Below are 71,081 nucleotides of genomic sequence, written 5' to 3' on the forward strand. Positions count from 1 at the left end.
GAGTCATTTGGCTATAAACGTGCCTTTATGTGTTATTAATAGGCTAAGGTGAAAAATCTTGAGCAAAAGGAATGGATAAATTTCATTTAAAACATAAAACTGTACATGGGCCCATAAAAGTGTTTACAAAGTTATTTACAATCCAAAATGATCATTACAGTGAAAAAATTACAACCCGCCGACCTAAGCAGCAAAAATAGGGTTACCCCCTAGTTCCTCTGAGAAACACCTTGCCCGTGGTGGTCAAGCGGCCGCATATGTACACATCGCCACCTAAGCTCTCCACTCAAGGCTGGGTGAGCTTTTCTTTCCCTTTCCTTTCCTTATTGGTTTTCACCTTAGCCTGTTAATGATACCTAGATGCACGTTTATAACCAAATGACTCGATTAGCGAGTTAAGCACGGTTCAAAGCTCACAGTAACGGTCTTAGAGTAACCAGGGCGTTACATCTAGTCATATTATAATATTATTCACATAATCACATAATAATACACATAAATATCATATAATCATATAATTCCATAATTTGTCATCCAGACCCCCTAATCAAGGACCTAAGCCTTATTAGGAAATTTGAGACGTTACACTTGACCTTCCCTAGGCGATGTGGGATTGCACAACTTTTACCCGGTCTTTCCCCCCGCAAATCACGTGATTCTGACTGCCACATAACTGGTCATGAGAGGCACTAATAAGTCCCCATTTATCGAATGGATCCAGAACGAGCCCAAGCCCGAAGACTTCGAGATCCCTTCTCCGTCTGCCTTCAATGGCAAATGGGAGCCCACTTGTAACTTTTTTTAATTTCAACAAAATATGGTGTTAGAAGTTAACAACGAGGCGATACATTGCAAAGTGTGTTCCACTACATTCTCTGGGCCAGCTTTACTGTGGTTTCGTCAACTCAAACCAGGATCAATCAACAACTTTAGTGATTTCCACAAAGCTTTCTTACAGCAATACAATGCCAATCGCGAAGCCCCAAGAACTATGGCAGATCTTTACCGAATAGAACAAGGGGAAAATGAACACCCATGACTATATTTGCAACGATTCATTGACTTGGTTTACCAAATCCATGACGTGGATCCCACTATAGCATCCAATTTGTTTGTCAAAAGCCTGCAAGTGGGGACCCTCGTACACAAAAATATCACTCTGACTCTTCTCTGCGACATGGCATAAAGTCAACTCCGTCCAGAAGGCGTCTTTTGGGTGTTGGAATGCCGAGAACGTGCCCAAAAGAAGTCAACACTTATCTCTAAATCACCACCAGAAAATCCGTCACCTCTATTAAGAAGAGTCAAACACAAGGGCAACGAACCAACTACACAAATGGGAGGCAAGAGATCGAGGGGCAACATAGACACTTCAAGATTCTTTTATTTCGAGTATATGGTCACGCAAGAAGTCATATATGAAGAAAACAAAGATCACCCGATATGGCGAGAACCTTACAAAATCACCACAAGGCCCAATCGTTGAGACAAGAATCGATTATGTACTTTCCACAAGGATCACAGGCACACAATTTCATAATGCCATAACTTCCATAATCAGAATCAAGCCCTGATGAGGAGTGGATGATTGACTCAGTACATTAAAAGCTCTACGGGAACTACCACTGCACAATCTGCAACCATTGCGCCTGCCCCAGCAACAACAACAACTCCTGCTCCAACAATCGTGGCTTCCACGAGTGTGCAAGAGCCTCTGAAGCAAGTCCCCATGATACATGGAATCATAAAACCCTCTGTTGAAGATGGAGAAGAATTAAATTTTAGAAGCGTATGGAAGAAAGGGTGAAACGATATTGATCCCTCGGGCACTCAATCAACTTTATTACAGCAGATGAGTGATGTTATCCTGCGGCCCCTGTCACATTCACATAAGCGGGTCTACGTGGCATCCACCTGCCACATGACGATCCCTTAGTTATCAAATTCCAGGTGGAATGATGCCAATTGGGCATAGTTTTTGTCGACGGAGGCAACGGCGTAGACATCCTATTATGGGAAGCCTTTTAGAAGATGGGCCTTGAAGAAAGTCTCATTAGACCATCAACATCGGTTCTAGGATTCAATAGCCTTAGAGTCTACCCGAAAAGAGCAATCAAGATGAATGTATTCGCGGTAGAGCGTAACCTGGAAGTTGATTTCTCATTGATTCCCTTACTAGTTGCAATGCAATAATGGGAAGGAACTGATTCACCATATGCAAGAAGTTGTTTCTACTCTACACCAAGTGATGCGATGCCAATCGATCGACTAAAATAAACCTAAAACTAAAATAAAAATAATCGTATTTAGGTTTTTTGTTTTAAAAAAATTATGTTTTTCTTTGTCCCTTCTCTTCGTTCATCTTCTTCTTTTTCCCAGACTTCACATTCATCTTTTTCTTCCCCTATTCTCAAATACCAGACCTCATGTTCATCTTCTTCTTCCCTTAACTCAAATACCAGACCATCATCATCATCGTTATTCATCCCAGACCCAAACCCCACGTTTCATTGATATTCTCAAAACCCATAAAAAAGGGTCATCTTCAACCTCTCACACCCCTGCTTTTTCGACTCCATCTCCCACGACCCCGTAGAATTGAAACACCAATTGTTGGTCTATGGGCTAATAAAACCCAGACCCTTCAACTCCTTCATCTCTTGAAACCCATCGGTCCAAGACCCACAACAACCTTGTTTGAAACCCTAATTTCACAGCAATACCAATTTAAACAAGTTTATACAAATTCCAAGTCAAAAATTCAATACTAACTCTACAAATGATTGATTGAAAATCAGCCAAAGAAAATAAAAGAACGAGAAAATCATAAGAATCTCCTTTCAAACAAGTTTATACAAATTCCAAGAATAAGAAAAAAAAATTTGTTCCTGCCTAGATCCAGGTTGAAGTCGACCACGCTGCCCATTCACCGTGGAACCCTGCAACTCCGTCAATCCCTAGAAGCCTTATAGCTTCGTTTGAAGTCGTGCATTCCCTATAGTTGTGTTCGTTGTCGTATAGGTGCAGCCCTGCGTGCGTGGTTTCGACTCTGGGAGAGGGAGTGGGTCTAGGTTCTAGGGGGTCGGAGGAGCTACACGAGTTGAACGATTGGGGAGAACTGAGAATCTAGGGGTCGGGGGAGCTAAGGTTAAAGATGAGTTCTTGTTTTTTTAAGTTGTTTCTTAATATGCTTTACGCTTTCTTTTTTAAAAAATGATTTTTTTTGTAATTTTTTTTTAATTAATTCATTTTTTTATATATTTAACTATTTCCAACAAATTAGAAATTGATATGTAATCTTCAAAGTCAAACTTAATCGAGACTTAACAACAGTGATCAACAAGTGCACTAAATCATTAATGGTAAGTATTTTTGTCACCAAAAGTTTTGATTAGGCATTTAAGTGCAAAAAAAATCAAACTAAACACGTATTTATGCTGCAAATTTTCCAATAGAAATTAATTTCTCAAAAAAAAAAAAAACTCTACAAGCCCAATTCAACAGCCCAAATAACAAAACCCAAGCCCGAACACCAAAACCCTGGGTTTTATCATACTCTCTGTTTATCTACGTTTCTCAACTCACCCGCCACTCTCCCTTCGCTACGGTCTTTCTCTCCGATCAAGATTCAGGTAAGAAATTGCATTGATCTCCGGTTTAGCATTAAGGTTAGAAATTACATACTTATACAGACCTTTTTTTTTTTTCAGATTATGGCACCCTCAAAGGCTCCAGCAAAGAAGCAGAAGAAGGGAGGCATCGACTTCAAAGTAATTATACAATTGATCGATAAACTCATTTTGTTACTTTCAATCTGTATATGTGATTATATGAGTGACTGAATGCTTATGGTTTGCTATATACTTGTATATTAATTGCAGAAAATAAAGCGAAAGATTGGTAGGAAATTGCCTCCTCCGAAAAACGCTACAAATACTGAAATTAAGTCTAAAGGTATTGACTAAATGTTCCGTTTGTTTTCGTAATTTTGAGTAAATTTTATATTTGTATGAACAATGTAGTTTTCTGCTTGTTTTTTCTAACAAACGAAGTAAACCCAAGTACTGACTTTAACAACCTAATTGAGTTTAGTGCGTTAAGTACTTAGTGCAGCTGGCATTATAGTCATTGAATGTAACTCTCAAATTAATTGTTAGAGAACTTATAAAAATTCAAAATTTTCTAATTGACATGAAAGAGAAAACTAGTGTTTTGAATTGTAAATATCTTGGAGAGTAGGAATATAATAAGAGTTTAATATTGCTTTTTGAACAGCAATAATTCTTCCTGAACAGAGCGTGGCAGCAGACAAAGGTGGGTTAGCAGTGAACAAGAGAGGTTTAACTTTGAAGGAACTTCTTCAACAATCTTCGCATCGTAATGCCAAAGTTCGTAAAGGTATTTCTTATAACAATATCCCCATCTAGATTAGGGTTTAATGGGAGAACTCAGTTTTGAAGCTAAAATTTGCTATGCCAATTGGGGAGTTTTGGGATTACAAAAGAATATATATATGTTTATATATATAGTGGGTGCAGGATTTAGGATATGAATTCTAAAACTTCATATTAGAAGTGAGATGTGGTTACTATTCAAGCTAAACCTATTATAGCATGGTGCTAACTTATAATTTATTTCTATTTAAAGATGCTTTGATGGGTATTCGGGATCTATTGCTTGCAAATCCAGTGGAGCTAGCCCTGCACAAGTACGCTATTATTGAAAAACTTCGTGAACGTGTTGGTGACGATGATAAAGCGGTTCGAGAGAATCTGTATCAATTATTTAAGTCCGTGATTTTTCCAGGATGTAAAGAGGTAAACTGCTTTATTTGGTAGATATGCTTATTAAAAGCAGGAGATTTTCTATTTAACATTGAGCTTCTGGACTTCTAAACACATTTCTATTATTGCTGCTTGAATTGTGGCTCTTTTCATCACCAGATATTTTGCTTTCAACAGACCCATTATTGTAAATGTGACTTGATCATTGTGCCGGTGGGATTTACATGAGTTAGGTAGCTTAAATAAGCACATTGATACATCGTTATTGTCAAATGTATACCTTTAGGATGCATGTGATATTAGAGTTGCTGATGTGGTCTTTCTCCCTATACATGTTATTCGGGAAAAAGTGTTATTTAATGGTAGTTCTGGTTGTTTATTGATAGTTTTTTCAATTTTCTTTTAGTTAAATTTCAGAAAAAAATACATTGAATGGCCATTCTAGAGTGGTTATATTATTATTTTTAGAAGGGGCTTATAAATCGATAAGTACTTTTTAAATTATTTCTTGATATATTTACATTAAATGTACCCTTTGATGGTTGGTTATGTCACGTCCCTTGAAGTACTTTTTTAGTTTTTTAATCATGAGTTTTATTTTATCATGTGAGTAATGTCCATATATCGTTAAAGGGGTTTGTCAAGGGAGAAGAATCACTTGTTTGTTTTAAGACTGGATCTTTTAGACAATTCTTGGAATCAATCAGAGCTAGTTTTCTAGCTTGCGATATCATTTGAAATGCTATCTTTTAATGAGCCTTTTTTCAAGTTATATACTTTCTTAAACAAAGATTTGTGCGATTTACATGCTTCTCACTGTGGTACCCATAAAGTGATAGTTAGCCTACGCAGGTTACCCTGTTTCTTGTATTATCAGTAGTTTATTTTGAAATTGAATGTGACACACACAATCTTTGATTTAATTGGCCAGGAATATGAAGGGATGTTTGTTTCCTTGTTGATGACATACATATTTCATGCAATGACAAATTTTGCAGTGGAAGTTCGGTTGACAGCTTTCAGATTTCTTGAACTTGTTCTCCAACACTATCCTGATTCCCTCTTTCTATACGCTGAAAAGGTATCTGGATTTTTGGCCATGTATATTTTAGCTCTGTCTTTTCTTATTATATTTTATCATATTCTTGTGGACAATATTCTTGGTTCGTAGTGGACAATATTCTTGTGCTCCAAATGTTTGCTGGCTTGCCTTGTTGTGTTTCTTGGCCTTCAATTTCATTCATTATTAGGCAAGGATTCATGAATTTTGTTTGTTAGATCAGCCACCTCCAGTAGTTATCTAACCAACTGGCTTCTTTTTGCTTTTGCGAGTTCTTTTAAGACTTTTTATTGTTTGGTTCAGGACAGATTTTTCAGAACTACGAGGATATTTTGCGGATGAACAAGTTTTATTTTCAAGAAAAGGGCAAGCTTAAGATTATTCTTTCTGGGCTACTTCATTGCTTGTCATTGTTGCCTCCTAATAAGGGAAATGATGCCTCAGCTGAAAAAGTATCTCCTTCTTTTCTGATCCTCATTTTTGTTGCTTCTTACACAATTTTTATTTTATTTTCTCATTGTACTAGTTTTGTAGATCTAGGTTCCATGACATGTACTGACGCTATGTAGGTGTCATATGATGAATTAAATGAAACATTTTTCAAGTGACGGTTGATGATACGAGTTACAACCTCATGTCATCTCTTTACTCATTACATAGATTAGAATTTTATTCCATAGACTATCCTTGTTGAGGGCTTATGCTATTTTTTATTTATGTTGCCTACATAGTTTGTTCACTTCACTATTCCCTTTTGGGATGTGCCAAAAAAAGTCAATTTCAAAAAGTAAATGTGCATGATATGTTTAACATGGTATCCTTTTCAATTTTATATACCATGAATTAGTTTAGGAAACTTAAGAAAATTCTGGTTGAATTTATTTTTTTGACCACTTTTTTCCTAAATGATTAGTACTAATTTTTATGTTATTAATTTATTTTTATGACTATTGGTGTTTTGTTATTTTTTTTTAATTTTTAAATTTTTTTATTATCTCTCTTAAACTGCTTCTTATCTCTTTCTTTTACTTTAGATGGTTGTTGAACGAAGAGTATTGCATGCTTTAGAGCCTGATACATCTACAGAATCTGATGGTATGTGCAAGTTCTTGGACTATCCTGTTGATGTTGTTGTTTGTGTTCTATTTGATTCATCACTTGGCTTGTCAAAGTGCCTGATTTTTATATGGAATGGTTTTAGCCTCTATATATTCAAAGTAACGTGGATTTCACTTATAACTTTTATATGTTAATGTGCACTTCTCAAGCCTTTACTTGCCCGCACTTCAATTGCCTTGCATTCAGTTCTGTCTTAAAAAGAAAAAAAAAAGAAGAGAATTCTAATCGATAGATATTTTTTGTATCTTTTCTAAAGAATTCTTTATTCTTTTCATTTTGGGACAGATAGTAGTTTAGTGGAATAATTATAACATTGTAGTGATTTTGTCCCTACATTTATATACTAATTGCTCCCCTTTTACTGTTTGTCTTTGTAGGGTGTTCTGCCATCATTCCAATTGTGAAAGATCTCGTGCCAATTTTATTGAATTATATTGAAGAATTTATTCCTTCTGTTAAAGCTGCTCAATTATATGATCCCCAGTCATTCGATTGTATGCTTTGTTTGCTACAGAGCATAAATCTTTCAATCAAGTTCTATCTTTGTTTTACCTATGGGGATAATTTGAAACTATGGTCTTCTTACAAAGGACTGGATGCAAATGTTTGGGCTAAAACTATCTCCACAGTCGTATCAAAGAAATTAATAGTTGTGTTTCCCCTCAATCCTGTCCATCGAGTTTCAGAGAAGGTGAAAATTTATTCACATTTCAACCTGATAAATCTTTCTCCCTGGACTGTTTTCCCTTCTAAAAATTGATTCAGCATCCATGTTACATTTGTTTCTTTGGCAATCCATGAAGTTTTCTTCAATATTTATAAATCTCAGCTAAGACTTTATGAGTTCTTTGTTGACAGTTTTTTTTGTTCTTGTAATTATAATTTTTATTTGTTTGGTTTCCTTTGTTTATGCTTTGATAGGGTGCGGAAATGTATTTTACCTTGAATTCCACAATCACAGAAATATTTCTCTACTTGAGTGAATGGATCTCTGCAGCTGTTTCTTTAGAGAAGCTCTTAGAATTTATTGAAAGTGCACTTCTTGGAAAGGTCAGAATTCTAACACCGCTATATTCTTGCAGTAACAAATTGCATGTCTTTGAACTTTGACTTTGCATCTTGTACCTTTATCTTTCATAATAATAATTTGTATTTTGTAAGTCGTGATAGTAGTACTGGATTGGGAACATGATGATGAAGAAAGAAAGTAGATATATAACTACATAATACGTTAAACCCTGTTATTTGTTGTAATAGCCTAGAAGGTTGAGATGATGTTATCATTTTCATTTGAAGTTTCTTCTCTGTATACGAGTTGGGAGATTTCACTGAATGTTGGTTTTGACCATTTTGATTATGGTGTTTGACAGATCTCTAGTGACACTCGTTCTGCTAAATCAGTCCAGGAGAAAATCTTGCTTCCGATTCTTCCTTTTATTCCGCAACTTGTTTCACAATTGGCGAGTGACTGGAAGTCTCGTCTTCTTAAGGTCTTAATCAGTTTGAGATTTTTCTTTACTTTAAAAGATTTGTGGCCATCCTGTGATAAATATATCTATTTTCTGCACTTTGATTTTACTCTTCAATACTCTTGTGCCAAGGACACACGTGAGAGCTTACATGTTAGTGTTAAACTATTGTTTATGATTACAGGCATTTACTAAAGCTTTTATGGAGTGCAATCCACAATCCTCGCTTAAATTGGCTTGCATTCCAATAATTGAGCAAATGATATGTCCAGTGAGTTTCGCTTTGTCTTCTGACTGCAGTGGATCTTTCCTTTTTTATTTTCAAATTTCTTTTTTTGTATCAAGTGGCACACAGTTTTGATTCAAAAGTTTTTCTCATGTGTGAACAATAATTTTTATACAAATCAATAGACAGAAGCCATGGTGTATTTAGTGCCTGACATTTTGGACCATCAAATTGCTTGGATACGAGAACTTTCGGAGTTGCTATTGCTTTGTGAGAATAATCAATCTTGCTGCAAGGTAATATTTACACTACATTATACACAATTCTTGAATCAAGCAGAAAGGTATTAAATTTCAGTAGTGGTATAAAAAGATTATATATAGAGTACTATATCTCAAAAATTATTTTTTCTGATGTTCAGAAGTTGCTTGTATTTTTTTCTGCAGGCTGTAGTATGCCTTCTACGCCATTTTGCAGTGAGTTGTAGAAAAAACCCTTCCCTGGCATGTGAATTTGAATACATGCAATACTCGCTACGGAAATTTTACATTACTCGTCTTGATGATGGTAACAATTAATTTTTAGAAGAGTTCATTTTTTTTATTACAAGCAATCAGATAACAGGCCAGGAAAATACTGACCTTCTAATTGTACCTTTCTTTCTCCTGCAGGAAGTATTTGCTCTGGCCCCTTTGTAAGGCTTCCCTCTGAAACTCAAGTGTGTGTTCTTGCTATCAATCAGTGGTTTCGTTCTCTGGATCCACCTCTTTTGTCGTCAATTACTCGGTGTTGCTTATGTAAGTGCTGTGTACTCTATATGAATGTTGATGAATTAATTGATTGGAGCTCTAATAGGTGCTAGCTAGTTACTAGATAGTGTCAGCTAAGCTATTTCATATCAGTTACAAAGTGCTTTAGTTGTGCGTCACTGTGTTTTAATATGAATTAATTGGTTGATACTCTGTAGCTATTATGAGTGTTTCTAATTGTCTTTTCTCTTTCTTTAAATGATAATTGTGTCTAAATACTTTTCTTGAATGGCTTTCACTAAGATGAACTATGTACCCCATTACAACTACCAATCTCATTTATATTTATATAAAACTATAATAATATAGTTAAATGATAATTGAGAAAGTGAGTCATATGTGATTAGAATTAGGAGCTGTAGTAAAGCAATATATATTACATGTATTGCAGAGGACGAGAGTGACTCAAAGTATGATGAACTATGTTAGTAATAGTTTGAGGGGTATTTCTGCTGTGCAACAAAATATCGGGGTTAAAACTAGACTAGTGAATAGTTCAGGGGAAATTTGCCATTTCTCTTTTTATTTTTAATTTTAATTTTCACTTTTAATAATCAAGAAACCGAACATCAAACAAAAATGTACCTACCAAACACAATTTTGTTATAAGAAGAAGTGTCATCAAAGTGGGCCTTATTTTTATTTTATTTTTTAAAAACAAAACATGAAGGGAGTTGACTATTGGAGTACACAGACTTTAAAGTTGTATGCAGCTGAATAAAGTGTACTATGGTATTAAAAGCAAGGTTATAAGATTATTCTTATTTCTGCTCCTTGTATGGTATGAAACAATATAGTAGTCTCAAAAGTTTGCATCACCTCCCGCGTAGTCCCTAACTTTCTTGCCATATGTTGCAGGTACTGATTTGAACCCTAGAACAGTATCTGATATCATAGACAATATACGAGAATGTTACTATGTGGGTGGTGGGAATCTCGATATAAGTCACTTTCTTAAATTCCTCGTCACTTTGCAAGCAGAATTTAGAGTTTCTCCTGGTATTTCATATCATCATTATTATTTATTTATTCATATTTCTCATTGAATTATTAGAGCGCTGTATTTTTTATCAGTTTCACATTTCCATATATGAGTTTCTATTGTCTGTGGTAGGCAGCTATATTGTGGTTTATCTTTAAAGGCATGGATGGCTACAAATTTTACTTGTTTCTTAGTCTTCACATTTTCAGTTCTTAACTGGGATTTAACTTCATGTGTCATATTTGTCATTTGGTTGGTTTCTAAATTGGAAGGCTTTTTTCTGCAGAGAGCATTTTCCCTTTCAGATGGAATGATTCCAACTCGCGCAGTACTTTTAAGTTAGTCTGCAGCAAGACTTTATCTTACATAAAGGTATTGGGTGATAATGCTGTTCTTCTTTGGATGGTTGAGGATGTAATACTTGAGAAGTTGGTAAGGTTTCGATTCTCTGTTTGTGGCTATTTTGCTTTGATTTTCTAGATTATAATTTCTTTTTTACGTGGAAAAATATCATAATTTAAGATTTCTATGTCATTAAAGTTTGTCTTCTACTGTTTATTTCTGTAGAAATTAATGATGTGTTTGTCTGTTTACATCTCAGTCAGCTAAGCCTCCCCTTTATAACGTCTGTGCTATGCTCTGGCTTCTAGTAGAATTGATGAACTTGGAGACCACAAAACGTAAAGTAACTGCGAAACTTAGCCCTCATATTGTTACGTCACTAGGCAATGTGCTTGTAGGATATCTTATGGATCTCGCCCATGTAAGTATATCAACTCTTGTTCACTATAATTTTATTTGATGTACTGAGTTAGTGTGATAGTCTTATAGATATACAGTGAATCGTTTTAGGATTCTGATTTGTAGCACCATAACTTGCTGTGAGGATTATAACCTCTAATCACGGATCAAGTATAAAGCTGTGAACAAATGCAAACAAAGAACACAATCAATTTACTTGACCTAAAACCAGAAAAACCCCAAGACTATCTCTTATTCTCTGAGAGTCTGATAATCCCATGTCAAGGACGGACTTAGATTACCAGAATAAATAAGAAGATGCGTGTCTTTTTTAGCAGTTTTAACTAACTTCACACTACCTAACTTAACTGCCACATAGCCATTGGTAAATAACAGGAGCATCTCCACTCAAGAGGGGGTTGGCTCAAATGGTAAGACACGTAGTTTGCTCCTACAAGGTTTGAGATTTGAGTCCCCCGTGAGTTTCTACATAACAATTGATATAATTTTCTGGTTTTAAAATATTGTAGTGTTAGGCAGGGAGTTAAGTTTTTTTTTATTTTTAAATAATAACAATAATAAATAAATAACAGGAATATCTCCACTTTAGACATTGAAAGTTTAAAGCTAGCATGTGTGTTCCTTTCCAATATATCGATTGATTGTATCTTGTTTCACTTGATGGTTATCTCTGAAACTTGTTTTATTATGTAATCTATGTTTTTGGCAGTGTATTCCAAAATACGATGATGAGAATTCCACGACTGTGAACACGTGGCAGCATTTTATCAGCCCTTGCATTTCCTTGTTTTATAGAAATCAAAATCTTTTACATCTTACCTTGACAACATTAGCGTCACTGATAACTGAGACTCCTCCGTCGCATACTTCACCCGATGAGATGCAGTATGCAACAGAACTTTTGAATACAGTAGATGAAGTTGTCTCTATTCTTCATGTAATGCACATGTGCCATAATTTCCGGAAGATTCTTTCTTCATTCAAGGAAGATGTTAACCACATTTTGCAAAAGATTGTTTGTTTACAGGTAAAGATAATATTGCAGTGTGTTTGAGTTGTATGTATTAGTTGTGGAACTCATTCTGGCTAATCTTTTCTACTTTTTTTGTTCAGTCATCGAAGGAAATCAAGCTCTCACTCGAGGGAAAGCAGAACATACAATCTGCAATCGACCAAGTTGAGGAAATATTAAGTTCACTGAACTAGAAAGAGAAATGAAGAATGTTATGTAAATGTAAAAAATAATTAAGAGAATTAATTTGGATTCATTTAGTGCATTGCTTTTATTTTTTCTAGTTTAAGTTTATTAGCATTTTTGTCTCTTCGTGAAGAAAATTGTATCCAATGAAGCTTATTTTTTTATTTAACTATTATTAAAGTTTTACTTCCGAATTTCAAGCGTCTCTGTTTTATTAATAAACATTTGGTTGTTATTGTTTTATACGCCCACCCCCCAGCAATATTAATATCCTTATTTCTATCATTTTTGAATGGATTATACATTTTTAGACTTTGTGTTTTGTACTATTACCTGTTTGAATCATATATTTTGACAAATTACTTTTTAGATTCTGTGTTTTGTAAAATGGTTCAAATACTCATAAATCCAATTTTGATAAAGAAAAAATTGAATATAATAACACAGTTAGATAAAATGATTTTATTTTTATTTTGAATTGTTAGTTTGGTTAATTATTTGTAATTTTAGCTCAGAAGATTTTGACCAAAATCGATTTTAGAGTTCTATTTGAATCATTTTACAAAATACATGGTCTAAAAAGTTATTTATCAAAACACATGGTTCAAACAGGTAATTAGATAAAACACATGGTCCAAAAAAGTTTAAACTCATTAAAACATGAACACTGATAATTTAGCCTAAGAATGTTTTGGTGCTTAAACTAGTCTTTTATTCTGCCTTGGCTTCTACAATAGTTTGTGCAATCTATTATAACTCTGACCTTCATTTTCCAATTTGTTCAATTGGCTCTGTTAGACAAACCATACTAAATTCAGTTGTTATTACTACCATGTCTACTACGTCAGTGGCATCGTACTAGTTATTAGTTCTGGTTAATTTTCTTAGGTTAGTTATTGGCTTCTGTCTTTCTTATGGTTATTAATTTCATATTAAAAAAATAATAATAAGTTTGATGAATATGAGCATACTACATGTACTAGCACAATGGGCTACTGCATATTATAGGAAATGAGAGCAATCACAGCTTCCAAACCTGCCCATTCATTGAAATCCTAGTCCCTCAAAAATAGATGTTTGGGGAGCTCCTTTTAATGGCTCTCTGAAGATGAAAATTTAACCTAGGGGTGCATCAGTGTTGGTGCAATCATTCGAGCAAAAGATGGATTTCCCTTGGCTTGCTTTGCTAAGAAGATTCAAGGCCTATTTAGTTTCAAAGAAGATGAGGCTTTGGCAGTTTTGTGTAGTATTAGATGGGTTTAGGAGTTATGATTCTCAATTTTGCTTCTTGAAAGTGATGCAGAAATTGTAGTTAGTTATGTTGTAACTATTATTTGTCTCTGTTTCCAATGGAGTTTTATCTTGCAAAATATTAGATATTAATATTTGTAGCATGTCTTTCTAGGTGTGTCTCTAATTCATATGTGTCGTGGTTGTAATTACGTTACTTATGGATCAGTCTAATATGCACTTATGATAAATGATCTTATAATAAATGATGAGTCTTATTGGTTGGAATAAATTTTGCCATGAATTATTTCCACTGTACTTGATAATTCCTATCAATGAAAGTGTGGACTTTTCATTAAAAAAAAATTGCTTCGATAAAAAAATGCAAGTGAAATTTGCATAAATAACAATTTTTAGTTTTTGTATGACATCTAATCCAAGTATATTAATAATTTTTGAGGAAAATTAAAACTATTTTTGGTTTATGTGTGGCAAACTATAAATCTACTTAGAGGTATGGAGCATGGGTTTGGATTAGAAATGCTTAAAATCTAATTAGAAAATAGATCTAATTATAATTAGATTGAATTCTATACCAAAAGTTAGATTATGATTGAATTGGATTAAAGATTGGCATTGGAAAAGTTCTAAATATATTATATATTATATTTAATATAATCATTGGACTCGAGATGCTTTCTCTTCCCTATGAAACTCTTTCTTAGTATTTTCTCTAAAAAGAAAAAACCTAGATCTAGGTTTGTCCTTTTGGTTGAAGCATTGTTGGTGCCTTCACTCGTGTTGGTAGTGCTCTATCTGAAAGGCGTCGCAGGTGTGTAGGTCAGGCACTATAACTAGTGTGGGTGGCTTCTCTGGTGGTGGCTGTCTTTGTGACGCCCAAACTCCAGGGACCGCTACAGTGCACGTTGCAAACAGTGCTAAACTCGCTAATTGAGTCGTTTGGCCATAAACTTGTAACTAAGTGTGATTAGCGGTTTAGGGGTTAAAAATTTTGGTTAAGATATAACGTTTCACTAGAACGTTTACTGTATACAGTGGGATCCCAAAAATATAATTTCAGAGTTTATTACAAGAAAGTGTTTACAACAGGTCGTTCTAAGCGGCAAAACAGGGTTCAGCCCTAGTTCCACTTTCAAACCTCGCCCAAGTATTGGTCGAGCAGCTGCATATGTACACATCATCACCTAAACTCTCCAACTCAAGGATGGTCCAGCTTCCTTTTTCCTTTACTTGCACCACAAAGCACCCGTGAGCCGAAGCCCAGCAAGAAAACTCATATGCTCATAAACAGTCATATCATGATATCAAATCATATTTGGCATGCCTAGCATCCATAGCTCTACTCAGCATGCAAATGAATTCAAATAGGTGCTGGGGTATCCAGGACAAGAAGTCCTGGCCTTCTGATTGGAGGACTATCAAGTCAATCCTAATCAGATGAGTGTCGCAACACTTGAGGTTCTGGTAAGCCATACTGAGTGACTGACAACCAGGTCACTAGATCAAGTGGAAGGGTGGCTGTTGGGTAAGCCTCTAACCTTCAACAGGTTCTGGTAAACCATGCTGAGTGACTGACAAGCAAGTCACTAATTCAAATGGAAGGCTGGATGTTGGGTAAGCCTCTAACCTTCAACAGGTTCTGGTAAACCATGCTGAGTGACCAACAAGCAAGTCACTGGGGCCTCAGTGCCCAAGCCATGCATATGATGATCAAAATGATCATGCAGAGCTCGTGGCTCTGATCAAATGAGTGAATATCACTTGAGGTTCTGGTAAACCATACTGAGTGACTGACAACCAGGTCACTAGGGGCCCAATGCCCATTTCCTGCAATGGCTCTACATGACTAGCCTTTGGCTAGATAAATGCTTGTTTATATTCATCGAACTTGAGGTCAGTCCTGCATTAATGCTCTTTGAGTCATTCAATGCAGAGGGTCGATTAGGTCCAATCGACATAGCTTGCACTACACACTAGAGTTGTCATGACTAGTGAGTTAGCGCAATGTGACCAGTGCCCAATACCACTGCCGAACCTGACTAGTGAGTCACGGCTTCACAGTTGATACTAACACCTTTGCCAATTCTGACTAGTGAGTTAGCCCTGTGTGACCAATGCCCAGTACCACTGCCGAACCTGACTAGTGAGTCACAACTTCACAGTTGATACTAACACATTTGCCAAATCTGACTAATTAGCCAGTACCATGCACAGGTAAGCAATGCCATCAATGCGTATCATATGCCAATTATCCAAGAATAGGGCATTCATCATGCTTACTAAATAGTTGCTAGCATAATTATAATCATGCACAAACGCAAAGACTCAAGCTCTGACCAATCTCATATTCATCATTCATGGCATGCCATAATCACATGTTTCTCGTGCATCACATATAACCAACCGGCATGCTTTAATAACAACCATATGCAAATGGGCAAGATTTCCAAGCATTCATTATGCTATCAATGTTTACATTTAAACATCCAACATGCATCAATCATAACCATGCATGTCACATATGGGGTGCAGTTTTCTTACCTTGGGTTCGAGCGAGAATTAATAAAAGAAACGACCTTTGAGAACGATCAGCTTTTAGTCCTTTAGCAGTCACCTAGTCATAACCAAACATATAGGATACCATTAATAAAAATGACCAACATAGGTTCCCAAACCAATATCTAGCCTCCGGGATATCAATCCACACTTAACCAAGTAGTGGGATCGACCCCGAGGCCTTAAGCTAGCATCCCCAAGTCAAAAACCCATTTTTGGCCAAATCTGCCTTGATGGGCCGCAGCTCACCCTCAGACAGAGGCAAAATCTTGCCCAAAAACACACTCAGGCCGCGGCACGCCATAGCCAGGCCGCGGCACATTACCCTGATCAGCCCAAAAACCAGCAACGCACCAGCAAACTCCCCTGCGTTTTTCCCTTGGAACCAGCCCCTCAAACCAATCCAAAACACCAACCTAACACCCAATTTAACCTCTAAACATCACCCATAACTCTCCCTCATCAAAACCCAAGTTTCCAAACTCAAGAACTTCCATTAATTCACAACTAACACATCAAAATCCTCAACTGAAAACTAAATAGAAAAACAGGGTATACCATGAAACTCATGGCTGGAACTTACCTCAAACTTGATTTCGAATCCCTTTTCATGGCTGAATCAAGTTCCTAAGCTCCCACCTTTGATCTCCTAGCTTAACTCCTCAATTTGGCCTCTCAAAATTCAAAGGGAAGTGAAGGGAGGAACATGTACGGGAGAGAAGAAAGTGATGAGGATGAGACTCTGTTTTTGTTCTGTTTCCACAACTTTCTAAACCCCAAAGCTGATATAAACCCTTAAGGTCAAAAGACCATAATGCCCCTAGGCCAATTTAAAAGCTTCTAAACACTCCCAAGGGTAAATTCGTCATTTCCAACCTATACCGTTAATTATAATTAACGCTCTCCGATTCCCGCTAATCTCAACATTCTCAAATGCCAATAAATCATACCCCATTACCCTTTAATTCCCGGTAATGTTCTAATCATCAAAATGACCCCGAGACTCACCCCGAGCCTCGAACTAAAACCTGCTATGACTAGACCGAAAACTTGCATCTCATGATCGTCTCATGTCGAATGGCTCGAACCAATCCACATATAATGTGGTACAATTATAATTCACCCATATGCATAAAATTACACAATCACGACCCCAATGACCAAATTACCAAAATGCTCTTGCATTTAAAATATGAGCCCACATGCAAGTATTCACCATCATATAATAATATAATTCACATAAACATGCATATAATCATTAAATACCATAATAAATCAATTATGGCCCTCCCGGCCTCCTAATCAAGGTCCTAAACCTTATTAGGAAATTTGGGGCATTATAGTCTTAGATTTGGACGACAATTGTGACTTGGCTTCGCTAGGTAGTGTGGATCGGGTTATGAGGGTTCCTGGTCTCCTTTGGTGATGGTAGGGTTGGGGGCTCACTCATGGCTAGGTTCGATGGTGTGGTGCTCAATTTTGGGGTTTGAATTCTCTTTCAACATTGGCAGGGAGAGCTATCTCATTGTTGGATCGCCTTCACTTAGTTAGAATGGTGATTCCAAAAGTCTTGCTGCATATCCAAGGTTGGGGTTTTATTGTATTTTTGGTTGTTTATTAGTTTTTTTTTTCTGTTTGTTTTGTCTTTATTTTTTAGTTTGTTTGAATGATGGTGCTTCTTGTCACCTTCATTATGATAACAATTGTATTGACTTTTGCCATGTTTGCAATCGATTTAACCTTGTTCATAGAGTCTAGTTGTGTTTTTACCCTATAGCATGTTTGCTGACACCATCAAAGTGTCGAATCTAAGGCCATCTCCAATGCATCACCATATTTGGTGATGCTGTTCGAATTTCTCTCCAACCCAACAACATTAAATTGGCATATATGCAGTGGTTGCTACAGTGCACTGCACACTGCATATATGCAGTGACACTGTAGTTACAACATCTTTTTTTAATTATTATTATATTATATTTTATAATATTTAAATATATATGTATATATTATTATTTATGTTAATAAAGTTTAGAAATTGGTTTATTTTGTGTGGGTTAAATTGTGTATAAAAGTGTTATTATTTTTTTCTTAATTACAATTTAATTAAATCTATGTATAATTTTTTAATTAATATTTATACAGTTTTCCAAAATATTTGCATGATGACGTGGCATGTTGAAGAAACATATGAGTGACACGTGGTTATTATTAATGAAGGTCTGGTTGACCAACGACCAAAGTATCATAAGAAATTGAGTTGCTCAATAGGTGCAAGGAATATTTTGAGCAACATGAAAAGGAGTGCCAAGGCATACGACTAGAGCTGCTCGTGGAACTGAGACAAACGCTTAGAAACAATTATAAGTTAGATATTTTAGAGATATTTATCAACTTAAATGTAAATATCATTATTTATGTTATTATTTTGTTATACTTGTAGCGTCAGTTGAAGATGGCCCGTAGGTCCATAAGTACATTCATGAGTCTATAAATAAGACTTATATGATTCATTTAGGGCATACACAATATTTTGTATTCAGAGAGAAATATTGATTTTATACACAGTACTTGTATCTATTTTCAAGGCTTGTGAAACTTAGTGAACCCTTGTTCGCTGATCGCAGGTTTTGGAATTCTTTTACATCAATAAAACGCTAAGTGGACGTAGATTATTACCAATCTCTGGGGTTGAACCACTATAAAATCCTAGTGTCGTTTACATTCTTGTATTCAGTTCTCCAATTTCTATCATTTTTGTGACTATGTGTCGTTGACCAAATCGAGGGTCAACATATACTTATAAGAAAATGAAGATTAACACTGAAATTAATTGAAGAAACATCTAACAAAATACAATAAAACATTTCTACAAACTTAAAACATTACAATAAGACATTAGAAACTTAAAAAGGTTAAAATCAAATACACCAAACATCAAACCGAAAGCAATAACATAAATCTTAAAGAAGTGAGATGAACTAAGACAATAATTTAATAATTTGGAAACATTTGTAACATTTGTTTGATTTTGAACCATGTAAATTATGCAATCTTTGAGGCATGTTTGTTGACAACTACTTTCTTTGTCTTGAGTTTTGTTTGCTCGGGACTAGCAAACCTTTAATTTTGGGGGTATTTGATATAGTGTGTTAACATTATAATTTAGTACTTTAGAACTTATTGTTTGTTAATGTTTTATAGTTTGTTTTACTTAATTTGAGTGTGTTTTGTAGTTTTGAGAGTCATTCGAGCAAGCAAAAGAAATGCAAGAAGAATTGAGGAAGAAAGAAGGAATTTAGTGAAGAATCAGCATTCAACATTGCGATGGCCAGAGTCAGTGTCGCATCGCTGAACAAAAATTCAAAAAACGGGAAACTACTCTTTTTGGTCATTGTTCTTTCAAATTTGGAGGAGCACTAATTTTGGGAGACTTTTAGAGAGAGAAACAATTCCAAAAGGCCTAGAGTGAGAAGGAGATAGAAGAGATTCAAAGCTTTGAAGATTTGAGGAGTTTCTACCAAGAGTTTTAATCTCTTAAATTCTTTTCCTTTTGTTTTTGACTGGAAACCCCATGATGATGAATTTGTTTATGATATTTTGCATGATTTACACTAGTTTTACATGAGCTAATTCAATATGTAGTTTGAACTATTTGTTTGGTCTAAATTCTGAAATCATTGCTGAATTATTCATCTATTCTATCCTTAATGCTTCTAATTACTTGATCACTAATTAGATTGATTAGGGAACCTTAATGAACTTGAAAATTGGAATTTTGTGTTGGCATTGGATAGAATGATGTATGATCACTGAGTAAAATCTGTGAGTTTCACATAGGATAGGAATATACCTATGTGGCATGCATAACCATTTTGAGAACTTGTCCTTAGTGATTTTTATTCTAATTTGATTATCATAGGAATATAGATAGTTAATGAAATAAAATATTTTTGCACGACCATCAGGAGAGGCTTGTGAATTAATATGGTTTCTTGATTGATAATTTGCATTGATAGATAAAATTAAGCGAAAATAATTGTGTTTAAATGAAATATTGAAGGAAAATTGTAATCCTAGGTTTCTCCAAAATTTGGCTAATTGTTATTTTTATATTGCGTAGTTCAATTTTCTTTTATTTTTAATTCTATTTTTTTTTTTTATAAAAACAAGAAGACAAAATTTTAGTACTTAACAAATTTTAATGATAAATTATTTGTTGGATCGATACTTTACTTTCACTTTATTACTAGTTGTGATAGCATGCACTTGCATTGTTTAAAAATACACAACAAGTTCACTAACACCACCAAAGTTTTAGATCTAATAAAGGCGAATTCACCTATCTATATGGTAATATTAATTTGATATTTAATATGGGTGGTATTACTCATCAATGGCTTGGTTAGCTTATATTTAGGTCATATCATATTAAAATATGAATTTCAAGGTATATGTTTAAATAGTATGCCATATTTCACTCATATGACAAATTTAATAGGCATCCCAAATATATGTCATTTTGTAAAATTTTGACAATAATGCTCATTTCATTAAACTCTAAACTCCCCTCTCTCTCTTAAACTATCTCTCTCTACCATGGCAGCCCCACCCCACAGCCACCACCTCCCCACGGCCAGAAGCTCATCTCTCTCTCTCTCTCTCTCTCACACAAATCGTCTCTATTTCTCTCATTTCTCATTCTCTCTACTCCTGGCCATCCAAAAACAAAGATAAAAAAAGAAACCCACAACCATTGAAGCATCCATTAAAACATCTATGATTAATTTTTGTGTTCTACATAAAAAATTTAAGGTTTTAAAACTTCTAAACGTGTAGGTCTCGAAAAAATACTAAGATTAAAAAAAAAAACTAAAACTGACATCTAAGCAAAAAGTTATGCCTCACCAAAATTTTCGTCAAATTTCAGCACAGAGCATCAAAAAAGCATCGCATTTGCATTATTTTGGCCAAAAAAATTAACTTTTCATGATTGCATCGAAAAATCATCGCATTGGCATCGTTTTGGCAAAAAAATTAAGTTTTCAATTAAATTATATTGGATAAGAGTTTAAAATTATTAGATTAGTATAAATAGTATTCTTGATTTGGATACCAATTCTGGTATAATGAATAATGTATTTTCCTTCATGTAGTAAACTCTTACCCCAATCATGACTTATTAATAATATTATTTTTATAATGGTATATTTTTTATAGGATAATTACAGAAAAATGTGGGTATAAAAAATAAATACAAAATCAACAAATAGATAATAAATAAAATAAAAATAATTAAAAAAATAATAATAACCAAAATGAAAATCATTCACCTCATAACAAATCCCACTCCTAATATAGTGGCTTCTACCAACCTAGCACACAAAGAAATAGACCTTTTGAAGCTTCAAATTTCTTTTTAATTTTGGAATCTTTAATTAATTTTTTAAATTATTTAAGATATCGATGGGTTACTTTTAAAAATATGATTTCATTTTTATTTTTTTTAAGGAATGATTCTACATATTAAGAAGCAAATCTTCATCTACCTAAAGGGTATTACAATCACTGATTATCATCCAACGACATAGATGCAGACTCATCTATAATATAAAAGCATCTCAAAGTCTAAGCTTTGTCAATGAAATGGGCCACTAGATTCCCTCAACGTAAAGCAATGATAAGGGTCGTCTTGACAAAGCGATAGAATCAACATACCATCAAAGATAGTAGGCACAAAGATACCACCAAACAAAGTGGTTTACAAATACCCACAATAGGGAGACATTATTAACTAAACTAAAGACAAGAAATAAAGCAAAACATTAAAAAATAAATAATGGTTTTTATTATTTAATCCCCACCGACCTATGAGATTTACCACCAAATAACTATACAATGATTGAGTTGAGGAGCATATTTGAAAATGCTTGAGTAAGGATGCATGCCCGGAGAAACACCAATTACTCTCCACCCCGTGAACACCACGACCACGAACCTTTGAGACACCACACTTCAGGTTCATGCCCTCCACCACGAACTTTTGAGACACCATAACTCTCACCGAGAGGAGGAAGAAAAGACATTTTATTTAATTTTTAAGTTATATCATAGTAACTTGTTATCATGTTACTTTTTGGTGGCTTATTATTGTAGTTATCATTTTGAGAGATTATAATTATAATTACTTTTTAGTAACTTTAATTTTTGGATTTTTAAGTTATATTTTAGTTACTTTATAAATCATTTTAAATATCTTTTGAAATTACTCTTTAAAAGTATCTTGTTCATGATACTATATGATAATTTTTAAATGAAAAATAATAACATGATTTTTAGTAACTCATTAGTTTGGCTGCTTTAAATTATATTTACTCTTGAATATTTATTGGTTAACTAAATATAAACACAACTAAAAAATTACTTTAAAGTATAACAATCACACCAATAATTCTTATCCTTCAAATCATATTCTCTAACAACAATAAAGAAACTACGCTTGTTATACACCAAAATGACCTTTTTAAGTGTAGATTGCATTTATACTACCTTTGAGTTGAAACAACGAACATGGTCGTTGGAAAACACATCTAAAGTGGTAGGTATACCTACAAACTCGTCAGAGAACAGTGACAAAATAGATGGTCATATTTTGTTCTTCTTGAGGAGCTCGTTCTAATAGTACCACCCTTCGAACTTGGGGTGGCTAGAGCTCGTTGGAAACTTCATAAGCTCGGTGGTGGCGCGAGCTTTAACCGACGCGTGCAGGCGACTGAGATGTTGAATGCAGTGAGACTTCAACATTGAGGTTGTCGGCCGATGGGCTTCCTCGTGGGACAACATGTGTGGTGGTTGGTGGCTGAGCGTTAGGGATTTTCGTGGTACGGTTTTTCTCTAATTTTTTAGACCGCATCGCATTTGCGGTTTGAGCAATTTTCCAAACCGCAACCCGCATCGCATAGGCATCAAACTGCATCGCAAAAATGCAGTGTGGTGCGGTGCGATGTGGGCGGTTTATACCTATCGCTAAATAATTTAACAATTAAACATTATAATTAATAAATATTCATAATAAATCTCATAACCATAGTGTTTGACAAAATAATTAAATGTACAACAAACTAATAAAATTTTAGCAAAACAATAAAAATATAACAAAGAAAAAATGTGATATAGAAGTAAAGATTTTAGTTAATGAGGAATATCTTTAGATTGAAGTAGAATATGTGTTAACATATTATAAAACATTATATATTTTTCTAGATATTGTGTATATTTTAATATATAAATATTTATGCATTAATTTAAAATGTGGTAAAAAAGAAAAAAAAATATAAAAAAGTTAATATATATAATGATGCGATGCGGTGTGGTTTGAACCGCATTTATAAAATTTAAAACCACAAACCGTACTGTGCCACGCGGTTTGGCAAAAATACAAACTGCAATCGCACCACGAAAGATTCTAAATCGTAAATTGTGGTGTGGTGTGGGCGGTTTTATGAACATTCCTGAGCGTTGTCATAGTAATCTACGAAGAGAGAAGAATAAATTGAAAAAAGATACTGAGAAAATGAAAGAAAAAGGGAGAAGAACTTCCTTTTTAGAGCAGCCTCAACGCAAGTAGCTCACATGATTGCTTGTTGACCAATTTTTGACAGGCATGACTTTCACCGTTGAAGGGGTTGAATGCTTTAAGAAAATTAAGGCACCGTTGCCACTGTGAGGCAACAGTGCTTTTTTTTTTTTTTTTTTAAATTGTATATATATATTAATAAAACATTTTACATATATATATAACAGTTTACATATATAAAATTTGTTACCGTTTTTTTATTACTGTTTTTTAATTACTGTTGGTGACATGATTTTTTTATTATTATTTTTTCTATAAATACTCATTTATTTCATTCAATTTTCACACCATTACATACATTCTTCCAAATTATCAATATCACAAAATTTCTTTTCTTACCAATGAATTCCCAAAATTCTCAAAATTTTCCAAATACCAACTCCCAAAATCTAAATTTTCAAAATTCATCATTTTCTCCATATACCAATCCTCAAAATCCAAATTTTCAATATTCTCATTTCAATCAAAATTTTCAAAATACTTCCTCTACTAATCCTCAAAATCCAAATTTTCAATATTGTCAATTTAACCAAAGTTTTCCAAATTCTCAAAATTATCCCATGTCCTCTTACCCTCACCAAAATTTTGGCTCTATTGAGACACCCCAACAAGCTCCATTCTTCACACCAACAAATTCACTACCATATGCCTTTCATATGCCTTCCCTACACCAACCCCAAATGGTTTCAAGAAATTATAGGCCAAGTATGGAAAAGTCTAGTATTAATTTGAATCGTGAAACATCATCGACATTTATCTCTGAAACCCAACCTGAACATAGTGTTGAAGGGTTGGAAAATGTAGTTCTACACAATGAAGATGAATCAAGGCATAAATGTAAAGTCAAATGGAGCAAGGAAGCCACTATACTACTGATAAGTGGATGGCTTAATTGTAATGCCCCAAATTTCCTAATAAGGTTTGGGACCTTGATTAGGAGGCCGGGAGGGCCATAATTGATTTATTATAGTATTTAATGATTATATGCATATTTACGTGAATTATATTATTATATGATGGTGAATGCATGCATATGGGAGGATTTATTATTGTGAGGGTATTTTGGTAATTTGGCCATTGTGGGCGTAATTGTATATTTTGGGTGCATGATTGTGATTAATTAATATAGCCACATTATAAGGTGGATTGGTTCGAGCTAATCGACATGAGACGATCATGAGATGTAAGTGTTCGGTCTAGTCATAACGGGTTAAAGTTCGGGGCTCGGGGTGAGTCTCGGGGTCATTTTGATGACTAGAGTATTACTGGGAATTAAAGGGTAATCGGATATGATTTATTGGTATTTGGGAATATTGAGAATAGCGGGAATTGGAGAGCGTTAATTATAATTAACGAGATAGGCGGGAAAGGACGGTTTTACCCTTGGAAGCTTTTAGAGGGGTTTATTTGGCTTAGGGGCATTATGGTCTTTTGACCCTAAGGATATATATGACATGAAGGCTGTAGAAAATACAGAGTTAAAACAGAGCCTATCCTCTCTTTCTCCCTTCCTTCCCGTACAAGTCCTCCTTCACCCTCTTCTTTAGGTTTTGAGAGCCTATCTTGAGGAAGCAAGCTAGAGAGTCAAGCTTGGGGAGGTTTAGCTTGAGTTCGACCATTAAAGAGGATTCAAATCGTGTTTGAGGTAAGCTTCAACCATTAGTTTCTGGTTCATACTCTGTTTTGAGTTTTAGTTTTTAACTTGTGTATCACTTGTGGAAAGTTTGAATTAATGGAGGTTTGGGTGATGTTTACTTTGGGTTTTGATGAGGGTGAGTTGTAGAGGATGTTTGGTGGTTAAATTGGGTGTTAGGTTGGGGTTTGGGACAAGTTTGAAGGGTTGGTTTCGAAGAAAACGCAGGGGAGAAAAATCTGACTGTTGCTGGTTTGCGTAATGTGTTGCGGCCTTTCTATGGTGTGCCGCGGCCTGAGTGTGTTTCTGGGAGGAATTATGCCTCTGTCAGGGGGTGAGCCGCGGCATGGCTATGGTGAGCCGCGGCCCATCAAGGCAGATTTGGCCAAAAATGGGTTTTTGGCCTAGGGATGCTAGCTTAAGGCCTCGGGGTTGATCTTAGTACCCGGTTAAGTGGGGATTGGTTTGGGAACCTATGTTGATCATTTTTATTGATGATACCTTATATTTGGTTATGGCTAGGTGACCGCTAAAGGACTAAAAGTTGATCGTTCTCAAGGGTCGTTTTTTAAATCGTTCTAGCTCGACTTTGAGGTAAGAAAACTGCACCCTGTGTATATGTGACATGCATGGCTATTATGATGCATGTTGGTTGATTACTGAGTATGACATGCGTGGTTGTTATTGATGCATGTCGGTTGATTATTATGTGTGACATGCATGGCTATTCTCGGTGCATGTTGGTTGACTATTAAACGTGACATGCATGGCTGTTATTGGTGCATGTTGGATTGTTGAATATATTGCATATGATGCATAAGAAACATGTGATTAGGACATGCTTTGTATACTGGGTGTGATATCGTTCAGAGCTTGAGCCTCTGTGTTAATGCATAGTCCTAATTGTACTAATATCTGTTAAGTAAGCATGCTGAATACCTTGTTTATGGATATTGGACATGTGATATATGTTTGGTGGCATGGCTTACTTGTGTATGGCGCTGACTTGTTAGTCAGAATCGACAATGGTGTCAGATCCGTCTGTGAAGCTGTGACTTATTAGTTAAGTTCACCACGGGCTGAGCATTGGTCGTGTTTTACCGACCCAAGGGTCAGAGGTGGCAGTGCGTTGTGAACGCCGGGCCAAATAAAGATTAGATCTAATCGAGGTCGGCATTGAATGACTCATATGGGGTATTAATGCTGGACCGACCAGAAGGTCAATGAGAACTATAAGCGCTTGCCTGGTCTAAGACCAGATGGTTTCAGCCAAGGTATATGACCCCGGTGACCGTTTGTCACATGGCTAAGGGACGTTGTCCATAGTTTCGACTCTAGAGTCGTGAGGAAGGTTATGTTGGTGACTAATTACCTTGCACCTGTCCTAATCAAACTTAAGAAAGAATCACTTATCGGTTAAGCCCTGGTGACCCTATCGTCACATGGCTAGAGGGAGCGATGCTCATTATTGTGACTTTTGGCTATTGTCACCTATTGGCTTGGACTGACAGTCCCGAATGGTTATTATGATCGTTGTTGATATTATATCATGCTCTATTGTGTTTTCTTGCTGGGCTTTGGCTCACGGGTGCTGCGTGGTGCAGGTAAAGGCAAGAGGAAGCTGGACCATCCTTGAGTTGAAGAGCTTAGGTGATGACGTGTACATATGCAGCTGCTCGTCCGCCACGGCCGAGGTTTAAAGTGGAACTAGGGTTGAACCCTGTTTTGCCGCTTAGAACGGCCTGTTGTAAATGTTTTCTGTAATAGACTCTGAAACTTTATTTTCGAGATCCCAATGTATAAATTAAATGTTCTAGTGAAACGTTACATCTTAACCAAAGTTTTTAATCCCTAAACCGCTAATCATACTTAGTTCACGATTTTGGCCAAATGACTCGGTTAGCGAGTTTAGCACTATTTACAAGGCACACCGTAACGGTCCCTGGGGTTTGGGGCGTTACATTAATACATCTAAGGATGCCATTGTGGGGAATGACCAAACTTCTACACATTTCTGGGCTCGGATTGCAGAATACTACAACACCAACCAAAAAGGCGAGCAAGCAAGAACTGGAAGGCAATGCAAAGATCATTGGAACAAGATGAATCAAAAGGTGGGGTGTTTCAATGAGTGTTATAAACGAGTACAACAAGCACATCACAGTGGTTGGTCTGATGAGCAAATTCTTGAGAATGCACATCAATTGTACAAATCTGAAAATAACTACTCAAATTTTTTGCTTGTGGACTGTTGGAGATTGCTAAAGGATGAGCCGAAATGGAATACAATGTACCAACCAAAATGTGGTAAGAGAACAAAGGTGTCAGATACAGGGGCATTTACTTCTTCTTCCAATGCAGACATCAGTGATGATGAAGTACGTGAAGTGCACCCTACTGGCCAAAAGGCAGCAAAGAGAAAAGGGAAGGAAAAAAAAGACACACATGCTAGATTTATAGAGATTAGTGAACAGAAAGCATATGCATTGGAGAAATTGGTGGCGATAAAGGAGAAAAATGCAGAAGATAATAGGATGACAAAATACATGGATTATCTCATCATGGACACGTCGCATATGACTCCTGAACAAAAGAAAGATCATGAAAACGTGTGTACTTATATTAAGAATAATATCCTGAAGTTGTAATTGCTATGTATTTTTATCAACCGCATTGTTATGTATTTTATTTTATTTAAATAAATTATCCTTTATGTTAACGGCTACATTTTAACGACTATATTTTAATAGCTACATTTTAACGACTATATGTTAACGACTACATTTCAACGACTATATTTTAACGGTTACATTTTAACAGCTATATTTTAACGGCTACATTTCAACGGCTATATTTTAACGGCTACATTTTAACGGCTATATTTTAATGGCTACATTTCAACGGCTATATTTTAACGGCTACATTTTAATGGCTATATTTCAACGGTTACATTTTAACGGCTATATTTTAACGGCTACATTTCAACGGCTATATTTTAATGGCTACATTTTAACGGTTATATTTTAGCGGCTGCATTTTAACGGCTGCATTTTAACGGCTACATTTAACGACTATATTTTAACGACTACATTTTAACGACTATATTTTAACGGCCACCATGTCTATAAATACCAAATTTCAATATTCATTTTACTCAACTCTCCATTCAATCCTTCATTTTACTCTTTCATTCATCTTTCATTCCCAAATATCATATACTCTAAGTTCAACAATGGATTCGCCAAATTCTCCGAATCCATACAACAATATGAGTCTAGAGGATATCATAATTGTAGAGTGTACTGACGATCATGATGATCAATATTTCAAAGCGCTCATGGATGGGGGTATCTCAACAAGACAAGGAAGAAAGAGAGCCCACATTGATAGGGGTCATGTAGAAGGACACCAACGTTTGTTTGGTGACTACTTTTCTGATGAACCAGTGTATACAGAATATCAATTTCGAAGAAGATTTAGAATGCGTAGACATGTATTCCTACGCATATTGCAAGATCTAGAAAATCATTCAGAGTATTTCCATACGAGGTTTGATGCAGTCGGTAGAAGGGGGCTTTCGCCATTACAGAAGTGCACCGCTGCTATGCGAATGTTGGCATATGGAGCGCCTGCCGATTATGTTGATGGGTATGTTCGAATTGGTGAAACTACTGCTATTGAATGTCTAGTCAATTTTGTTCGAGGAGTGAATGATATTTTTGGGATCGAATATTTAAGACGGCCCAATGCTGGGGACATTCGTCGCTTACTTCAAATGGGGGAGGTGCGTGGTTTTCCAGGCATGTTGGGAAGCATTGATTGTATGCACTGGGAATGGAAAAATTGCACAGTTGCATGGAAATGTCAATTCACTCGAGGTGATCACGGCAGACAAACAATCATGCTCGAAGCATTTGCGTCACAAGATCTTTGGATATGGCATTCATTTTTTGGTGTTCCAGGATCCAATAATGATCTCAACTTGTTAAATCAATCCCCAATATTCACTGATATCTTACAAGGGCAAGCTTCGAGAGTTGAGTTTATGATAAATGGCACACAATACAACAAGGGGTACTATCTAGCAGATGGTATCTATCCAGAGTGGGGTACATTTGTTAAAACTATCCCACTGCCTCAAGGAGATAAAAGAAAATTATTTGCCCGATGCCAAGAAGCAGTACGCAAAGATGTTGAGCGAGCATTCGGAGTACTTCAATCTCGTTTTGCTATTGTACGAGGACCAGCACGTTTTTGGCAAAGAGATGTTCTTAAAGATATTATGTATGCATGCATCATATTGCACAACATTATTGTCGAGGATGAAAAAGATGCATATGAGAGTTTGTTTGATTTTAATTATGATGACGGCCCCGCCAACACCCTAATGGTTGAAGTATTGCATGGACCTATTTCTGACTTCCCGACAATGCTTCAAAGAAATGCTGAAATTCGTGATAGAAACATTCATCGCAATTTTCAGGCGGACTTGGTATAACACATATGGTCAAAATTTGGAAATCATTTTAATTAGCATTTTTTTTAATTATGTTAGATTGATTAATTATGATTATGTCATTTTATAAGCTCCTTTAAATTTCCTCTAATTTAAATTTGATGTAATATTTATTTATATTAATATATGGATTTAAAAAATTTAGTGTGACAATATTTATAATTACAAAATAATATATTAAATAATAATATGTGGGGCCATAGTTGACAACTTTTGGGGTAGGTCTGATTGGTTCGCGATTAGAAAACTGTATTTTTTAAAAGTGAGATTCTAAAATGAAAATCTGAATTTAGTAACTAAAATCATGTTTCTGAAAATGTGATTGGTTCAATGTCAGTAAACTGTTTTTGAGTTTTAAAAAAATGAATATGTGATTGGTATTAAATATGAAAATATAACAGAAACTGAATATGTGATTGGAACAGCTGAATTTGAATATTATTTTAATTTTATATATTTTATATATATAGGCTGTATAATATTAAATTTTGATTTATCAATAGATTTAATTAAGTAAAATTTAATTATATTGATAAATTAAAATTTAATAATAATTATTGATTAAATTTATAACAATATTGCATTGTCATCTATAAAAATACTAGCACAGCTTATTTTTGAATTGTGCATAAATGTCATAAAATGTTCCATAAACACCTTATTACTAGTGGGAACATACTCAAGTCATAAAAATTGGCAAAAAAAAAAAAAAAAATATAAGCAATGATACAAATGATAGGATTAGAGAGAACAAACAAATCCTTATTTTATTTTATTATTTTTTTTTTGTCGGGAATAGATTTTATAACTATTCAGAATGTAACGGAAGAAGAGTACAAATTGGAGGGGGGGTTTCCTCCAACCAACAAAACTCATTGTCTAGCCTAAGGGCATGCTTTGCCAAACCATGGGCCAAATTATTAAACTTTCGACCAACATGTGACAGAGTTACCCCCGGAAAATTAGACAATAAAGTTTTAATATCTGAAAAAATAATCCCCAGTTCATTTTGATAAGTTATGTTATTATTTAAAGCCAAAACAAGAGAAAGGGAATCAGAAAAGATAACATCCAGCTGAATTCCAAGCCTTTGAGCCCAATTGAGTGCGACCAACAGTGCTATAGCTTCTGCTTGAAAGGCTGACAACATTCCTGCAAAATAATTCATAAGAGATCTTAGACAAAAACAAAACTAAGAGATTTCATAGGAATTGAAAAGACTATAAACAAACCTCCCTCAAGAACAATAAGATAACCTTAACCAAAGGGATGAATCCCTTTGGTTAAGTTTTCAAAGATCGATATAACCATTTACCTTTTTTGCTCACTTATATGAATGCCTCTTATCAGATAATTTTGAGATTTTGTAGTAAGTTTTAACTTAAAGAACAACGACACTTACCTTTTAAGGGCTTAGATAAAGCTGCAATAACTTCCTTCTCTGGGGAGAGGATGATTGCTCCAAATCCTATCGTTTCTGTCTGGTTAGATAATGCAGCATCAACAGATAAGATTTTGGATTGATTCCCCAAATCTTCTCTTCTTTGATTTGTAGATGTTGCATTTTGTATGGGTTGCTCCGTCGTTATCTGTGTAATTCTTATCGACTCCCAATATCGGGTTACCCATTCAAACACTTGTTGTCCTTGTCTTGTTGGATGTCCATGGGTTCTTTTATTCCTCTCAAACCAAATTGCCCAAGCTATGATGAGCATTTTTTGAAAGTTTTATTTTTCCAAAATTTCAGAGGCATAGAGTAGTATCTCCTTAAAGGAAATGTCCTCTTTCCTATCTGACATGAAAGGGTAATCCCACCGATCTCATATTTCTTTAGAGGAAGGACACCAAAAGACAGCATGTGCATTAGAATCCTCTCCAAAACCACATAATGGGCAAACACTGTGTTTAGAGATATTTTGTCGATTTAAACCTTTAAGAGTGGGCAAAATTTCATGGTAGCCTCTCCAAGCAAAATGTAGAATTTTACGTGGTATTTTGATTCCCCAAAAAGACTTCCACCACATTGCTATTAATGTAACAGATGAAGACGGCAGTGCAGTGTCCATAGCTAAGGCTAGATTATACCCACTTTTGACAGTATAGTTCCCATGATTTGTATAGTGCCAGAGCCACGAATCTGGATGATCAAATTGAGTTAGAGGTATGGTTAAGATGTTCTGGGCATCAGCAGCATTACAAAATTGTTGGACTCGTATCATGTTCCACGAACCAGGAGTTTCAAAGAGATCATGTACTCTAAGGGGATCAGATATATCAATTATACTTGGGAGAAAAGATGGAGGTCTTGGGATCCATGGATCACTAAAGGCCAAAGTTTCTTTTCCATTTCCTTTACGTCGTCGCAATCCTCTTCGTAAAAGGTCCCTACCCCAGATGATACTTCTCCACGTTATTGAAGGATAATGACCTTCTCTAGCCTCCAATATACTTGTATGTTGATAGTATCTTGCCTTGAGTACTTTTGCAAGAAGGGATGTAGGGTTTATTAGTAATCGCCAAGCCTGTTTTGCCAGAAGTGCCTGATTATACTGAATAAAACCACGGAATCCCAATCCTCCCTCACATTTTGGTCTACACATTTTATGCCAAGCGCGCCAATGAATTTTCTTTTGTTCAGTAGTAGAGCCCCACCAATATCGGGCTTGTATTCTTTCAATTTATTGGCACAAACCTTCTGGTATACGGAAGCATGACATTAGATAAGTTGGCATAGCTTGGATAACAACTTATTTTGATTTCAAGTTTTTGGAGAAAAAATCACAAAACAGAGAAAACGCAAAATTGTTGTTTTCTAAATTACAACACAAAATTAGAATTCTGATTATGATATAGTTTTAAAAAACAATCTACCAATCAAATATTTTGGTAGGTCCCACAAATTTTAAGTTTTCAAAATCATAAAATCATTTCCAAATCAACCACCAATCACACCCTTAGCATTTGAGTATTTTTATGAAAAAAGTTGCCAAAAATGAACTGGATGAGAGAGAAAATAAAAAATTATATTTTGGGATGATTTTGACATATTAAGCAACTAATGAGGTAGATATCATTGGAGTTGCTCTTGGTATCCATTAATTTATAATTCGCCAAACATTATTTTAAAATTTGGTATTATGATATTATATATATATATTTTTTAAAGGGAAAGCCAATATTTTTGTAATTAAAGTTTTTGGTCGTTAGATTTGTAAATAAAATGCTTGTAAAAATTTCTTATTAATAATCTAGTAAAAAATTAATGCTAGGATACGAAAAATTCCCGTACAAAAGTACGCGGGAATACTAATTGTCGCCTAATCTATTTAAAAAGTCTCAATCACTCTTGGTAAGTTTGAAACATCTGGAAAAAGATTTTTTCATTTTTTTTTCCTTAATTTTTTTTTGTTCCTTGTTGCTCTTTCTACCAAGTTTATTGTCTGTTTGTTTATTGTTGTTCCAGCTCTATGATTCTTGGTTAAGCAATTTTTCTTTCTATATTTTTTGTCTTGTTTACCTTCAGGTTTCTAGAGACAAAATTTGTTCTTTTTTGGCTTTGTAGAACAATATATTGATTGCTGTCGTCAATGGATCTATCAGATTGTTTGAAAAACATAAAAAGATTTTAGCTGAGCTTGTGATTTGGGTAAGGCAAAAAATTTGCATCAATGCAGTCCAAAATCAGCGCCTTTTTCAAAACCTCTTCTTCTTCTTTGATTGAATCCCCAAACCCACCTCCGATTACTGAAGAAAATGGCGAATTAGACATCTGGGAGACGAAAGAACACCAGTTTTTCAACGCATACACTCGAAGAGCTCGCGACCCAAACAGGTATTACTTTGTGTTTATATATATTATATATGGATGTATATATATGTATATACAGGTAAAGCTGCAGAAAGTGAAATCGGAATTGTTGATTTGCATTTTAGTTTTGAGTTTTGGGGAATTCTGTAAGTTAAACATTGGTGCTTCACCACTGACATTTTTTTTTCATTGATATGAAGTGGGGAAAGGGAAAAAGCCAAAGACAGCCAACGGCTGGAAAAAACCGTTTCCGGTAGTATCACTTCGAAGTCTGAATCGTTTACACCAAAGAAAACAATGGTGAAAAACAAGAAGAGAAGTTATGCCCAGTACCATTTAGATTTGGGTCAGTCTGATTTTAACTTTCATAGTTGTTTCACATGTGGTTTTAAGTATTCTCCTGGGGATGAAAGTGATGAGAAGACTCATAAGGAATTTCATAAGAACTATACCCATGGAATTCAGTTTAAGGTATAAATCTTTGAAATTTATTTTGAAATGCGCTTGTTGCGGTGATTTGATTATTGGTTATATCAAAATTATTGATATTTAATTTTGCAGGGTTGGTCTAGTGAAAGGGTTATTCAGATGCCTACCATTGAAGGTGGTCGGATTGTTATGGTGTTGGATAGTGATTCTACTGCCCAAAAGAAGAAGGTCTGGATTGAATATCTATTTTTTCATTCAGGTCAAAGAAATGTTTATGTAATTATAGGGAATAGTGAGTTTAAGGGGTATTTAATTCGTTTAATAAAAAGTGACATTTTTCTGAATGAAACATTATGACTTGCAGGTTGTGGAAGCTATGAATATGATGGAGATTGAGCTTGGAAGTGGATTTATTTTCCCTAAGTTTTGTAAGGTGACATCCTCCCACTTTTACTGTCTGTTTAGAATAGTCTTTTTACTTTATTTTTAAGTCAAATGCACTTGGATTCTTAAATAATATTTTATATGAAGGTTGCCTACCAACGTTGCCTTCCAACCCTTTATTTCTTTTTTTTTAATATAAGAACTAATATTTTAAAATAAATTGTGTACTTTTGGCAACCAATGGTGTTGCTACCATTGGAGATGCCAGTTCTCCTCCATGTTTTATCAAACTGGTTCTAATTTGCACTTTTCATTCCTTATCCATAAATCATAAAGATGTCTAGAAGTTATTTCATGAAGTTTATTATAATGCACTTGGATTCTCTCTGATTTTTTTTTAAAGAAATCTTCAATGTCAGTGATATGTGCAATTAGATTTGTTTTGTTTAAACATGAAATTAGACTTGTTTTACTGTTTTTGCAGGTCTTACTGTTCATTCTATCCAGTAGGGTAGCTGGATGCCTAATTGCCGAACCAATAGAGAAGGCATTCAAAGTCATCTCAAATTCAGCAGACAATGATGCTATTAACACAAAAGAACAAGGAACCAAACCAACCATCCTTCAATTTGGGGACATTAGTTTTCAGAGGGAGACAGTGAAAAGATCTCATTCTGCTAGTAATACTAACATGTTGGACGGAGACCTTGGTAACGCAGTTGTTTGCGAGGAGGTAGCAGTGCCTGCTGTCTGTGGCATTAGAGCAATTTGGGTGTCTCCTGTCAACAGAAGAAAACGAATAGCCACCCAGTTGCTGGATGCAGTGAGGTAAATAAAATTGCTTTCTTTCTGTCTTTTTTTTGGCGCCCCAGACACAAACAGAGAGGGTCCAACAAAGTTTGAGTTTTGCTTAGTTTGGGATTGTTTTGTGTTCAAGTCTATGTCATATATAAATTAACATAGTACCAAGGTACACGGGCCTCTTATAGTATGTTCATATGGTGGGACATTTGTTTTAAGGATTTCTTTGATATGGTTGAAGATTATGCAACAAAGACTTGTGTTCCTTGGTCTTTATGTTTGCAACACTGGGACTGGGTTGAAATTACTTTCTAATCGTTACCAATTTCGTCTTAATAGAATTTTGATTCTCTTTTTTTTTCTTTCTTTTCATATTCATACAGGAAAAGCTTTTGCACTGGATTTGTTCTTGAACGGTCTCAGCTAGCATTTTCTCCACTCACTTGGAGTGGAAAGGCATTGGCATCAAGCTACATTGGCAAACGATCTTTTCTGGTTTACAAACCCAATATTTTAAACTCGGTTGAGTCAACATAAGGTGGATGCCAATGTTCATTCACTTTACTGATTAATTTTTTTTTTTAAAATTCGGGGTTAATTATCCAATTAGACAACCTCTACAAATTATACAATCATTTTTATTAATATTAGGTCTCACAAAAATTGATTAAAAAAATACTGGATTACTTTGCTTCTATTACCGACTGTGTACATTTGTGTAAATTTTCTGAGAAAGAGAGGAGTCATTTCCACAATCTTACTTAAAAGCATGTTATAAAAAAGTGATATCTAACACTAACAGTACTGAATCTATTTTAGTACTAACAAGTACTTGCATTAATGAGATGCTGTTGCATCAACCTCTAAACTAAAATTGGTTTGATATAAAGTATTTACATTATAGAGAATATAGGCATATACATCCCTATAATTTTGTTTTCTCACCAATAATCCCCACAAGTACAAACCCCATTCTCAAAATGGTGGAACCTATTTCGATCTCTCACCACAATTTTTCTCTTGCAAATCTTAGTGATAAGCTTGATCATCGAATGGCAGTCATTGCATACTCTCAAATTCTTCACAACCCTCAAAGTGGTGTTGGGTTCTGTAGAGATTAGACCATAGCAGATGGCCAGCCTCTCGCTGTGTATTGCCAAAGCCCTTTCCTTTTGCCAATCCTCAACATCCTGCAAAGCCATCTCTGTCGCTGGCAAATACCCTTCTGATGATCTCAGCTTATTCTCAAGCTCCTCTAGCTTATTGTAGATTTCTTCCTTTTGGGGATGTCTTATATCTCCCAAAACAAACTCATGAATTTCATTGTTCACTTCAATCAAACTGCAACCTGGCTCCTTTTGGATTCCACCTTCCTTCATCTCTGCTCTCACTTTCGCAGCTTCGCTCCATCTCCCTGATGAAGCATAAACATTCGAGAGAAGAACGTAGGTTCCTGAATCAGCTTTCCCACAATCCAGCAAAGTCTTGGCCACTCGTTCCCCTAGCTCAAGGTTTCCATGTGTTTTACAAGCACTCAACAAAGCACCCAACATAATATGATCAGGGCCTGTTTTCATCCTCTGAATAAAGGAGTGAGCTTCTTCGAGCTTGCCAACTCGACCCAAAAGATCAGCCATGCATCCATAATGCTCCATTTGTGGTTCAATCTCATAGTTTTTAACCATAGAATGAAATATCTCAAAACCCAAGTCCACCAATCCTCTATGACTACATGCATTAAGGACACCAACAAAAGTAATGCTATTTGGTTTAAACCCTCGTTTTATCATTGCCTGAAACATTTCAATGGCTTCAATGCTCTTCCCATGCATGCCAAGTCCAGTAATAATGGAGTTGTATGTACTGACATCTCTCTCTTTCATTTCATCAAATACTTTCTGTGCTTTATCGATGTCACCACATCTTGCGTACATATTAATCAACGCACCACCAACAATATGATTAAGCTTGATTTGATACTTTTCCATGTACGAGTGAACCCATCGTCCAAGTTCCAATGCTCCCAACTGTGAGCAAGCAGATAAAACACAAACAATGGTAGATTCGTTAGGCTTCACATTTTTCATCTGCATCTCCCTAAAAAGCTCTAATGCCCAATTCATTTCCCCATTCTTGACCAACCCATCAATCATGGCTGTCCAACAAACTGTGTCTTTAGTCCGAAGCCGGTTAAAAATAGCATTTCCCTCTTCGACTAGTCCATAACTAAAACAAGAAGACATCATGATGGTCGACGCAACAAGATCGTGCTCAGGCATTTCATCGAACACACGTCGTGCATCCACAAACTCTCCACACTTTCCATAAACCTCAATGAGCTTCATCTTCACCGATCGATTCGAACACAGCCCAAGTTTTATTGCCTGGCCATGAATCTCTCTCCCTTGTTTCAGAGCCAACTGAAATCCACAAGCTTTGAGAACAGAGGTGACAGCATAGTTATCAGGGACAATGGAATCATCGACCATACGACAATATAAGCGAAACCCATCAAAGTAGGAACCATTCAAAACAAGCCCATCGATGAGAGCAGTGTAGAGATAGACATTTGGGGTTTGAACGCGTCGGAAGATGTTGTAGGCGTAGTCAATGGAGTTGTTCTTGGAGCAAAGACGAAGAAGCTCGAAAACGATGAAGGCGTCTTGTTCTTGGCCATTTCGTACAATCTTAGCATGTAAAGAGCGTACTTGGTTAATGTGTTTGCAGTTCTGCGACACAGAGATTACTTCTCTTCTGTAGAGGGAGTTTTTGGATTTGAGCTTTGGGTTTCGCGGGAGAACAGAGTTCCCTTGAATGATTACTAGCGTAGAACAACTCATTGGCTGGCAAAACAACAGCTACTGAAGTTTTTCGGTTGTGTGGTAAAATTCTTGTTTTTGAATTTCTTAAACACGGAAATATTATTTTATTTTTGGTTCTTTATTTTAAAAAAATAAAAATAGGTGTGGTAATTATTTTTGTTTTTTGTTTTTAAAATAAAAAAAAGTATTCTATAATTTTTATTTTTATTTTTTGTTTAATAAATATTGATTTGAAAAAAAAAGAAAAAAAAAATTTAAAAAAATTTTGAAAGTAAAAAAATTCTATTTTTAAAATTTAATGAATTTTAGTTAAAATTTTAAAAAATAATAAATAAAAATTGAATTATCAAATACTGTTAAATTTTTAATTAATTAAATAAAAAATTATTATTTTAAATGTTACCAGACAACATCTATATATATATTTTTTATATTTACAAGAGAGGAATGATGTAAATTGTGCATCAAAATATATTATAATATAATGAACTTCATCTTAAATCCATTATAAAAAAAATTTATCTTAAATAATTAAATACTGGTTGATAAAACACGTCAATTATTCTTTGTTTTGTTACGATAATATACACATTTGTTTTTTTTTCTTGAAAATAATATACACATAATTTTTTAATATAATAAATTTCATCTTAAATACATATAAATGAATAATGTCATGTTTTGATTTGGACAACACCAAAAAAAAATTATTTTATGGAAAAATTATTTATTTTGATAATCGTGTACAATTTATTCGTTTCTCATTGTAATATATCGACATTACAATAAGATATATTTTGTTGATTAAATTTTATACATTATTGTTTATTAAAACAAAATCAATTGTGTCGTTTCTTTCTTTTATTGTCTTTTTTTTAAGATGTTGACCTCATCCTCATCGTATGTCGTTTTTGAGTCGTCTACTGCATCTCTGGTAAATTGTCGTTTATTAAATTGGTTGTCGTTTAATTTGGATTCGTAGTTTTCATTTTCAATTTTTACCAGAAAAAGGTTCCAAATCAGAGAAAGGCCAAGCTGGTTCATCTTAATGGTCGCAAAACTTGCTGTCTCTCTCTCAGCACCACTCCAGACGCCATAGACTACTGAGAAGGTGAAGGTGGTTAGGGAAATGTGTTTTCGCATCTGAACATTTCTTGTGCAAATTTAGAATCACCATTGAGAAGAAACTCTAGAAAATGTTGCGACTGAAAGCATTCAGGCCGAGCAACGAGAAGATCGTGAAGATCCAGTTACATCCAACACATCCATGGATGGTCACTGCCGATGCATCAGATCACGTTTCTGTTTGGAATTGGGAACATCGTCAGGTACCTCTTCTTCTTCGTCTTCCTTTTAAACCCATCCGAGAACTGGAGAATCGATCTCTGGTCTATCTTACTTTTGATCTATGGATTCTTAGGTAATCTACGAGCTCAAAGCTGGTGGTGTTGATGAGAGGCGTTTGGTCGGTGCAAAGTTGGAGAAGCTTGCCGAGGGTGAATCAGGTACAAATGTACTTCTTTATCGTTTTGAGCTTTTAGTTCGAATTACGTTGACACTAATAAATTTAAGCAATTCATGGCTACGGTTGATTCAATTTTAATTCTGAAATCTTTAGATTTTGTAGATTAGTACAGCCAACCTTATATATTGATAGAAAATAGAACTATTGGCTGTTCAATTGTATTATCTTATTGAAGTTCAGATCTGAATCTTTCTGACTACTATTAGGAAGCTTAGAGGAAAAACTTAAATCCAGAAAGGCCTTTAATTCAGCCTAGGTACTGAGTTTATTAGTCTGTTTGAACTCTTAACGATGTTGGTGAAGAATGGTTTGCTAGCATTTTAAAGATTGATGAATGTAGAATATTGTTTTTTATGTTATTTTTTGGGGAAATGATCAAGGCTAAAATAATATTTATCCTAAGCAATTTACGGAAATCTGAAATACAAGTACATTTTCCTCTTAACCTTCCACACTTCTCTCATATTCTTCTATTTCAGTTTCCCATGAGCTGGCTAGCTAAGATTGTTGTTGTGTACTCGCTTTAGTTTGAAAAACTCCAGCTCTCGTCATTGGATTTATTCCATGCTCTAGTTTAACTTGTATCTAGAAGCACATGAGAAGTGGTGTTTACTTTTTCTATACCTTTTTGTGTCTGGGGCATTATGATTCTCTTAGTGTCTTTAGATTTCATAATAAAAAAAAATTAAAATTCTATTCTATGCTTAATTCATTTCAGAGATCTTTATATTTAGGTAGCGGCTTAGCGCAAAGTACAGATTTTTATATTATATTTCTAGGTATTATATACATTATAAAATTATGCAGTGTTGCCGTTGGAAGAAAATTCTTCAGATAAAGATCATTTTAGACCTTAGATGTCATTTCTGAATGCTGTCTATTTCAATGATTATAAGAAAATTCTAGCTTGAAATTCATTGACATATTGTAACAGTTGAACTTTAAGATACATAACAGGAGTCAGTTTATTTAAGATACACACCTCTAACTTGATCAGTGTGGGTAATAGTAGTGAGCTCATGTTCTGACTTTTAGTATGAAACAATTTTTAAACCAGGCTGTCTTAATCTGTTAGTGAGGCTATGCAGCTTTTCTGTTGCAACGAAGTTAATTCTCATGTCTTCTTTCTCTTGATGTTTGTTCATGATAGAGCCTAAAGGGAAGCCTACTGAAGCCATGCGTGGAGGGAGGTAATGGATTTTTACATCTGTTCCTTTTTTTGGCTGCTACAGTCTTTCAATTGGAACCTGACTTCCATCTTGCTTCCCATTAAAGTGTTAAGCAGGTGAGCTTCTATGATGATGATGTACGATTTTGGCAACTTTGGCGCAACCGTGCTGCAGCGGCTGAGGCTCCATCAGCCATCAATCATGTCACCTCTTTCAGTTCTCCTCCTCCATCAACAAAAGGAAGGCATTTTCTTGTAATCTGTTGTGAAAATAAAGCCATTTTTCTTGACTTGGTGACCATGCGTGGCCGAGACGTACCGAAGCAGGAGCTTGATAACAAATCACTTCTTTGGTAATAATGATTTTCTAAACTTAAAATCTATTTATATTGTAGTTGAAATGACTCTCCATGCAATTCATTACCTTTTTATTTTGCTTCTGTGCTGCTGCGAGTCATATATATTAATTAATTTGGTAATAAATGTAGTATCATATAAGGGAAAATTTTCATACTATAATTATTTTGTAAGATCTATGCTAGGAAAAATTACATTTGTTGGTCAATCTCTTCTTTAATTCACTAAGATACAACACAAAAAATATAGAGTTTATTCTTTTTGAAAGTTTATTATTCTTAAAAAAAATGATATAAATAACAAAAAAGGGTAGTAGTGCAGATATGGTTTGTTATTTGGAATCTTGAATGAAGTGATTCTCTTTACATAAGGATTTGGTGGAAAAAACATTAAATATCAACATGCTAAGCGTCCACTACAGAGTGGGTTGCCTTGCCAAATAAACATTATGTTGAGCTCTTAACAGAGCAAGCCCAATTAGTAATGGCTGTACATTAGGGTCGTACTTGTTGTATTTTTGCTGTTCGTTTTTTTTTTGGTCTTATTATTATTGTTGCTAACATTTTCCTGCTGACTTTTGCAGTATGGAGTTCCTTTCTAGATCCACTGCCGGAGATGTTCCTCTCGTTGCTTTTGGTGGATCAGATGGTGTCATTAGAGTTCTATCGATGATATCATGGAAGGTGCAGCTTTTGTCAAAATTTTGGTCTATCACAAATGAGTGTAAATTTAGGTTTATGACAGTACCCATTTCCTGCAGCTAGTACGAAGATACACTGGAGGACACAAAGGTTCAATTTCTTGTCTAATGACGTTTATGGCTTCTTCCGGTGAGGTAGGTTTTTAATTGTAGAAAATGAATTTGGGTCAATTTTATTCATAATATTCATGATTTTGATAGACCTCCTATTAATTACGTGTACGCTAGGAGAGGGGGGATAAAAGAGAGGACAGGTCAGCCAGTTAGTTATGAGAATTCTGGTTGAGTGTAGGAGGGTACACGGGGTAAATTAGGCCAGAGTATATAGCTGAGTAATTTTGTTGTATTGAGCATGGAGAAATTGGTGTAATTTTCTGTTTTGTTTGGAGAGAACCAAGCTCTCGAATTCTTGGTAATTTGAATGATAATTCTGGCCAAATTCTTGCTATCTTTCCTACTGTTTTATTTGCAATCTATTTTGTACTGCTATCATATTGGTATCAGAGCACAGATCTACCATGGGACCTAAAACTATTCCGCAGCTGGAGTTGGTGGAAGAGAAACTTGAAGAGGTGCAATCTGAGCTGAGACGTGAAGTTTCGGAAATGAGAGCTCAGATGCAACACTTCCCACAGGAGCTCGAGGCTCTTCGCACGGATACCCAGAGAATTCCGGGACTGGAGAAGAAGGTGGAGTTCTTGATTGGCCATATCACAACGTTGTTGCAAGGATCGACGCGTATGGGTACGACGGGGCCAAGTGAGGAGAACGACCGACAACGACGGGCAGTGGACGGTGACTGTTCGGCATCCCATGCTCCGCAACCAGATCCGACGGGAACACAACAGCCCCCTACGATGCCGGCGGAGACTACGGCCACTCCGGTCGATTTCTCTGGCGGACGTGATTTCGGTCCTCCCCGTATGGAGCTTCCTCTGTTTTCTGGTGAAAATCCCGACGGATGGGTGTTGCGGGCTGAACGTTACTTTGTTTTGAACCGATTCTCTGAGCATCACAAGTTGGAAGCGGCTATCATTGGGTTAGAGGGAGCTGCCCTAACTTGGTTCCAGTGGGAGAACCAGAGGCATCCCATCACTTCGTGGTCGACATTGAAGCGGCTGTTGCTGCTTCAATTCCGTGAGGTGCCGATTGGGTCGACGACAGAGGAGCTGCTGTCCATTCGACAAGAGACCACGGTGAAGGCTTATCGTCTTCGTTGGGAGGCCCTGGCTTCTCGGGTGGCCGGCGTCCCGGAGCACGTATTGGAAGGGTGTTTCGTCAAGGGGCTGAAGGAGGAGATTAAGGGACCGTTGCATATGTTACAGCCTTTGGGCTTAGCCCATATCATGGACACAGCCCAGCGTATTGAAGAAGGGCACCAACTTCTGGGATTGGGCCTTCAGCACAAAGGGGCTTACACTAGGGTTTCTCCAGGCCCAATTACACCACCACGTTACTCTCCTTTCCCTGCGACTGTACGGCCGACTCAGCCCCCTTTCACGAACAGTTCTGGGCCGATATCGACGTTTTCTGGGCAGTGGGGAGGCAAACAACCCAGTTCTTCAACACCTAAACGTTTGACAGAAACTGAATACCAAGATAAACGCAGCAAGGGCCTTTGCTTTAGGTGTGATAAAAAATTTCACAGGGGGCATGTATGTGAACAAAAGACATTACAGGTGCTTTTGGTGGGAGATGACAATGAGGAGAGCGAACCTTCAGAGTCCCCTCCTCTTAGCCCAGAAGCCAGCGTGGAAGCAACATCGGAAGACCAGTTAGCTATGTTATCATTGAATTCATTAGTCGGCATCTCTTCAGCTCATACGATGAAGCTATCGGGTATGATTGCCGAACAACCAGTCACAGTCCTTATTGATAGTGGTGCGACACATAACTTCATCTCAAAGGAGTTAGTGGAGGCTTCGAAGATCCCCATTACAGCGACTACAGCTTATGGAGTCCTACTTGGGACGGGAGGTAAGGTGAGAACGGACGGAGTTTGTACGAACGTGGAGCTGGAGCTGGGCACTTTAAAGGTGATTACTGATTTTCTACCGCTGGATTTGGGTGGTGCGGATGTTATCTTGGGTATTCAGTGGCTAGGGTCGCTGGTAAATATGCAAGTTAATTGGAAAACGATGGTGATGAAGTTTGAAGTGGGAGGAACATGGATCACACTACAAGGGGACCCCAGTTTATGTAAATCACAAATTTCGCTCAAGGCACTTATTCATTCGGTTCAGCAAGAGGGGCAAGGTTACTGGATTCAGTTTGGTTCCCTGTCCACGGAACACATCCAAGAACCCGACTGTGTACCGCCGGCAGTAGTGTCATTATTGCAGCAGCATGAGCCAGTTTTTTATTTGCCGGAAGGATTACCACCGCAGCGTTCTCATGAGCACAAGATTACTTTAAAGGAGGGGGCTGGTCCAATTTCAGTTCGTCCTTATCGCTATGCGCAGGTCCAGAAAGATGAAATTGAGCGATTAGTTAAGGAAATGCTGCGAGCCAGAATTATACAGCCTAGCACGAGCCCTTTTTCCAGCCCAGTTTTGTTGGTAAAGAAAAAAGATGGCAGCTGGAGGTTTTGCGTGGATTATAGAGCATTAAATCGGGAAACCGTTGCTGATAAGTTCCCCATTCCAGTCATTGACGAGCTTCTTGATGAGTTGTATGGCGCAAAAGTGTTTTCTAAGTTGGATCTCAAGTCGGGTTATCATCAAATTCGCATGGCAGCTAGGGATGTTGAAAAGACAGCGTTTCGCACGCATGAGGGACATTACGAATTTTTAGTCATGCCTTTTGGCTTGACTAACGCTCCAGCTACATTCCAAGCCTTAATGAATGAGGTTTTTCGTGAATTTCTTAGAAAATTTGTGCTTGTTTTTTTTGACGATATTTTGATCTATAGTGCCTCCATGGAACTTCATCTGCAACACCTGGATATTGTCTTAAACTGCCTCAGCCAACACCAGCTGTTTGCAAACAAAAAGAAATGCTTATTTGCCCAGTCACAGTTGGAGTATTTAGGCCACATTGTTTCAGCAGAGGGGGTGTCCGCCGACCCCCTTAAATTGGCTGCCATGCGCCAATGGCCCACGCCAAGAACACTTAAGGAGCTGAGGGGATTTTTGGGCTTAACTGGATACTACCGAAAGTTCGTTCGAGGATATGGCCAGCTCGCTAAACCGTTGACAGACCAGTTAAAAAAAGATGCATTTGGCTGGAATGAAGAGGCACAGGCAGCGTTTGATGGTTTGAAACAGTCTCTGTGTGATATTCCAGTTTTGGCTTTGCCAAATTTTTCAAAACCGTTTGTGGTTGAAACGGATGCTTCCGGCACAGGTATTGGGGCTGTCTTGATGCAAAACCAGCGGCCTATTGCGTATTTCAGCAAAGCTTTGTCCCCTCGGGCTCGCGGTAAGTCAGTTTATGAAAGAGAACTCATGGCCATCGTCCTCGCTATCCAAAAATGGCGTCCATATTTACTTGGGAGACATTTCATTGTTCGAACTGATCAAAGGAGTTTACGGTACTTATTGGAGCAGCGTATGGTCGCCACTGAACACCAGAAATGGCTCACAAAACTGCTGGGGTATGATTTTCAGATTCAATATCGGCCCGGTTTAGAAAACAAGGCTGCCGATGCGTTATCGAGGGTGCTGCCAGAGGTAACTTGCCAAGCAATTTCAGTCCCAAATCTGATTTCTGTTGCTGATTTACAATCTCATGTCGCCACGGACCCACTGTTAGCTAAGATAATCCAGCACCTACAAGCAGGGAAGTCATGTACGGGGTACTCTTATCAACAAGGCTGTTTAAAGTTCAAAGGCAGGTTGGTTTTACCATCCTCTTCCCCGTTTATTCCGCTTTTGCTGCAGGAATACCATGACAGTAACGTAGGGGGTCACGCTGGCGTGTTTCGGACCTTTCAACGGATAGCTGCCGACTTCTATTGGCAAGGAATGCGAGCTGATATAAAGAAATATGTTGCTGAATGTTCAGTGTGCCAGCAGAATAAGTATTTGGCGCAATCTCCAACAGGTTTACTTCAGCCTCTTCCTATCCCGGAGCAAGTATGGGATGATATTTCTATGGATTTTATTGAGGGACTGCCTCAATCTAATGGCTTTGACTCGATATTGGTCGTGGTGGATCGCCTTTCTAAATATGCCCATTTTATCCCACTTCGGCACCCATACTCAGCCACCACCGTTGCATCAGTTTTTGTTAAGGAAGTTGTCAAATTACATGGTATTCCTCAATCTATTGTGACAGATTGTGACAAAATTTTTTTGAGCCTCTTTTGGAAGGAACTGTTTAGATTGCAAGGGACTGTTCTTAAGCGGAGTTCGGCGTACCACCCACAGACGGATGGCCAGACGGAGGTCGTCAATAGATGCTTGGAGACATATCTTCGCTGTTTCGTGAGTACGAAGACAACACAGTGGGTTAAATGGCTGCCATGGGCTGAGTTTTGGTACAACACTTCGTATCATTCCTCAGCGGGTATGACACCTTTCAAAGCTCTCTATCACAGAGATCCTCCACCTTTAATACGGCTGGAAGGTAACCAAACAATTGTTTCAGCAGTTGAGCAGAATTTACAGGCTCGGGATGAGGTTTTGGATTTATTAAAACTGAATCTCCAGCGTGCTCAGCAGAAGATGAAGCATCAAGCGGATAAAAAACGGAAAGATATTCAGTTTCAAGTGGGCGATAAAGTCTATGTGAAGCTCAAGCCTTATCGGCAGCGCACTTTGGCTAAAAGAAAAAACCAGAAATTGGGTCTGCTGTTTTTTGGCCCTTTTCCAGTGCTGTCACGCATTGGGGGTGCGGCTTATCGACTTCAGCTCCCATCGGATGCAAAGATCCACCCAGTTTTTCATGTTTCTGTACTTCGGCCAGCGTTGGGTCCTCTCCAATCTGCAACTAAGCTCCCTATGAATCTGTCCTCTGAGATGGAATGGCTGCTGGAACCCGAGAAGGTGTTGGACATACGACCAGGAACTCACAGAACACAGCCACAGGTTTTGATCCAGTGGCTACACCTTCCTGAATGCGAATCCACTTGGGAGGACTTTGCCACAATTCAGCAACAATTTCCAAGTTTCCACCTTGAGGACAAGGTGCGTCTTTGGGGGGGTAATGATAGACCTCCTATTAATTACGTGTACGCTAGGAGAGGGGGGATTAAAGAGAGGACAGGTCAGCCAGTTAGTTATGAGAATTCTGGTTGAGTGTAGGAGGGTACACGGGGTAAATTAGGCCAGAGTATATAGCTGAGTAATTTTGTTGTATTGAGCATGGAGAAATTGGTGTAATTTTCTGTTTTGTTTGGAGAGAACCAAGCTCTCGAATTCTTGGTAATTTGAATGATAATTCTGGCCAAATTCTTGCTATCTTTCCTACTGTTTTATTTGCAATCTATTTTGTACTGCTATCAGATTTTCATGTATAATTTAATGTGTTTGCATCTTGCATAACTGCATCATTTAAAAGTATCCCTTTTCTGTAGTGTTGGATATTGTCCAAATGCTTTTTGGAAACTAATAGCCAATAAATAAGAAACAAAACAGGCTTAAGTTTTCATTAGGGCTTTGTATTTGAAGCCTATTGATGAATTATAGAAAATTATTCATTTTAATGGAAGGATCTAGTTGTTGCAATGCCTCTATTCTTTATATAAATTTGTATTGTTGGAGTACAGTGTCAGGCTTTGTAATGTTATTCTTGTATACATAAACACGGGCATGCTAATGCAGAGTCATACCTACCCATTGTCCTGACACTCTTAGCATGAATATTTGTTTCTTTATGTCATTTATGACTTCTGTATACATGCATATGTCTTTCTAATTTAAACCCCAATTAACTACATTCTATTGTTTGCAGGCACTTCTGGTTTCTGGGGCTAGTGATGGATTGCTTGTCCTTTGGAGTGCAGATCACAGTCAAGACTCACGAGAACTAGTACCAAAATTAAGCTTAAAGGTATTAATCTGTAATTTAACATTTATCATTTATTCACTTTTTCTTTTAACCTGCATCGTAACTCTTCATAATTTTGACTTTTCTAAAAAGTTATGCTAGGATTTCACCTTTATTGAGATGTAACATTGACTAGGAATGTCCATCAATCCTATTTGAAAGATATAATAATGTGGACATCCATAACTCATTCAGATTTATTTTTGTTAATTTTACGTCATCTCCCTCTTTCTCTCTTCCCTTTTTTTTGTTGTTGTTTTCCTTGATGTGCATGAACTAAGGAGTTTGATGTGCTTAAATATTTGCTGGTTCATAGGATAAATGAGTTGTGTTGTATTAAATTTGAAATACTTACAAAACTTTTAATGTGCATACTTGTTCATGAATTCTTGCAGGCACATGATGGTGGTGTTGTGGCTGTTGAGCTTTCTAGAGTCATTGGAGGTGCTCCACAGCTTGTTACAATTGGTGCAGATAAAACATTAGCTATATGGGACACAATCTCTTTCAAGGTGTTCTATTAACTTTATGGTTTTTGATTCATGAATACATCCCCTTGATAATGAAAATCTCAGGCATGTTGGTTGTTCTTTTCTCACATAAGTTTTTTTGTCTTGTTTCTCAGGAATTAAGGCGGATTAAACCTGTTCCTAGGCTAGCATGTCATAGTGTGGCATCTTGGTCCCATCCGCGAGCTCCAAATCTTGATATTTTAACCTGTGTTAAAGATTCTCATATATGGTATGCATTATTTTGTCCAGTGCTCCATTGATAAAATTTCTCCATGTTAATCAATGTATATCAACAGTGAATTTTTGAAATGAATATGTTCAATATGAACAATGAGCATTATGTATATATGTTTTTTTTTTCTTGATTCTCTTCAAAGAATAATCGAAATTATTTTTCAAAAATTTGGCAGGGCTATTGAACACCCCACTTACTCGGCACTAACAAGGCCGTTATGTGAACTATCATCTCTACTCCCTCCACATGTACTTGCACCTAACAAGAAAATCAGGGTGAGTTTTCATATATATAAGTACATATTATTTTTCTTATGATTTGCTTTGTACAATTTTAGTTAGACTCTTACATGTGTGTTACCTTGGAAAAGTTGGAATAAAAGAATCATGTTCTCTTGGAGATTGGCAGAAAAGCTCTCTCTCTCTTTGTGTATGTGTATATTTTATAAGAAACTATAATAGTATGAATAGTATTAAAAGCTTACAAAAGCAAAGGAAACGAAAAATTCCCACAATAGCAAAAAATAAATTCAAAACCAGAAACAAAATAAAATCACACTAGTCAAACAATTCCTAAAAACAAAAATTTTAAAATCCTTTACACTTTTCAACCAAAGTGCGACCTAAAATTGAACAATTTCCTCTTTCCTTTACTGGCCAAAAACCCATTGAGAATTAAAAAGATCAGCCAGAGAAATGCGAATCCCGGCAATCTTGATCCACCCGAAACTCCAAAATTGATCATTACATAAAGCTGATGGTTGAAACAACACTTAAGTTATTTAGTAGCTCACTCTGTTTTCATCCCAAGTTGCCTCTTTCGTGATGTTGGTCCCACTAGAGGGTGTTGACTATGATACCGTTATTACAACTTACAACTCCTTAGGTAGAAATCACTCGCAAAAGACTATGAGAGAAGGGTGCCCAAGTGGTTGTAAACTACCAATTAATCCCATACTTCGTCGATGTGGGATCTTAACACTTGAACCCTGTCAAATTATGCTTTTGTATCACTCATATTTGTTTTTTTTTCGATGTATCAATTTGAAATATCAGTTCCATTGCAGGTTTATTGTATGACAGCACATCCTTTACAGCCTCACCTTGTTGCTACTGGAAGCAATGTTGGTGTTATAATCAGCGAGTTTGACCCTAGATCTCTTCCAGCAGTTGCTTCACTGCCAACACCCTCAGGGAGCCGAGAGCACTCTGCTATCTATGTAGTTGAAAGGGAGCTCAAGCTACTAAATTTTCAGTTGTCCCAGACAGCAAATCCTTCCCTTGGGAACAATGGCTCCTTGTCAGAAACAGGAAGGCTTCGGGGAGACTCTCCTGAACAATTACACGTCAAGCAGATAAAAAAGCACATCAGTACTCCTGTTCCTCATGATTCATATTCAGTGCTCTCTGTAAGCAGTTCAGGAAAGTAAGTTGCCTTTAGTTCGTAATGTAGCTTTCATTAATTGATCTTTTATTCCATCTTAATTCTTTTTTAATTGTACTGCTTTTAAGAAAAGTTTTTTATTCAATGTTGTTGTAGTAGTCAGGTTTGTATTTTAAAGGGTTTTAACTATTTTTCTTATGTATGGATGGGTACTCTGGTTGTAGTGTCTGGAATTGTGCCATGATTATTCATTTTACTGAATTCAAATCTCGTGTTCTCTCCATCTCACCTGTAAAAAATGAGAACTAATTAAAAATAATATTTAATTTCATTTATTTATTTTCCTCTAGTGTATAAATAGTCATTTTAAATGAGTTGTTATTTTTTGACTAGTGGGACAGGAAAAAAGGTATAGGAGATTTGAGTTCCATTGTACGACATACTTTTTGTTTGCAATCTCTGGTGGTATATAAAGTTGGAATAGTCATAGTAATGTTGCCATTTTTTGTAAATGATCTGGTTGCAGGTATATTGCAATTGTGTGGCCTGATATTCCTTACTTCTCTATCTATAAAGTCAGTGATTGGTCCATAGTTGATTCAGGAAGTGCAAGGCTCCTAGCGTGGGATACCTGTCGTGATAGGTATGCTATATTGGAGTCTGCATTGCCTCCTAGAATTCCTGTAATTCCTAAAGGCGGCTCATCAAGAAAAGCGAAGGAAGCTGCTGCGGCTGCAGCACAAGCGGCAGCGGCTGCTGCTTCTGCTGCTTCTTCAGCCAATGTTCAAGTTCGAATCTTGCTGGATGATGGAACATCTAATATATTCACAACATCTATAGGTGGTCGCAGCGAGCCGGTATTCATTTTTTTTATTTCTGTAGTTGGTTAGAAAGTTGTTTTTTTTTTAATGATAATTCTGTATTTAAACAAACTTTAAAGTCGCTCCTGGTAATGTTGTTCCTTCACCTGAAACAAATCTCATAAGTTGATACTGAGCACTAGAGGTGATATGTTAATTATCATCAGTTTACTCTCAGACCTCAGTGGACCTACAAAATCATCCTGTAGCATTTTGGGCTGTTCATTTGCCAAATAAATACATGGTTTAATTATTATTTGAAATTAACACATTGTAGGTCATTGGCTTGCATGGAGGGGCATTACTTGGTGTTGCATACCGAACATCTCGAAGAGTCAGCCCTGTTGCTGCTACAGCTATTTCAACAATTCAATCTATGCCCTTGTCTGGATTTGGAACCAGTGGTCTCTCTTCTTTTGCCACTTTCGATGATGGATTTTCTTCTAATAGATCTCCAACTGAGGCTGCACCACCTAACTTTCAGCTATACAGGTCTTTTATGCTGTACTTATATGTGTAGTTTTTGGTAATTTGTTTTGGGCGTGAATTGTTTCATTCATCTTTATATGTATATTTATAGTTCATTTTACATTGGGCTTCAGAAATCAGGTAGCAATAAGTTAAAATGTACTGAATGAGATCAAACTGTTGAGATGCCATTGTTTATGCAAGTTGGTAGTAAGATGTAAATTGACTGTCAAAATTTTATATGGGTTTATTATGCAGTTGGGAAACTTCTCAGCCTGTTGGAGGACTTCTTCCTCAACCAGAGTGGACAGCATGGGATCAAACTGTTGAGTACTGTGCTTTTGCCTATCCACAATACATTGTCATATCTTCATTGCGGCCACAATATAGATACCTGGGTGATGTTGCGATTCCCTATGCCACTGGTGGAGTTTGGCATCGGAGACAGCTTTTTGTTGCTACACCTACGACAATTGAGTAAGCAGTGCTTTATCCATGAAGCATCTTGATCACTTGCATTTATACGTCTAACTGAAAATTATTAAATTCTGTAATTTAATTGATTTCCCAAATGAGTAATGTACAAATTAATCCACAAAGAAAGTTGACTAGGCTGGAAAGTAATTACAATATTTTATCAACTTTACAAGCTATATTGTGAACATGTTAAATTTGCAAACCCATGATTTGAACTAATCTAATTTAGACAGCTAGATTTGACTCATCTAGGTTACCAACGTTAACCTCAATTCATTTATAAGTGGTATGATACTAGAGGAATTAAAAGTTGTTGCAATATTTGTTCTTGCTAATTTCCAGATGTGTGTTTGTGGATGCGGGAGTTGCTGCTATTGATATTGAAACAAAAAAGATAAAAGAGGAGATGAAACAAAGAGAGGCACAAGAAAGAGCTGTTGCTGAGCATGGTGAGTTAGCACTGATCTCAGTGGATGGTCCCCAAAATGCTACTCAAGAAAGGATAGCGTTAAGGCTCCCAATGCTACAGGTAAATAGTATTTCTTCTCATTGCAAAGTGTACATTTATTGCCACTTGAGTATAGCTCTAGTGGTTGGGTGGGTGTGTTGTGAGTAAGAAGTTGGTAGTTCAAACCTCGGATGGGACTAAATATGGTTAACTAATTGTTTTTTACCCAAAAAATAAATGAGCATACATCTGTGATTACTTTCCTAGAAAGAGAAAATAAAGTCTGGTACCAAGAAGTGAATCCATCAACATCTAAAAAATGTAATTAATTTGTATACATAATATATATTTCTTTCTTCTCAAGAGAAACCTAGGACTAGAAGAGTTATAGTAATATTTTATAATAAATGATGCTAGCTATTCATTTCCTATCATTAGTTCTTGTCTTAATAAAGTCTTTCTATTGGTCATTTAAAATCTTCCTTTCCAGGTGGTCCGCTTGGCTTCATTTCAGCATGCTCCTTCAGTGCCACCTTTCCTCTCGTTGCCAAAACACTCTAGAGTTGATGGGGATGATTCGATATTTCAAAAAGAGATGGAAGAGAGAAAGGTCAATGAGATAGCTGTTGGTGGTGGAGGGGTGTCTGTGGCAGTTACTCGTTTCCCAACAGAGCAGAAACGACCTGTGGGTCCTTTGATTGTGGTGGGTGTTAGAGATGGTGTTCTTTGGCTAATAGATAGGTAAGTTGATTCCCTACATTATGTTTAGACTCTTTTTTGTTTGGAAAACATAAAAGGAATCAAGTCAATTTTTTTTCATGACAGGTACATGTGTGCCCATGCATTATCTCTAAGTCACCCTGGTATTCGCTGCCGATGTCTTGCTGCTTATGGAGATGCTGTTAGTGCTGTAAAGTGGTACAATATTTGTCTTGAGATTCTTCGGCAGATATTTTTTCTGTGGATTCCTCTACACAGAATTAATGTTGCCCCCTTTTTATGTATAATTTCTTCTGTACAGGGCAAGTAGGCTTGGGAGAGAACATCACGATGACTTAGCACAATTTATGATGGGTATGGGTTATGCTACAGAAGCACTTCATTTGCCTGGGATATCCAAGAGGTACATGTGCATAACTTTAGCTTTTGTTTCTTTTGATTTTTAAGCATTCTAGATCGATTTTGTTAGATCTTGTGTCAATCATTTCTTAACTCAAATTATAGAATCATGTACCCAAACATGCTAATTCCATTTGGATTTATTTTGTTACTCTGTTACCTTGTATGATATGTTTCCGTGATTGATATTTAGCTTTCCTGTAAAATATATAATTTTTTTCTAGTTCACGACTCCAAGTTTACAGAGTACATAAATATTCCTGCATGAATATTATATATCTTATTTCATTTTGTAGGTTGGAGTTTGATCTGGCTATGCAGAGTAATGATCTGAAAAGAGCTCTTCAATGCCTTCTTACCATGAGCAACAGTAGGGAGATGGGGCAAGATACCACAGGGCTCGAACTGAATGACATTCTCAATTTAACAGCTAAGAAAGAAAACTTGGTGGAAGCTGTACAAGGAATAGTGAAATTTGCTAAGGAATTTTTGGATCTTATTGACGCGGCAGATGCTACTGCACAAGCTGAAATTGCCCGGGAAGCTCTAAAACGTTTGGCTGCTGCAGGGTCAGTGAAAGGAGCTTTACAGGGTCACGAGTTAAGAGGACTAGCATTGCGCCTTGCAAATCATGGAGAGCTCACAAGGCTAAGTGTATGCTACTGTCTCATGTATATTTTGCTTGTATTCTAGTTCTGAGACCCATTGCCTATGATATTTATTTATAGTTACTATTTTTTTGGTTATCAACTCTTGAATTGATTGATGCACACTAGAATGTTTTAATAACCTTATATTCTTTGGATTCAAATATAGATTTCATTAAGATGTCTACCAAAATCCAATTTGATATTATGCACAATAACTGTATTATGTATATTAACCAGTTGTTCTCCATGTCTTTATTCGCTCCATCTCTCTTTCTCTCTTATTTATTTAATATATTAACTTATTTCTCAGATTATATTTGTGTGTATATTTAAAATACTAATATAAACACAATTGTCTTTACTGCAGGGATTGGTAAACAACTTGATCTCGGTTGGTCTTGGACGTGAAGCTGCATTTTCAGCTGCTGTGTTGGGAGACAATGCCCTCATGGAAAAGGCTTGGCAGGATACAGGAATGCTTGCCGAGGCTGTGCTCCATGCCCATGTATTACGCCTTTTATTATATCCTCATTCCCTTTACTGTTTTCAAGTATTTGATCTAACCTCCTTATCCATTTGACTTCAGGCTCATGGACGACCAACATTAAAAAGCTTGGTTCAGACTTGGAACAAAATACTGCAGAAGGAGGTTGATCACACACCATCAACAAAGATGGATGCTGCAGCTTCATTTTTGGCCTCTCTTGAGGACCCAAAGCTTACAAGTTTGGCAGAAGCAGGCAAGAAGCCACCAATTGAAATTTTACCACCAGGGATGCCAACTCTTACTGGTCCTATTTCTCTGGGCAAAAAACCAGCTCCAGCAACTCAGAATACAGAGCAACAACCTAAGCAATTGCTATTAGAAGGAGCTACTACTGCAGCTACACCATCACCAATATCTACACCACCAACAACAACGACGACAACAACAACAACAGAACCTTCTACGGAAACAGGAGCAGCGCCAACAGGAACAGAAGCCACTCCTCCAACTGCAGAAACTCCCGCACCCCAACCAGAATCAGGAGAACCTGTTCCAGCGGATACACTTCCTGTTCCATCAACAAGTAATTCAGATCAGGTGAATCCTGGAGAAACAACCGTTGTAGAATCATCTACCAATGTAGTCGAACCCTCTGAGGCTCCTCCTCAAGTTCCCGAGATCCAGGAAACTAATTTGCAGGCTTCATTACCAATAGGTGCGATGTCTACTTGAATTGCAAGACATGCCGGCGTGTCTGTCTTGACCAACAACAGAAATTTCTATATCGATACCGATGCACCGTGAAGAGTTCCATTAATTTACAATTTTCTACATTGACATAGAGAAAAGGAAGCGATTTTGAATAGTTAGTATCTGTAATTAATATGATGATCGACGTGTATCCTTTATTTGTTCATCTCATCAGTTTGTTCTCTTCTTTGTTGTTTTTTTGTTCATATTTGAAATTGTATTTTTTAAAATACTGATTAGGTAGAGCAGCTTCATCATGCTGTGCAGATTTGTAATTTTTTTTTCATTATCATTTTTTTTGGAGATCTTATTAATTTCTTCTATGGTAGCCAGATAAAGATCGGAAAACATTTTCTATCTATTTATTTTTTAATTTACACGAATACACGTTGAAAAGCTGGTAATTGTTTCACGAAGTTAGCAGATCTAATCTTCGTTTTCCGAAGTCCTTTATATGTAAATTTGCAAGTAGATCTGATTACGTTGAATCAGACATATGCTCTTGGAATTTGCATTTGTTGATTTTGTTCTTTCGATTCTGTAAATAATTTGCATTTTGGCCTTTTTGGTTTATAAAGTTTCGTATGATAAATGTATTTTTAATTGCAATGCATCCCATTAATGTCTGCTACCGATCATTGTACAGTATAATATGCACAATTATCCCCTTAAAGAAAAAAAAAATTATGCACAATTAAGCGTATTTAATCTACTGAAATATAAATCAGATTGTATATAAAGGCTAAGAAATGGAATGATTACTTGAAATAAATAAAACTACTAGGAAGTGTAAAGAATAAACAATTCAAAACAAAAGTTAAAGTGCAGTGATTTTCAAGATACAAGAAAGGAACGAGTAAAGCAAAATATTTAAATAGTTTGTGTTAGTTTCAAACTAGGAGAGTAATATTCATATAAAGAAATTTGTAAGTGTTTAATGTATTTCAATAGATGAATAGGATTCATGTTTAAAAATAGAGTAATGATATGTGCATCCAAAAAATGCGCTCAAACATTACATACAGTGATGTGATATTATTTTTTAAAATAGTGGATCTCAATTTTAATGTGATTAGCTCGGGAAAAATACCACTGTATGTAATGTTTATGTGCATATTTTGAGTGCACGTATCATTACTCCTAAAAATATGAAAGATGAAGAATGGTGAAAAAAATTGAAGTAGTTCAGCCCAATAAAGCAAACTTGCATTAATCGGAGTCTTTTTATTGATTGTGTTTAAGGTAAAAAAAAATCTTGCAGCATTTTGGCTTACAGAATTTCCTTTAAGCAGTCTAATGGTCTCTACTCTCTATTTATTTGTTGTAAATACACAGCACAAAACTCAAAACAAACAATATTCAAACTCAAACAGCAATACTGAAATCAATAAACAAAGAACAAGTAAAAGGAAAGAGACAACTAGAATTTATATTAGTTCATCTAACAATGTGTTAGCCTAATCCAGTTCCTCCATGAATGGGGTTCCCCTATGACACTCTATGTTACAACCTATGATCAACAAAGTTCTAAGCTATACAAGTCACTAATGGTGAGACACTTGTGTGAAGAACAAATGAAACTTTTACATGTAAGTTCTTGAAGAAAGACAACTCAAAGAATCAAAACTCTCTCACAAACCTTACAAGTTCTCTCTAAGTGTTTCCCAAAATCCCAATACTCAAAACGAATAAAAACATTTCTCTGAAGCTCTCTAAAGCTATATATATGAGTTTAGTTTTAGAACTTTTGACAATACTAGAAATGTCCATGCTTGGTTGTAACAAATGTAACACTCGAATCTTCCAAAATACTAGATGCAACTACCAAAAAGACGTAAGGTAGTTTTTAGTGGGTTTTTAAGTCAGTAAGTGAGAATTACAATACCATAAATTCCACCTTAATTTCCATAAACTGACTTAAAACATATCATGGAGGATAACCACTATTGCATCATGATCCAATGTTCATAAGTTTCAAACAATGCTGAAACTTAGTTTGTGTCAAGACCTTGTTCCTGCATTAGCAGGATTCTCTTCACTTGGAACCTTTTCCAATTCTATAATCCCTTCTTCTATCTTATTTCTGATCTAAAATAGTCTAACATTTATATGTTTAGACCTCTCATGATACACAGGGTTTTTACAAAGATGTATGGATGATTGGCTGTCAGAAAATATCACTACTTTCTTTAAAATTATGATTTCCTCATGAAATCATTGAGCCATATTGCTTCCTTGAACGCTGATTAGTTGTGAAAAATGCATATTTATTGATTTTAATGGCCAAAATAAATTAAGTTTAATTAATATTTTCATTGAATTAATATAATTTATTTTATAAATGAAAATATTTGGTTATGATTTAATTTATTGTTATTTTGTAGAATTAAAGATGCATTTTGTCATAAAGAAAAGAAAGAAGAAAGAAATAAATGAAGTTGAAGAAAGGAGGAAAAGTTGGCATTTTTGCAAAAATTGAAGCCTCTCCCAGCAGGCCCAGCTCTCCAAGGCCAGCTGAAAGCCTCTCACGCCCAAGCCAGCCTCCTTGCTCCTCCTTGTGCCACCTGTCCAAACCAGCATCAATTTCCCACATTGACCCAAGCTCCTCCAGCGGCCCATCTCACGCCCAGCCAACGCAGGCCCAGCGGCCCATTATCTCTCCCCTGCCTCCTTTAGCATCTTAGCTCCAGTAGACCTAGCAACATCCCACCCAACGAAGGCCCATGGTTCCAGCCTCTGACCCGGCTCTTGACCAGCGTCCCACGACCCAACCTCTGACCCGGTTCAGCCTTCTCTTCCTCCCAGCTAGCGCCCACGTGGCACCGCCCCATTGGCTACGGAGTGGGTCAAATTTCCAGCTGCAATAGTCATTCTAGCCCAACCTTTTATGCACCTTGGGCCATGCACATTGCTATTTTGAGCTTTAAAGCTCATGTTTTTGTGGTATTTTAAAAAAGGGAAAAATGACCATACACCAAAATAGCTAGGTTAATATTAATAATAAGATTTGATTTTTCAAAATCATATTTTATTATTAATATTTCAGAATTGTTTTGTAAACCTCATTTTGTTGTTTAATTTCATTTTAGTCATTTTCTCCCTCTATAAATAGGGATTATTTCTTCACATTTTGTATGTAAATTTTAGGTAGCAAAACTTTACCAACTTTTAGTCTCATTTCTCATATTTTCTCTCTAGAATTTCATGAGAATGTCTAGCATAATAGACTAACCTTCTTAGGAAGGTTAGGATGATCCTATATACACTATAACTTTGGTATTTTTGATTCACCATGTGCTTAAAGTTTATATATTTGAGTGATTTATTTTCTTTCATCTCTATTTCTTCATCTTGTTATCTATATTTATGTTTACTAATAGTATATAGATTTTGTCAAGCACTTTCTATGTATTATCAAATTAGTGAAAATAATATAGATAATATCTTTATCATTTTCTCCATCTCATTCATATATATTTACTTTTGCTAAATCTATATAGTATTAGTCATGCTCTTTCTATGTATTTTATAAATAGTAAAAGTAATATTTGTGTTAGGTTATGTCCAATCTTTCATTGCATTATTGCCAATGGTATAATATCATTTTTAGATTTCTCATAAGATTTATCTCATCTTTCCATGGTAAAGAATAATAATCACTTGAATACATTTTTGTGAAACATATTTGTGCTTCAATGTTAAATCTTCCAAATGAATAGTTGGGATGTGAACTACTCATTTGTGTAATTTTTATGAATCAAAGATCCAAATAAATAAGTATGCATATTGGTGACTCTTAATCCTTTGTACTTGTTACCTATTGTTAGATCACACTTTAGTCTATCTTTATTTCTAATCTTTAAATCTCAAAAATAACAAAAATATCACTTGTTCTATTTGCGTCATATTATTTATCTCTAACCTTTATTTATTGATTAACTTTAATTCCTTGCCTCCTTATGGAATCGACCGCCCGATCTATATTACAACCATCGTTGAGTGGATGCACGTTTTGGGCGTTAAACAAACGCTTCTATAGCAGCCATGAATTATGCTTCAGTTGTGGATGAGGCAACGATTGGTTGCAACTGAGACTTCCATGAAATGCAACAACTGTTTAAAAGAAAACAATAAGATGTTAGAGACTTCCTTGTGTCTTTATTAGATGCATAATCTGCTTCTACATAACCTTCAAGTTGGGCCTTCATTCTTGTTTTTCTGAACACTAAACCATACTATGTTGTTGCCTTCAAGTACCTCAATAGACACTTTAGTCTTTTCCAGTGATCTTCACCTGGTTTTGCCATAAATTGGCTTAGCACACTCACAACATAAGCGATGTCAAGCTTGGTACTTATCATGGCGTACATAACACTCCCAATAGCTTTTGCATAAGGAATCTTCTCCATAAATCTAGCTTCATCTTTTGTCTTTGGTGATTGATATGAAGATAAAGCAAAATGACCTCCCAATGAAACAGCTACATCTTTGGCCTCTGTCATGTTGAATTTCTTGATTACAGACTTTAGATATTGACATTGAGCAAAGTATCAACTGTTGCTTCTTTTTGTATATGAGAATATCAATACCAAGTATCCTCCTTGCAGCTCCCATGTTTTTCATCTCAAATTCCTTATTGAGTACTCTCTTCAATTTATCAATCTTACTCATATCTCTTCCCATAATCAATAAATCATCAACATAAACTAATAGAAAAATAGGAGCAAAGGTATTTATATCTAGATAGTATAAGCAAGTGTCATAATTTGTTCTTATGTACCATACTTTAGTGACAGCTACATCAAAAGTCTTATACCATTGTCTGGGAGACTGTTTCAGGCCATAAATTGATATCTTCAACAAGCAGACCAATTCTTCTCCTTTGTTTTCCACCTTGAATCCATCTGGTTGGTTCATGAAAATTGTTTCTTCTAGCTTTCAATTGAGGAAGGTTGTCTTCACATCCATCTGCTCTATTTCCCAATCATATTAAACGATCAAAGCTAACATCATTCTAACTCTTTTCATCTTCACCACAAAAGATAATATATCTGAATAATCAACCCCTTCTACTTGTGTAAAGCCCTTGGCCACCAATATTGCTTTATACCTCTTAGGATCAGTTGAATTTATTCCATCTTTAACTTTGAAGATCCACTTGCAGCCTATAACCTTTTGTCTTTCTGGTTTTGGAACTAAACTCCAAGTATCATTATGCTTTAATGAGTTGATCTCCTCCACCATAGTTGATATTCCTTGCACTCTATTGTCTCTTTATAACTATGTGGCTCTTCATGTTGAGGGTTGCTCATAATAGCCAGTGCATAGGCTATAGGATATGCTTCTTCTTCAACATATCGAACATGCATCTTTATCTCTCTTCTAGATCTGACCCTGGCCAATTGATAACTTGTTAAAACCTCTTCTTGATAGCCTTCATCAAAATCATGTTCTTGTAATTCAGACTGGGTAGATGAGTCTTCACTATTGGTAAATTAAACTTCAATCTGAGTAATGCTGCTATGTACCTGCTGACCTGCATCATTACAAGATATACCTTTCTCATTTATTTTAAATGGAAAAACATTTTCATTAAAAATAACATCATGACTAGTTATAACTTTGTTTGTTTACAGGGACAAAAGTCTATACCCCTTAACTCCATCAAGATAACGTAAGAAGACACATTTATAGATATTTTACCAAGCTCATCATCTACATTGTGTGCATAAGCAACACACCCAAACACTACTACAAAAACACCATTTTAGGACACTTTTTTAGGGCACTCACCTAGATGCGAGTCCTAAAAACAGCTCATCGACTTTTTAGGACTCACGTTGCGAGTCCTTAAAGAATTTCTTTTAGGGCTCGCGAAACGAGTCCTAAAAACTTTGTGTGTCCTAAAAGTTTGATTTTTTTTTAACAAACACCTTCTGGACTTTTTAGGACACTCATTGCGAGTCCTTAAAGAAAGTTTTTTAGGACTCGCAATAATTATCCTTAAAAAATAATAATAAATAAATATATTATATAAATATATTCCTAAGAAAATTATTAATTATAATCAATTTTTTATTAATTAATTAAATAAGAAAATTTAAATTAAAAAAAAAACCAAATCCCTAAATCCCAATTTTCTTTCAGATTCCCTCTCAGCCCTCTCTCTCTCTTCCCGAAGCTCTCTCTTTGTGCCTCACCTCTGCCAAGCCCGACCATCGCCAACCGATCTTTGACGATGACACGCGCCGCACAGGTGGCTTCGCAGGCGTCCGAAACCCCCAGCCCCCCGAGCTCTCCTCCACACTCGCCGTCCTCCGCCGCAACCAGCCACACGATTCTCCCTCTCTCTCTTTCTTGTGGCTCACCTCTGCCAGGTCCGACGATCGCCATACCGGTCTCCGACGATGACACATGCCACATAGGCAGCTTCGCAGGCATCCGAAACCCCTAGCCCCGCGAGCTCTCCTCCACACTTGCCGTCCTCCGCCGCAACCAACCAACCGAAGCTCGACCGTCGCCATGGGTTCCAAGGAGTTCCCCGGCGTCTGGTGACCTCCGATCATGGATCCAGCTACGGGGTTGGACTCAACACACCATGGGGAACAAAACCCACATGGAGATCGGACCCAAAATCTGTTGGTGGTGCTCGCCGGTTCCAACCGCCACAATGAACGGTGAGCTTCATTGCCATTGTTTTTTTCTTTTGTTTAAATGTTACTATATTACACATAATAATTGAGGAATTTACATGAAATATGGGGAAATTCAATAAAATTTGATATATATGGCTTTTTTGTGTGTGTGCATTTTTTATGGTTTTTTTTGTTGTTTTCCTTTTTTATGGGTTTGGTTTTCCCATATTTATCAAAATATGGCTTTTGTATCCCATATTTTTTTTGTTTACGTTTTTTTTATTCTATAGGGGTATTTTTATGAGGGAATTTTTGTCTTTTTATTATTTTGGTAAACATTTTTGTAAGAAAATTTTAATTCAGTAGTTGTTTATTATGCATTTATGTGGATTTTTGTGAGGGCTTTTCAGTCATTTTATGTATTTTTTTTATTATTATTTATAAATTTTTTTTTTGTAAGGAAATCAATTCCCAGTATGCATGCAGGTACTTGAGTACATATGCTCTATCACGTTTTTATCTGCATCACGTTTCTTCAATTTTATTAGTTTATTTTATTCAGCATCACGTTTTCTTCAGGGTGATATTTGTTCTTAGTTTCCCTGCTGTTTTAGGGTTTATTTGAGTATTTTGTTGTCGATTTTGTGCCATCTGTGCGTGTATTCGTCTCGGTGAGTACCTGGTTTCAGGTATGTATTTTTCCGCTTGCTTCAGTATCACGTTTTTTATATATTGTTTGGTTCAAATTTTTTCTTTCCTTCAGCATTTGGTTTTTTGTGTTGATTTCTTCTTTTTTTTTTTTCTTTTTCTTAGGATTTTTATAAGTTTCTCGTTGTGGATTTGTGCCTCTTTGTGGTGTTTTCGTATCGGTGAGTACCCGGTTTCTGGGTTTATTTTTTTTTATTTTTTTAATGTATATTGATTGTTAATTTTGATTTGTATTTTATATTTTGATTTGATCGTGAGTGGTTGTTTTTTAATCTGTGTTAATGGTGGTTTTTATTTTTGGTGCACGATTTTATTGTTAGTTTTTTAGTGGGGTTTTTGTCAGTTTTTTATCAGTTTATTTTTTGGGAAGTTTATGGGTAGTTATTTGTAATTTGTGCTCTATATATATGTTTATCTGTTATTCTTTTTTCATTTGTGTTGTTTTTTTTTTTATGCAGTGCATTGTATATTTCTCTTGCTCGAATTTGTGTGATGGATCACTCTGGTGAATGCGGTGGTGTTTCTGGTTTTGAGAAGAAAATTTCTGGTATAGTAGAGGATGAATCGAAGAATGTAGGGGATGATATTGACGAGATTCTTCCTCGAAGGAGTAACATTACACATTCAAAGTCTGTTGCAAGGAAGAAGAGTAAATCCCCTTCCTCTGTTGCAAGGAAGACAAGAAAATCGCCTTCCACTGTTAAACAGACGAAGGATTCGTGTGCATCTGGTAGTAAGGATGCTGGAGATGATTCTCATGAAACTAAACATGTTGTGGTATGCCTTTCTTTTTTTAATTATTATAATAAAAAATTGTTCATCTGTTTATATTTCTGTTATTGTGTTTCACATTCGGTAGATTCTGTTTGTTTTATTTTTTTATGGTTGTGTATCTGGTTTCTTGTAGTTTTGTAGTTAATTTACATAATGTTTAATTCTGTTTTGTGTTTGTTTTATTGTTATTGTTGTGTTTTCTTTTGTTGTTAAACTATTTTTTTTTTGTACCTGGTTACATGTGTACCTGGTTATATGTGTTCCTGGTTACATGTGGATTCTGTTATTTTTTTAATTTTTTTATGGTTGTGTATCTGGGTTCTTGTAGATTTGTAGTTAATTTGCATAATTTTCAATTCTGTTTTGTGTTTGTTTTATTGTTATTGTTGTGTTTTTTTTTTGTTACACTGTTTTATTTTTTTTTGTACCTGGTTTCATGTGTACCTGGTTACATATGTACCTGGTTACTTTGCAGATAACAGTGAACGATTTTGCTTAATGAGTTTTTAACTGGTTACCTTAGTGAATGAATTGTTTTTTTTTTATATGTATATTTCAACCATACAAAGTTAAATACATATAAGTGGTTTTATAAATGTAAAGTACTTATCAATTTTTCATGTTTATATTTTTTGTAACTGGTTACATGTTTAATTGTTTTGTTTTTTTCTGCAGGCTCACTTAAAGATAAACCCCTCCAAGAGGTTTGGTAGTAAGGTTCAACATTTTACTGACAAGAGTGTCATTACTGACTTGAAATCTAAGTTGAAGAAAAGTCAGAAATCATTGTTTAAGAAGACCCCATTTGGGCACTTTTTAGAAGTATGTGATATTCATTTTCAAACTCAACTTGCCCAGCTTGTGTTATTGAGAGAGGTCTCTCATGAGAGGGAGGAAGAGGAAATGTGGTTTAAGCTTGGTCGTAGAGTGTGTAGGTTTTCTATTGAAGAGTTTGCTCTAGTTACAGGTCTTAGATGTGATGGTGTTTTTGATTTAAGTCGTTTTCAAAAAAAGAAAGTTTTGTTTAAGAAAAAAATATTTGGCCGTTTTGTTGGTAAGGTGTCAAAGTCTGAATTACGAAATGCTTTTATTAGTAAGGATCTAGTTGATGATGAGGATGTTGTCAAATTGGGTATAGTTCATATCCTAGTTAACTATTTGTACGGCTATGCTAGTGATAAGTTGGTTGATGATTTCTTTTTTGAGATGGTTGATCGAGATTTTTCTGAATTAGCAAATATTAGTTTTGACAAGTTTGTATGGGATAGGAGTTTTCATTATTTGAAAACTGCTTTGAAGGGTGGGAATAAAATCTTGATGGACTGTTTGTTGATGGGAAGGTTGGCCTTCACCCTTACAAACTTCTTGGGTTTCCCATTGCTTTTCTTGTATGGATATATGAAAGTATAGCTGAGTTGAGTCCTGAGTTTTGTCAACGGGTTGGGAAAAAATTTCTACGTTTGTTGAATTGGAAGAGTACAGATAATGCCTTCTATGCAAACTTGGTGGGAAAGGTTTTCAACAATCAGAAGGTATAATCTTTTTGTTTTGTAATTGGTTTCTTGCTAAATTTGTTTTATTCATTTTTGGATTTTTGTTTGTGTACCTGGTTTCAGTTGATGGTAACCAGTTTTCTTGATTTTGTATATATATATTTTTAATTTATTCAGTTGACTATCCTGAATGTCTATCCGTCTTCTGAGGAGAGAAACAAACTGGCAGTAAAGAAGTTTAAGTTTGAGCCTCTGTACTTGCCGAAGGTGTGTGCTGAAGATGGAGACAGTAGTCCGGGTACCCAGGTACTGGTTAGTTTTGTTGTTTGTTTTAGTTAAAAAAAATATTATTTTGTTTTGAAATTTATAGGTTTCTTTTTATGTTTTTTTTTTTGCTGTTTTGTAAAGTATTTTATTTTGTTTTTTTAGGTTGATAGTGAAAAGTTGAGATTGATTTGTGAATCAATCTCATCAATAAAAGCATGCCAAGAAACTATTATTAGTGACATTGCAGTTATGAGATCTGAGTTCATGGGGAAACTCAGTGATTTATCTGCAATGATTGCAAAATTTGTTGCAAAAAATTCTGAAAAAAGTTGCAAATACAAGTGATGAAAGTGCTGGTTTTAATGAAGGGGAAAAGCCAACTGATTGTGATAATGTTTCCAGTCCTATTTCTAATGATTCTAAGATAACTTGTTTGTTTTTATGCTTTATTGTTTTTTTTAACCATTTTTAGTTGTAACCAGATTGTTTTTTTTTTTGGCTAGGATTGTGGAAATGATTCAGCTGAAGAGTCTGATGGTAGTAAGGTAACTAGTTTATGTTTCTTAATAGTATGTTGTGTTTTTGTAGTTGTTTAGTGTAACCAGTTATTGTTGTAACCAGTTTCATTTTTTCTTTTAGGGTGTCGAGAAGGATTTAAATGAAAATTTTGATGCTGTTTATTCTGGGTTGGATTTGTCAAATGTTGTGTGTGGAGATAAGGTTTTGTAATTTATTTTTGTTTTTGTTTCTTGTATTATTTTATTTAAAATTGAATTTGTTGTAATTGATTTTATTTTTATTCATTATAGGATTTTACAAAGAAGCCTGAGTTCAGTTCAGTTGGTTTAAGTTTTGAAGAAGTATATGTGGATCCAGAGATTTTGAGTGTTATTGATAAAACTGTTAAGTATGCAGAAGGAGAAAAGATATTTAGTCGGAGTAAGGATGATTGGAAGGTTGTGATGGTTGGTGATGATGATGAGGTTCCTGTTGCTATTGAAAAGAGGGAGCCTAAACCTAGTACTCATGTCAAATCTCCTTTTGTTACTGAGTTTGGCTCTTCTGAAGTAAAAGAAACTGTGAAGAGGAAGGGAGAGGAAGTGGTGATTGTTAGAGGATTGCTTCCATTTGAAAATGAAATTGGGCAGAATGTTTCAAAGAATGATTGCCTGGATTATATTTCTTGGATTGAGGATAAAATGAATTTTAAGAATAAGTATGTTTTTTTTTTATATTTTGTTTAATATTATTATTCTTGATATTTAGTTGTTTGTTAATATATATATATTTTTTGTTTTGAAGGAAGAAGAAATTTTCTGATGTCAATAACATTATCAATCCCCCAATGGATTATTCTTTTGTTAAAATTTCTGAGAAAATGTGGTTTTACAAGCTTCAAACTTGTGGGGAGGAGCTTATGGACACTGTAAGTAACCGGGTTCTTGTTATAATGTTTATTTATTAGTATTTGTTTGTTTAGATGTTTTTTTTTGTTGATCATGTTTAAGACAAGTAACTAGGTTCTTTTTAGTACTGTGTGTAAATTATTTTTAAATTTTGGGTAGTAACCAGGTTCTTTGAAGCATTGTGTGTAACTTGTTTTTTTTTTATTATATATTGGCTAGTAACCAGGTTCTTGGTATAATGTTTATTAATTAGTTTTGTTTGTTTAGATGTTTTGTTTTTGTTGTTGATCATGGTTAAGACAAGTAACCAGGTTCCTTTTAGTACTGTGTGTAAATTGTTTTTATTATTTATGGGTAGTAACTAGGTTCTTGTAGCATTGTGTGTAACTTGTTTTTTTTTATTATATATTTGCTAGTATCCAGGTTCCTAACTTTTGTATGCTTATTTATTTTTTGTAGCATATAAATGTATGTTTTTATTACTTGAGGAAGAAGATTAAGTTGATTCATGGTTTGAACAAGAGGGTAACAACTACAGACTCTTGGTTTGATGCAACTATCAAGGGTTTGTATGATAACTTTGTGGCAGCCAAATGTGATTCAAGCAGCATTCGTTTTGATAACCTAATTTCAGATTACATTATTGGTGAATATTTGTTTTGTAACACTCCTTGGGTGGATGTGGATCATGTTCTTTTTCCTGTGCATGTGAAGGTTCAGTTGCATTGGGTTTTTATTCACTTTTCCATTAAGAGTAGGATGTTAACTGTCTACAATTCTTTGACGGGGAAGAAGAATGAGAGTATTGCATTGCCAAGGCTTATTCTGTTGTTTTACCATATTTTCTAGATTTTCTTGATTTTTATTATTCTAGGAAAGATTTGGACTTGAATGTTGGTCCATATTCTGTTGGGAAGAAGGATCCAATTGATTTTAACTTTGCCAAAGACTTGCCATTTCAAGAGGTTAAGTAAGTAACTGGTTTTTTGTATATTGTTGTTTATTTTTCTATTTTGTTTGTTTTTAAATAATTTCATATGCTGTTTTTTGTGTTTTTTGTGTTTTTTTTTGCAGTGATTGTGGAGTATTTGTTATCAAGTATGCTGATTTGTTTATCCATGGGAAGATTGATGACATCCCGAAGAACATGGCTGCCAAAATTGCTACCTATTGTGATTATCTTGCCATTAACTTGTATAGTCATGCAAAAAAGAAGCAGATTGGTGGGTACAAGACAGAAGATGATGCTCCATCAAAGAAATCAAAGAGGAGGAGGAATTATAAGTAGAGATGTTGGAGTTTTTTTTTTTTTAGCTGTATTAACGACCATGTCTTTTTTTTTTCTTTGTTTAATAGTGAAGTTGTGGTTTGTAACTGGATACTGTTTTAGTACTGGACTTATGGATTGTTTTTTTTTTTTTGGTCAATGTAAAGAATTGGTTTCAACTTTTGGCTTAATATAAAGTTTTTTTTAATGTATTTTATTTTAATGTGTATGTTTCTTTTTTCAATAGAGTTGGTGATTTTTTTTTTTTTTTTAAAGTGTGAAGATATTTTTATGTACATGTTTTTTTTCATATAGGTTTCGATTATTATTGTATGAAGATGGTGTAACCGGTTACTTCTGTGTTAGATTGTAAAAGCTATATGTTTCAGGTAACTGGTTACTGTTTATTTAGTTTTTATTTCTATTTTTTTAATTATTTTTTGATTTATTTATGTTTGTTGTGTTTTTTTTTTTTTGTGAACGATTTGTGATTATATAACTAGGTTTTTTAAGTAGTTGGTTTTATTAATATATAGTTGTTTGTTAAATTTTCTTATAGTAACTGTTTTTTTTTATATATATATATATTTATGTGTTGTAACCAGGTACTTGAATTTTAAGTTTTTGCATATCTTGTGTTGGAACCTAGAAGTTGAGTATCAAGTTTATAATATTTATGTTTTTTTGTTTTTTGTGAAAGATTTGTGGTTATATAATTAGGTTTTTAAATCGTTGGTTTCATGTATATGTAGTTGTTTGTTAAATTTAGTTATAGTATCTGTTTTTTTTCTTTCTATAATATGAGTTGTAACCAGGTACTTGAGTCTCCAGATTTGGAATATCTTTGTGTTTGGAACCATGAAGTTCAGTATCAAGTTTATAAAATGTAAAATGTTTAAAAAGTTTGTACTTTTATTGAGGTAGAAAACATTAGGATACAATTTTATTACATCAAATGAAAATATTGAAATTGTAGTATATCTATTCTTTAGAAAATTATTTGTCTATTTTCTTTGACTTTGTTGTGTTCCGCAGCTTTGGGATTGGTTCATTCCTGCATGTTTTTCTATTATGCCCTTGCTGTGCGCATCTTCCACATTTTATTTGCACCTTTGGTTCTCCTCTAGATCTGATTCTTTTTCTTCTAGGGCGGCCTGGTGGTTTTCTTGATTTTGGTGGTAGGACAATTATGTTTAAAGTCTCTGGCAGTGTCCATTCGCTTTCATTTGGCAATGGATGAACAATTGAGTCATATGTTGCTTTCATAGTTGTAGTTTTGTAGTAATCAACAACATAATCATATGTTTTCAGCCGTGTTTTGGCGAATACTGCTATTGCATGTGCACACGGTATTTCGTCTTGTTGGAATCTTTTGCATTCACATGTTTTCTCCATTAGGTTGACCAACAAATTTCCTTTCTGTTCAACCACAACTTGGTACAGTATAGTGTTTACTGGGAAGACCTGTTTATTTTAGTAGAGAAACACATGTTAGAAACTGGATACTGTGATATTTTTGAGTAACTGGTTACTAAAAGTTTTGATAAATAATATTCAGTGCTCAATATATGTCAGGTACCTGAAATTTAATGGCACGAATAAAGTTTTCTCTAAGCACAGTTTCAGTATCTGTTGTTACTTGTGTGAATGTTCCGTTTGCTTCGTTACCATTTTTCCATACCCATTTTTGAACTAAACTTCGAAGGCCCTCCATCATTGTAGTGATTGGCAGCGTTCTTGCAGCTTTCAATGCAGCATTTATTGATTCAGCTATATTTGATGTCATCATTGTATATCTTCTTGTTGGAGCATGGCATCTAGACCAAGTTGAATATCCATTTTTTTGTAAATACGGTCTTATGCGTGTGTCAATCTTGTCTATTTCATGCATGTAGTGCTCAAATGATTGTACCCTGTATGCCTTTGCTGCTTTGACAAAGTTTAGGTTTAGGTCCTCCCCATGGACACCAAAATTGACTTTGATGTTGTTTAACAGGTGGAATATGCATGCTCCATGGAAAGTTTTTGGGTATACATCGTCTATAGCATTTTCTATGCTTTTATGCCTGTCTGAAATGATTGCCATACCTGTTTGCAAAATCTCAATGGAGTAACTGGTTATTATGTCTTAACTAAGTAACTGGTTTCATTAATTTATATGACTGTTATTTATTTATTTTTTTTCACTGTTTTCTCTATTTTATTGCTGGATTATTATTAAACTGATAATTTTATGAGTTTAGTTTGTTTCAATAAGAAAATAAAGAAGAAAACAATACCTTCTCTTTCTCCATATGTCTCCTTCAGCTTTGTGAAAAACCATAACCATGATGAATCATTTTCAGAGTCTCCTATTCCAAAGGCTAATGGGAATATGTTGTTGTTAGCATCCATTGTTGAAGCAGTGAATAAAGTTCCCCCAAATGATGTCTTCAAGTAAGTTCCATCTATCACAATGACTGGCCTACAGTGTTTCCATCCTTTGATGGAATTTGCAAATGCTAGGTACATATATTTGAAGTGAATAGTATTGTCTGTAACCAGGTGTGTAATTGTACCTGGGTTCGAGACTTTTAGCATGTGAAGGTAGATGGGAAGTTTTTGGTATGAATCATCTTGGTTTCCCCTTGCCAATTCTAAAGCTTTTTCTCTTGCTCTCCAGGCTTTTTGGTACCCCATTGAAACACCAAAATCATCTAGCATGTCGTTGATTATGTCATGTGGTGTGTGTACTCTCTTTATTGACATGTATTTTGATTTTATTAGTTCCCCAATGACATTGCAATTAGCCTGCCTGTGGTCTTCCATAATGATATCCAAGGAGCAGGTGTGAGTTTTTACATACTTTCTGATTTTAAATGTTTCTGTTTTCCTGAACTTTGAAGCTCTAAGTAACCAGTTACAATTGTCATCCACACAGGTTACCAGGTACTCTCTTGGTTCAGATCTTTTTGTCTTGAATTGGAAGTTGTGGATCATAGCATAATAACATAGAGCAGATTTTAAGAGCTTTTTGTCCTTATAAATCTGGCCTTCTTCAACTTTGAAAATTTTATGATCATTTATAATTTCTGTTTCTTCTTTTCTTTTTCTTTTGTTTTCTTCTGTTCTCTCTATGATAAATTCTGCTACATCATCAGCTATGTCTATAGTATT

The 71,081-nt window shown here is 35.6% G+C and overlaps 7 protein-coding genes across 8 annotated transcripts in view; 5 read left to right on the forward strand and 2 right to left on the reverse strand.

Annotated features, from left to right (window-relative positions):
• Window positions 1–3,514: 3,514 nt before the first annotated feature.
• On the forward strand, window positions 3,515–12,652 carry LOC133786092 (uncharacterized). 2 transcript variants are annotated; one of them, XM_062225309.1, is made up of 20 exons: window positions 3,515–3,632; window positions 3,711–3,770; window positions 3,882–3,954; window positions 4,276–4,398; window positions 4,648–4,817; window positions 5,716–5,865; window positions 6,153–6,296; window positions 6,879–6,939; window positions 7,341–7,654; window positions 7,885–8,013; window positions 8,334–8,453; window positions 8,617–8,703; window positions 8,844–8,954; window positions 9,105–9,225; window positions 9,330–9,455; window positions 10,326–10,466; window positions 10,736–10,881; window positions 11,051–11,212; window positions 11,921–12,238; window positions 12,325–12,652. In XM_062225309.1, the coding sequence occupies exons 2-20, from the start codon at window positions 3,714–3,716 to the stop codon at window positions 12,415–12,417; spliced, it is 2,646 nt and encodes an 881-aa protein (XP_062081293.1). In that variant the 5' UTR covers window positions 3,515–3,632; window positions 3,711–3,713; the 3' UTR covers window positions 12,418–12,652. The 2 variants fall into 2 exon arrangements, with proteins under 2 accessions (XP_062081293.1, XP_062081297.1); XM_062225313.1 differs by lacking the exons at window positions 3,515–3,632; window positions 3,711–3,770 and having other exon boundaries at window positions 4,296–4,398.
• Window positions 12,653–27,587: 14,935 nt separating this feature from the next.
• LOC133784944 (uncharacterized) lies at window positions 27,588–28,133 on the forward strand. Its single transcript, XM_062224226.1, has one exon. The coding sequence runs from the start codon at window positions 27,588–27,590 to the stop codon at window positions 28,131–28,133; it is 546 nt and encodes a 181-aa protein (XP_062080210.1).
• A 584-nt stretch (window positions 28,134–28,717) lies between these two features.
• On the forward strand, window positions 28,718–29,983 carry LOC133785004 (uncharacterized). Its single transcript, XM_062224279.1, has one exon. The coding sequence runs from the start codon at window positions 28,718–28,720 to the stop codon at window positions 29,981–29,983; it is 1,266 nt and encodes a 421-aa protein (XP_062080263.1).
• A 3,346-nt stretch (window positions 29,984–33,329) lies between these two features.
• On the forward strand, window positions 33,330–36,117 carry LOC133786110 (protein CHROMOSOME TRANSMISSION FIDELITY 7). Its single transcript, XM_062225327.1, has 6 exons — window positions 33,330–33,833; window positions 34,010–34,280; window positions 34,371–34,466; window positions 34,603–34,671; window positions 35,107–35,450; window positions 35,807–36,117. The coding sequence occupies exons 1-6, from the start codon at window positions 33,670–33,672 to the stop codon at window positions 35,958–35,960; spliced, it is 1,098 nt and encodes a 365-aa protein (XP_062081311.1). The 5' UTR covers window positions 33,330–33,669; the 3' UTR covers window positions 35,961–36,117.
• A 119-nt stretch (window positions 36,118–36,236) lies between these two features.
• On the reverse strand, window positions 36,237–38,303 carry LOC133786102 (putative pentatricopeptide repeat-containing protein At5g59200, chloroplastic). The gene has a single exon (XM_062225320.1). It carries the CDS (start codon window positions 38,261–38,263, stop codon window positions 36,365–36,367), a length of 1,899 nt encoding a protein of 632 aa, XP_062081304.1. The 5' UTR covers window positions 38,264–38,303; the 3' UTR covers window positions 36,237–36,364.
• A 959-nt stretch (window positions 38,304–39,262) lies between these two features.
• On the forward strand, window positions 39,263–55,736 carry LOC133786118 (uncharacterized). Its single transcript, XM_062225336.1, has 21 exons — window positions 39,263–39,573; window positions 39,666–39,750; window positions 40,921–40,960; window positions 41,046–41,291; window positions 41,879–41,978; window positions 42,056–42,130; window positions 47,891–47,989; window positions 48,382–48,498; window positions 48,612–48,727; window positions 48,909–49,008; window positions 49,800–50,158; window positions 50,643–50,973; window positions 51,254–51,468; window positions 51,703–51,921; window positions 52,264–52,450; window positions 52,860–53,110; window positions 53,195–53,287; window positions 53,391–53,492; window positions 53,785–54,142; window positions 54,506–54,643; window positions 54,725–55,736. Exons 1-21 carry the CDS (start codon window positions 39,442–39,444, stop codon window positions 55,355–55,357), a joined length of 3,996 nt encoding a protein of 1,331 aa, XP_062081320.1. The 5' UTR covers window positions 39,263–39,441; the 3' UTR covers window positions 55,358–55,736.
• A 13,185-nt stretch (window positions 55,737–68,921) lies between these two features.
• Window positions 68,922–71,081, reverse strand: part of LOC133785133 (uncharacterized) — a 2,436-nt gene continuing 276 nt past the window's right edge. The window contains exons 1-3 of the mRNA XM_062224404.1: window positions 70,205–71,081; window positions 69,505–70,013; window positions 68,922–69,389 (exon numbers count right to left, since the gene is read on the reverse strand). The exon at window positions 70,205–71,081 is cut by the window's right edge and continues 276 nt beyond it. Coding sequence (XP_062080388.1) covers window positions 68,922–69,389; window positions 69,505–70,013; window positions 70,205–71,081 — 1,854 coding nt within the window. The remainder of the gene's footprint in view (window positions 69,390–69,504; window positions 70,014–70,204) is intronic.

Source organism: Humulus lupulus, chromosome 1, assembly GCF_963169125.1.
Source record: "Humulus lupulus chromosome 1, drHumLupu1.1, whole genome shotgun sequence".
Lineage (NCBI taxonomy): Eukaryota > Viridiplantae > Streptophyta > Magnoliopsida > Rosales > Cannabaceae > Humulus > Humulus lupulus.

Bases quoted from the DNA above. Each gene is read 5' to 3' on its own strand.
- LOC133786092 (XM_062225309.1), top strand. From the start codon at position 3,714: ATGGCACCCTCAAAGGCTCCAGCAAAGAAGCAGAAGAAGGGAGGCATC. The intron at 4,399-4,647 runs GTATTTCTTATA...TTCTATTTAAAG, and splicing joins TAATGCCAAAGTTCGTAAAG to ATGCTTTGATGGGTATTCGG. The intron at 7,655-7,884 runs GTGAAAATTTAT...ATGCTTTGATAG, and splicing joins TCCATCGAGTTTCAGAGAAG to GGTGCGGAAATGTATTTTAC.
- LOC133784944 (XM_062224226.1), top strand. From the start codon at position 27,588: ATGAATCAAAAGGTGGGGTGTTTCAATGAGTGTTATAAACGAGTACAA.
- LOC133785004 (XM_062224279.1), top strand. From the start codon at position 28,718: ATGGATTCGCCAAATTCTCCGAATCCATACAACAATATGAGTCTAGAG.
- LOC133786110 (XM_062225327.1), top strand. From the start codon at position 33,670: ATGCAGTCCAAAATCAGCGCCTTTTTCAAAACCTCTTCTTCTTCTTTG. The intron at 34,281-34,370 runs GTATAAATCTTT...TTAATTTTGCAG, and splicing joins CCCATGGAATTCAGTTTAAG to GGTTGGTCTAGTGAAAGGGT. The intron at 34,672-35,106 runs GTGACATCCTCC...CTGTTTTTGCAG, and splicing joins TTTTCCCTAAGTTTTGTAAG to GTCTTACTGTTCATTCTATC.
- LOC133786102 (XM_062225320.1), bottom strand. From the start codon at position 38,263: ATGAGTTGTTCTACGCTAGTAATCATTCAAGGGAACTCTGTTCTCCCG.
- LOC133786118 (XM_062225336.1), top strand. From the start codon at position 39,442: ATGTTGCGACTGAAAGCATTCAGGCCGAGCAACGAGAAGATCGTGAAG. The intron at 39,574-39,665 runs GTACCTCTTCTT...ATGGATTCTTAG, and splicing joins GGAATTGGGAACATCGTCAG to GTAATCTACGAGCTCAAAGC. The intron at 48,728-48,908 runs GTATGCATTATT...AAAATTTGGCAG, and splicing joins GTTAAAGATTCTCATATATG to GGCTATTGAACACCCCACTT.